Here is a 72,089-nt window from a genome sequence, read left to right on the forward strand (position 1 = left end):
ATTAAAGCTCTTCAATGATGGGAAAGATTGCAAAGCCTTGTGGGAAAGTAAAACAGCATTGGATCTCAGTGGTCTACAGCTGAAGGCTGGTTATTTCAAAGCATCTCCTCATTCCTCTACATCAGTGGTTTTCAACCAGTGTGCCGTGACACCCTGGGGTGCCTTGAATGATGGTCAGGGGTGCTGTAGGCAACACTGGCCTCTGTCTCTCTTTCCTTCCCTGTCTCCTCTGATGTCCTCTCACATCTCTGCTTCCCAAAGGCTTGCACAGCATTTTGTTGCAGCAGCCCTGGCTACAAGTTCCCCAGGCAAATACAGTGGTACCTCAGGTTAAGACCTTAATTCGTTCTGGAGGTCTGTTCTTAACCTGAAACTGTTCTTAACCTGAAGCACCACTTTAGCTAATGGGGCCTCCCGCTGCCACTGTGCCACCGCTGCATGATTTCTGTTCTCATCCTGAAGCAAAGTTCTTAACCCAAGGTACTATTTCTGGGTTAGCAGAGTCTATAACCTGAAGCGTATGTAACCCGAATCAGACTGCTGCATTTTGGATCCTATTCAACTCAGTAGATAACACCCAAGGACAGGAGAGGAGGCTGAGGGAACACTCCACAAAGGAGGGTGTTTGAAAAAGGGTGAGAGGCTGCCGGCTCTGCAAGCAAGGGGTGACATAACTGGGCTCCTGAGCCCCACAGGGGTGCCGCAGAAAGAATGTAGTTGGTCAAAGGAGCCGTGGACTCAAAAAGGTTGAAAGCCTCTGCTCTAGATCATTGTTGTTCTGGGTCTCTGGATATTGTTGCACTACAACCCCCCATCATCCCCAGCCAGCTTAACCAATGGTGTGGGATGGTGAGATGGATAAGCCAGCAATATATGGGAACCCAAGTTTGAAGAACGCTGCACTAGATAACTCCCTCTTCCAAGATTCCATTCATAATTAGATAGATAGGTAGATAAATAGATAGGTACAATAAATTCCAGCCACTATTCAGCCATCCCCACAAAACAGAAAACAAAACAATAATACTCTACCCTTTGCAACTTCTACAGAATAAGGCAAGTGGTTTTGCTTCTCTTTCTCATGAATGGCTGGTTAGTGTTATCTCTAGTTTTCTAATAGACTTCAGCAGCCTTGGCAGCTGGGTTGGAGGAGGAGAGGAAGACGTGAACAGCAATCAAAAGCCCCCTCTGTTTCCTTATCCAGCTGGGGCATGTGAGTGTGGAAGATCACTGTGATTAGGGCGAAAGCATAAAGAGGTAAGATGGCTTTAGTAAAATGACAGGCATAGTGCAACCAGATGTGTTCACTCAGTCCAATGGGTCTTACTCCTGGGTGAGGGTATGTGGGATCGCAGCCTCCGTGAACCAGACCAACAAAAGCTGAATTGCAATTTGAATCATAGAATCATAGAGTTGGAAGAGACCACAAGGGCCATCAAGTCCAACCCCCTGCCAAGCAGGAAACACCATCAGAGCACTCCTGACATATGGTTGTCAAGCCTCTGCTTAAAGACCTCCAAAGAAGGAGACTCCACCACACTCCTTGGCAGCAAATTCCACTGTCAAACAGCTCTTACTGTCAGGAAGTTCTTCCTAATGTTTAGGTGGAATCTTCTTTCTTGTAGTTTGGATCCATTGCTCCGTGTCCGCTTCTCTGGAGCAGCAGAAAACAACCTTTCTCCCTCCTCTATGTGACATCCTTTTATATATTTGAACATGGCTATCATATCACCCCTTAACCTCCTCTTCTCCAGGCTAAACATGCCCAGCTCCCTTAGCCGTTCCTCATAAGGCATCGTTTCCAGGCCTTTGACCATTTTTGCTTTAGCAACACTAAACATTTGCTTTAGCAACACTAAACATTTCCAGCAAGGACCTGGATTCTTCCTCAGTAAAATAAAATGAACATTATTTTGCAGCAGAAATGTCAATAATGTCATTGTTGTATCTGCAGCAAATAGGATAAATATTTTGTGTTACGTTTTTCTGTTTTTTGTATGCTGTTTACTGACATTGCTTTCATTTTGCACACCACCTGGATATGCATTACATGGCAAAAGGCATATAAATATTTCAAGAGAGAGAGGCTATTTCCAGATCTTCCTGAACTCAGACTCCCACCAGCCCCAGCCAGCATGACCAATGGTAAGGGGTGGTAGGAATTGTAGTTCACCAGCATTAGTAGGACCAAAAGTCCTGCTCTCAGGTCTTGGCTTTGGACATTGCTCGGAAAATGCACCATGGACTCTTGCAGGCTGCAGCAGAAGGAGATACTGCTGAAGAACCAGGGCTGCCTGCCTCTGGAAATTGCACCCTTGTGTTTGGCTCTCTTCATCCCCATCCCTGTAATGGCTAGTGAATTCTCACTAAGTGATGCGATTTGGGGCTTGTCTACACTTCCGCTTGTCCTTTGCCTAGAAAGCACAGGTCCAAGCAGTTTTGCTTTGCCCTGCTGCTCCGCCCCCCCGAAAACCTACTTTTTAGCACCATAGAAGAATAGAACAAACAGTAATCCACAGAAAACCTGGTGGCCATTTGTTCTGAATCAGCTCCAAAGATCGGATTTCCCTGGGGGAAAGCAGCAGCGCAAATGGAGATTTGGACAAGCCATTCATTGTGCTGGTAATTTCCTCACCAGCAGCAGCCAGCAATGTGGAGAAGGGGACAGTGGAGGACTCACAGCCAATGGACTGGAGAGAGGGAACTGGGGATGAAGTCACCAGCAAGTGTGAGCTTTGCTAGTCGGTACAATGGAGATGGGAGGGGCAGCACAAGATATGGGATGCTCTTCTCAGCAGCAGACCCACATCTCCTACGGTGCTTCGTTCCACTCTCACAGACTCAGTAACGAAACTTGACTGCTGCTGATTAAAACATTTGATTTATCTACCAATATAAAACCAATAAAAGTCCGCTACCCAATTTAATATCTGAGGAATCAGCCTGTGCCAGTTTTAAATACATTTAAGAAACCTAACTGTATTGCAATCTGCTTTTCTTTTCACAGCTCAGACTTATGTGTTATTCTCCCCCTGTCATTGCTCATCCGACCACAATTAATCTTTTTCATTATATACACTAATTAGGTCTCATTAGTGGCTTCTGTCAGTATCATTTTAAATCAACCGAGGAGCTAGCTATTACATAGCCCTTTCTGCTGTTAGATACCCATCCTTCTCTACACAAACAACAGGTTTCTTATTCTTGGTCTGGGTACCACTGCAGACTACAGGCGTAGGGATGTATCAGAGGAGGAGAATTGCATCATCTCTTTTTTCCTTTTTTAAAAAAGCCAGGTCCACATTAACATGATTCCACTGCTGCTCTAGTCCATTGTTCCTCTGACAAAGTGGCTGACCATTCTGTTCCTTGCCGTGTTGGTTCCCTTCAGATTAGGGTTGCCAGTAAGTTCACCAGGAGTGGATATACACATGGGGGGGGGGACACTATAAATAAGTCATAAGTTAAATCGTTATAACAAAAGGAAAAAACCACTATGTAAAATCACATAGAAAAGTTTTGTGCTCTACAGCGCCATCTAGTGTTGCATGTTTATAACACATTTAAAACGCTGGGGGGGGGGTTGACTAATGTAGCTGAGTCCCAGGCGTGCTCTGCCATCCCTCCGCTCCACTTTCTCACCATGATCTGAATGTGCAGGCGGCAACACTGCTTGTTCATGTGCCACGCGGGTGCTATGCCACAACAGATGGCTATTTGCCCCAGGTGAGTGAGTAACTAGCAATCTGGGAGCCCGCATCAAATGTACGCTGTCATGCTCTACCACGCTGGTGAGCAACAATGACAACAAAGACACCGTGCTTATCGCCTGCATGTACCTTCTATCTACATTCTCTACGGAACAGAGATCCCTGTCTAGAAAAGCTCGGTAATTAACCAAAACACAAATACAAGTCCGTATCACTTAACCAGGTTGTCATTTTTCACTTACATTTGCAACCACTGCCCTAGGGTACAGCAGCTAACAACTGTTTCACAGTTAGTAGACTCCAAACACAGATACTACAAAGATGCTAGAAAGGCTCTTTTTTTTCTTTTCTTTTTTTCACTCCTGAAAGACTTCAGGAAGGAAATACAGATTGAGCATCACTTTAATTTTCACAACTCAGATGTAAAATATTAAGGGCGTTGTGTAACAAGAGACAGGCACCTTTTAAAGTCTTGTTCATTTCAACAGTGGCCTCTCCCACTGAAATGAATGAGAGCTGAAAAAATGCTCAGCAGCTTAACAGCTCTGTACCTTTGCTACTTAAAGGCAGGAGGAAGGTGTCCAACTAAGTTCTACTCAGAAAAGACCCATTAAAGTTAATGGGTGTAAGTTAGTTGTGTCTTTTGACTCCAGTAGGTCTACCCTGGGTATGACTAGCATCAGATATGCAACTCTGGGATATAAAGAAAAGGTTGGCCAACCTGTAAAGTTGTTGTTGCTTTAATTTGTTGAGATGCTGAGCTTATCCAACAAGAGCTAAAGCTAGCTAATGTTAAAGAGCTACTTATAAGATAGGTAAAGGTAAAGGGACCCCTGATCTTTAGGTCCAGTCGTGACCGACTCTGGGGTTGCGGTGCTCATCTCGCTTTATTGGCCAAGGGAGCCGGCGTACAGCTTCCGGGTCATGTGGCCAACATGACTAAGCTGCTTCTGGTGAACCAGAGCAGCGCACGGAAACGCCGTTTACCTTCCCGCCGGAGTGGTACCTATTTATCTACTTGCACTTTGACGTGCTTTCGAACTGCTAGGTTGGCAGGAGCAGGGACTGAACAACGGGAGCTCACCCAGTCACGGGGATTCGAACAGCCGACCTTCTGATCGGCAAGTCCTAGGCTCTGTGGTTTAACCCACAGCGTCACTCGCGTCCCTTATACTTATGAGAAATTTAAGTCCAAAATCTTCAGCACGCCCAGTGGAATTTTTGAACAGTTGGTTTTGAATGGCAAAACTACACATGACCTAACCAGACATGCCAAATGCATACTAAGGAAATCTTTGAAGGAGGACCATTGGGGGTTGGGGAGACATTCCCTCACAATTTTTGTCACTGCCCCTGTCTTCTGCTGTTTGCACATGAACTGGCTGCAAGTCAAGTTAAAGGTAAAATCAAGTTCATTCTTGAGGAGGCCTGGGAGCCTGCACAGAGTAGTAACTAAAGAGTCTTCAGCCAGGCCACACCTCTGAGGGCTGGGTCCACACTTTCACTTGTTCCACGTTTTCTATGAGGTGGTTTTTCGTTTGCCTGGTCACTTCACTTCTGAATCGGAACAAACATCAATCAGGTTTTCCGTGGACTGACCTTTGTTTTGATTCAGCAGTAAACAGCTTGCCCTGGGAAAGTGGTGTGCCAATCGCTCGAATCCATGTGTAGAAAAGTGGAAAACCCATCGGACCCAACCTTTATAGGCATGGGGACAAGTGGAGTTTTGGAAGAGCCCTGAGTCAGCTCTCCAGAAGATGCCCTCCTGGGTCACAGCTGTTTGTCGCAAAAGAGCCATGTGCCAGATATTTAGTTAAAAATGCATAGAAGAAGAGTTTGGATTTGATATCCCGCTTTATCACTACCCTAGGGAGTCTCAAAGCGGCTAACATTCTCCTTTCCCTTCCTCCCCCACAACAAACACTCTGTGAGGTGAGTGGGGCTGAGAGACTTCAAAGAAGTGTGACTGGCCCAAGGTCACCCAGCAGCTGCATGTGGAGGAGCAGGGAATCAAACCCGGTTCACCAGATTATGAGTCCACTGTTCTTAACCACTAATCCACTGTCCATGAGCTGGAGGTCAGCTTTCTGAAGGAGGAAGCTTACTCTATTTATGCAGACTCCCCGTGGATCTTAGAACTCTGATATTCCAGGGTTGTACGATATTCACAGTAGCTTTCTGTGCTCTCCCTGCTGCCTATACTACTAAAAAGAAAAGGAGAGTATTTCACCTCCTGAATGTTAGTTACAAGTATCTAACATTATCCTTCATTGCCCTCACATTGCACTACCATCTGAAATCTAGAAAACGAAACGTCACATGCTTTCATTTTCTCCAGCCGTGTACAATTATATATCCAAGGTGTTGTTTTTTTACCTGCAGAAAACTCTTTCCGCATTCACCTGTGTTCCATGGAACCTCTGGGCACCTGCCACATTGCAGGGAACTGTGGCGGTTGTAGAGGACACAGAGCTTACACAGAGAAGTGATCTGGCATGTTGGACTTTAACACACACACCCATCAAATTATATGCAAGTGCTAAAACAGCAGTATTCCTGGGGCTGCACATTGCAGGCAGTGCTTGAATTATGGGAGGGCAAAGTGAGGTAGCTCTATTGCAGTTTATAGTGGCTCTCTTAGTTACTGCCTTAGGTAGTTACAGGAGGACTAGATGTGACTAAAATCCGGCAGAGATATTTACAGAGTGGAACAGGCAGATTTCCCCAAGGGCCTTTTGCCCCTCATTCTTCAAGCACTGAAGAAGCCAGAGTGTAAAGTGCTAGCACAATAAACAAAAGTTCACTTCATTTTCCAAGTAAAAAACAAACACCACACCATTTAAATAATAATAAAAAGGAGTAGATACCAGAACTCATGATGATAGCCCAAAATTTCAAAATTGTCAGGACCAAGATAATCATTTCTTCGTTCCATGATGCAACCAAGCGGCCTTTGTGGTGGAGCTTCTCAGACAGCAGCCCGTTAGGTAATTTCATAATTAACAGAACACTTCACTGGCACTTTAAATCTTCTTTGTGCAAATGAGAGTTTGCATTGTAGGACATCTTCTGACTGCAAAGAGCCAGAATTTGGAAAGATTTAGACAATCCCTTATTGGTATGAGGCAATACGGCATATCCCACTTGCAGAGAAACTGATATCTACTGTAAGCTCTGCTTTTGGAAGGACATACAGAATCAGATCCCTTCACATATGGTAGGATTTGATTACCTTATCTAATGTCTGATGCAATGTGCTAGAATTGGGAATGCTTGAAGTTGAATTTGGACCTTGACCTCTACTTACCAGTTCTGTTACTGATGTCAGTCTTTACTGATGACTTTGTGTGAGTTATGGCTGTTCTTCTTTCTGTCAGCTGTCCTACAGCCATGGAGTTGCATGTTCGGGGGGGGGGTGCTATTCTAAAGCTAATACTGTTTTGTTTAGTAAAACGTTGAGGATTTACAAAATAAGACCAGTAACAATTGAAAAGAGGAGGAGGGTCTCTCTGGCTCCCTATTATTCAAGCACTGTTTTGCTGGTTGCAGAATCTGGGTTACTTATAACCCAATAATTTAATAATTGACATATGCAGCATTTGTATATCATTTTAAAATCTCAACAATACTTCTCACAAACACTTTTGGTAATTCTTACAACAGTCGGAATAGTACTTATGTTGCAGATATGGGGTGAGTTTTGGCATGATTACTTACTTAAAACCAAATTGTGTGCATGCTTACTCATAAGTAGTATTGGTTTAGAGAGCATATTTTGGTTAAGGAAGTACAAAGGTGCTGTTTACAGCCATGATGAGTTCATGGCTGAGTTGAGCTTTGCACACAGGTAGCACAAAACACTATTGTACTTAAAATATAAGCAGGCATTTTCCTTATTTACTGAGTATCAGGTATGGATGCCGGGCATTCCCTCTTCCTTGAAAAAAGCACCTTTGCTCTGCATCTTCTGCTTGAGAAATGGAAACTTCCTATATTTCCCATTATCTATGTGTTAGTTGAACCACTGAACTATGATTGCAAACACAGAGATTATTCTGAAACGTCTATCCACATAACAAAGGGAATTGTTGGAGGAAACAACAATTAGAAGCAGAAAAATGTGAATGGTACCGGGTGGTTTCCTACTCAAAGCAACTCATGCTGAAAAAGGAGTCCAATGGACTATCACTACCAATGTTTCGTCATTATGTGAGAACAGTGCAAAGTCACACATCAAATGCAATGTACCAGGCTGCACCATTAAAATAGGACTACGTGCTCTCACCACCAGCAGCTCTTCATGATCTCAGGCAGAAGCATTGCCCAATCCTGTTGAGATAAAGCTGGAACTTGTTGTTTAGTTGTATCCGACTCTTCGTGACCCCATGGACCAGAGCACGCCAGGCACTCCTGTCTTCCACTGCCTCCTGCAGTTTGGTCAAACTCAGGCTGGTAGCTTCGAGAACACTATCCAGTCATCTCGTCCTGTCGTCCCCTTCTCCTTGTGCCCTCCATCTTTCCCAACATCAGGGTCTTTTCCAGGGAGTCTTCTCTTTTCATGAGGTGGCCAAAGTATTGGAGCCTCAGCTTCACAATCTGTCCTTCCAGTGAGCACTCAGGGCTGATTTCCTTCAGAATGGAGAGGTTTGACCTTCTTGCAGTCCATGGGACTCTCAAGAGTCTTCTCCAGCACCATAATTCAAAAGCATCTAATCTAGTCTTCGGCGATCAGCCTTCTTTATGGTCCAGCTCTCACTTCCATACATCACTACTGAGAAAACCATAGCTTTTACTATACGGACATTTTTTGGCAAGGTGATGTCGAACTACATGAGACTAAACCTGGGATTTTCTGCATGCAAAGTATACCATCTGCCACTGCCCTTTCCACACGCAGTGAGGTGGAGCAGAAGTATAAGTTGACCTTGGGAAAGTTTTGTCTCAAAGAACAGCAAATGGAAAGCGTCCCACATCGCCAAAATGCTTTTGTACTTTGCTAGGAATCAATATGCACTCCTGCATTTGGAAATGCTTTCCGGAGGGGGGGGGATGGGGTGGAAAGGGATCTTCTCAAACAAGGGCAAAATGAGAGCCATGCTAGATGATGATTCTGCTGCTGCTGTTTCTGAAGTATCTGAGAGCTTTGCTGAATCAGCACTTCGAATACTTTTCACCAACAGTGCCCTCCAAGCTGGCAACTGATACTCAGCAGTGAAACAGATTTAACAGATCAGCAAGAAAAGAATATCACACTTGGAGGACAGCAGTACTTGTTATTACAGATTTATATTACATCCTTCTTTTTTGGTTCAGGGCAAGGAATATTCCCTTTGCAAGCATCACAGTTTATCTGTTGGGGTGGTGATCTGTAGAAATTTTTTTCCTCAGGGGATGAAATTGGACACAATGACTTTCTTTCTTTCTTTCTTTCTTTCTTTCTTTCTTTCTTTCTTTCTTTCTTTCCTTCCCACCCCTGCCTCTCAAGGTACCATAACGAGATTAAACTCAAGAAACAAATATATCAACAAAACAAGCAAAGAAAACCTAAACTCACTCTAACTAGATGTTGTCTTGACAAAAGTGTATTTCCAAACTGTGAGAACATGGCGATGTGCTCCATCACCCTCACAAGATGGCTTACAGGACACCACCATATGTATCTTTAAAAAATAGTTTAAACAAACTGAGAACTAAAATAATTAGCAGCAGCAACTAAAATACCAAACCAGCATAAAATCAGTGGCTAACAGCTAAACAAAACAGGGGGGGAAATGTTAATTTATGCTCCCTTATTTATGCCTCACCAAACCTGTATTTGCCTTAGGAGGAAAATCTAAGGTTCCTGACCTCAGGTTCTCCTTGTAGCATATAGTTCCACCCTAAAACATCAGGTGTATACATACAAATATTCAACCCACAGAGTTTACAGTGCAGAATGCCCACACTGCCTGTCCAAAGGCCTTCAGAGACATGCTTGCAAAGTCCTTTTGAAACACACTCACCCTTTCCAAAAGCAATCAGAGCTTTGCAGAGTTGTTCTATAGCAGGGACAGGCAATTTGTGACCCTCCAGATGTTTTGGGACTAGAACTCCCATCATCCCTGGCTGGCTGGGACTGATGGGAGTTAGAGTCCGCCAACATCAGGAGAGCAACACATTCCCTATTCACCTTGCATGGCCTCGGGGAGGGTTATCTCAGTTCTGATGACAGGGCTGAAGTGGGAAGAGGCAGCCCCTGGGAGCTGATCTTCATTTAAGATGAGGTGGGCAGCCTACAGCCCTTGTCCTAATTTTGTGGGTCCTTCAACTTAATTTCATGCAGGCAGCCAGGAGAGTGGAAGTGGGAGCAGAGGGAGTGGGGAGAGAAAGGGGTAACCCTGTCCACTTTTGGCTCTGACCCCGTCCACTGCTGGTGGCCCCACCACCACCATGCAACCAGCAGCAGATTAACCCCTTGAGACAACATGACTATTGCCAGGAAAAAAGCTTCCCTGCTCCTGATTTAATACATCAGCTCAGAGATCAGCGCAAATGAGAATCTTCTCCAGAGTTTTTGCCTCGTTTTTAACCTCACAAAGAATTCACAAAAACTCAGGTGTGTGTGTGTGCGGGGGGAGGGGGAATAAACCTGATTTCTGAAAAACCAAGGTCAATGCCAGTGTACTCTCCTTCAGTTGAAAGTACTCATTTTGGGGGGGGGGGACGACGAGAACATTTTTTTGTTCTTGTTGTTTATAAGTGGTCTCCCAATATGAGTCAGCCTAGAGCCTAGAGCCCAGAGGGAAAGATGCATTAGAGAGAATTTATATTGTTGCACTAATGGATTTATTATTGCGCTAGAGTGAGAAACAGGAATTAGCACTGAAGAAGGAAAAACTCCAGAATGATCTCAGCAGTCAGGGATGTAACAATACCCCAAACAGAATGTGGGAACAGCGCTGGCAGCCAAAGCCAAACACCAACACCACCCAGCGATTCAGAGGCAAGACGATTTTCTATAATGTTGAAGAAATCCTTCTTTTATGACCGGTCAGGGCAGCTTGTTAGTAGCCCAATAAGGCTTCTAACCACAATGGCTATACATTACCTCCTATATCAGAGACAGTCTGCCTCTGTATACCACTTGCTAGTGATCCCTAGCAGGAGAAGTCTATTGCACCCATGTCCTGCATGTGACCTTCCCATAGACATCTAGTTGCCCATAATAGTATTAAAAATGATTTTATTATTTATAGCCTGCCCAGCTGGCTGGGTTTCCCCATCCACTTTGGGTGGCTTACAGCATGGTAAGAACATGATGCTAGACTGTGAGCCAGGTGGTCTTCTCCACAGCTCAGGCCAGGGACTGAAGTCCACAAACACAGGCTATTCCTCAAGGTGAGATAAACAACTGGGCCTTGTAAGCAATTTGGGAGATATGAAGGGTGAGGTGTCTCACCATTCTGTGACACCTCTCGCAATCACCTCAAAGATTGACTTTGGATGTTCAATAACTTCACATAACCAATACTTCTGAATCTGGAAGGTAACTGAGAAGATGTTGATGAATTCAAATGAAACAATATGGTTTTTTAAATGTTGAAATGAAAGGAGATTTGCATTAGTTTTAATCCAACTTGATGGCTCTTGATTATATCAAAACACCAAACTTCAAATCCGCAACGTTGCAAAAATAAGCAATATTCTGGGTTTGCATCTTGAAATCTCAAAGTCCAGAGAAAATATTGAATAATCACATTTCTAAAATATGCTGAATGTTTCAGAAGCAGCATTTGCACCAAGCCTCTGTAACTCATGTTGGAAATACATGTCTCCTCAAAGCTGCCCAAGCCCCTTCCCACAAATCTGAAATGATATCCCACTAGGCTTGTTAGAGATTCATTTCAGCACCATCAATTGCATAGGCTCTGTGGACAGCTCCCTGCTCTCAAATGCTAGTAACACAGAAGCTTCAGCTAATAAGCTGGTGTACCTTATGCAACTAACAGCAGCCAGCAACTTGAGGCTGGAGAGGGAAAAGACAATTGTAAATGCACACATATATTATATGTATGGCCAGTCCACTATCATCCTGGCCAGATAAGTTCTGCAGAGGTTGTGTAATGCTTCACAAACCTGCAAACCCATTTTGCAAGAGAGGGTAGCAAGACAAAAATCAATGAATGTTGCTATATACCACAGAAAATGAGGCCACAATATCCTGCAGCCTTGAACTCTCTAAAAAAATAATGGCTTCTCTGGGTTTTTTGCTACTCTTAAACAAAGCTCTATGATCTTTCTGTGTTTGAGAGGTCATAGTGCTGTACATGACAACAACCTGGACATCTCTGGTCTTCAGCTGATGAGCCTGGACCTATTACTGGGCCACAACTGACCCTAAGGTGTGGGTCACAACAGCAGCACTATTGCCATACCAATGTGTGGTTTTAAAATAATTAACTGGGTTCACAAGTGCATGTTTGGTCTAAAGGTGGGTCCCAAGTCCTGGAGAAGAGGAGGTTAAGGGGTGATATGATAGCCATGTTCAAATATATAAAAGGATGTCACATAGAGGAGGGAGAAAGGTTGTTTTCTGCTGCTCCAGAGAAGCGGACACGGAGCAATGGATCCAAACTACAAGAAAGAAGATTCCACCTAAACATTAGGAAGAACTTCCTGACAGTAAGAGCTGTTTGACAGTGGAATTTGCTGCCAAGGAGTGTGGTGGAGTCTCCTTCTTTGGAGGTCTTTAAGCAGAGGCTTGACAACCATATGTCAGGAGTGCTCTGATGGTGTTTCCTGCTTGGCAGGGGGTTGGACTCGATGGCCCTTGTGGTCTCTTCCAACTCTATGAGTCTTAACATGTTGAAGGCTACTGATGTACAACTGCTCACTGAGAACTGGCCTATACCTAGTTCAATAACTTATTCCCACACTCTATTTTCACTTGCTGGGTTTTCTAGCTTTCACTGGAGACATCAACATTAACAGAACCAGCCTGAAAGAACTACTTCCTGTATCCATTCCAGGTCTTCATGAACAGGCATACAGTTGATCAAACATACGTACAGTCCAAAATGCCATATGTAATGCCTGTAAAAATAATATGATCAGCCATGGGATCTGCCCTCAGCAAAGATTCCCTGGGAAGAGATTTTTGAAGACTTATCTGTATTTCTAGGCTTTTGCTGATGTCTTAAAAGAGGCATTATATTTATTTGACCAGGATTGCTGCTGCATTTTCTCTTCGTAAGATTTCATTGTTATTTTAATGGTTTAATGGATTGCTGCATTTCTCATGTTCTGCACTGCCTTGGGAAGCTATATGAAAGGCAGTATACAAATAGGAATACAAATAGGTTACATCAGAATATTTTTCTTTTCCAATGACTTCTCAAATGAATGAATGGCATTTGCAGTTCTGTGTCCATTTTGTCCAATCCTGTGTGTGCCTACTCAGAAGTAAGTCCTACCGTATTCACTGCATCTTACTTTAAAGCGAATGTATAGGATGGCAGCCTCCTTGCAAGAAGCCCAAGTTGGAATCCCTTCTCAACCACAATGCCCCCTGAGTGGCTTGGGGAAATCATTTTTCTTTACCTATGTTAGGTCACAGGGTTGTTGTGATGGTAGAAATGACATATAGAAGCCTGTTGAACTAAACCAAGAAACCACCACCCCCATGTTTAATTCATTGGTCACATTTATAAGAACTTTAAATTCTTGTGTGAGCCTACCTTGATCATCCAGAACATGAAAAATAGTGATTCTTTTGATGATTCTCATGTAGTTCAATTAGGCTTACAGAATGCATTTCCAATTCATTATTAATCCTCTCAAGAAATGATTATTATTTCAAATTCCCCAGCCCCAAAGAGTTTGTTTTGCTCAATGCTGCAACAATACATATTTAAGTGAAGTTGCAGGGAAGGGGCTGGCACAGAAATTAATCCACATTCTCCATCTGTGTTTATTTCTCCCTCAGTGCCAGAGAACAACTGTTCTTTTTTTCCTGGAGGGTTCATTAATCTTAAATTTGATTTAAAAGATATTTGCACTTTGATTACTAGACAGAAATAACATTATATTTCAGCTTTGGCCTCATGAATAAATGAAGCTCTGTTTATTTAAATTCTGATGACTGAACAGTTTGGGATTCAATTATTTCCATGTATATGAGAGAACACACAGAACCCTTCTTTCTGAGCTTCTCCTCCTGCCTTCAAAGCACAAGACATTTGGCAGGAATAATCCTTAAGTATTTCTGTTGCACAGATAAATACTAGCAGAGTCTTTTCCAAATTTCCAAGGGCTAAGGTTGCAATTCTCTATCCACTTCCCGATGACTCAATGGGCCTTCCTTCTGTGTAAATGTATGAATGTTCATAAGATTGTCCTCAATAAAAACTGGGAAAGAACTACCTGTCTTCAGAGAGCCGGTGTGGTGTAGTGGTTAAGAGCAGTGGACTCGTAATCTGGTGAACCGGGTTTGATTCCCCGCTCCTCCACATGCAGCTGCTCGGTGACCTTGGGCTAGTCTCACTTCTCTGAAGTCTCTCAGCCCCACTCACCTCACAGAGTGTTTGTTGTGGGGGAGGAAGGGAAAGGGGATTGTTAGCCGCTTTGAGACTCCTTAGGGTAGTGATAAAGCGGGATATCAAATCCAAACTCTTCTTCTCTTCTTCAGAAAAGCCCATGTGGGGCTTCCCCAAGACACAGAAAAAGGGACCCTCTTTCTCAAGTCAAGGTGCATGTTACTCAAGACTGGCCAAGTTTTTTTGGGGGGGGGGCAGAAAACCACACAAGCAATTTTCCCTGGGAATAAAAATATAATTGAAGTAATTTAAATAACTTAAGAATTTGCTGCCCCCTTTTGTGACACCCAGAATTTGTTGCCTCGCTGAATCTGAGGGTGGGGTGGGCCCCAGGTCCACCCACTGTCTTTGTAGAAGTCACTACCCTGGATGTGCCTCTTGGTCAGGAGGAATAAAATCTGGAGAGGCTCATGCGATGTCTCATCTGAGGGCACACAATTTTTCTGTGTCTAGAAGCCGCACCAGCAGTTGGACAAAACACAGCCCAGGGAGGTATATGAGTGCTGTGTTGTACACCCCCTTCCTTCTTCCTCTTTGTGTTTCTTGCTGAAAGACAAGGAAAGATAATTTGAACCCTTGCTTTTTAGGAATGCTTAGGGCAGCGCTCTTTTTCTAGAAAAAGAGGTGCCGGAACTTACCATGAACGGCTCCCTCGTTCTCTTATAATGACAATGGCGCGCACCTGACAGGTGCTGGAACTGAGTTCCGGAGAGTTCCAGCTTGGGGGAAAGCTCTGGCTTCGAGACTGCTGAAGCCATGATCATTGCTGGCTGTGTTACTGAGGCTGATGGGAGTGAGGGTGTTGTCCTGGGCAGCAACGGAGGAAGAAGAAGAAGAGGAGTTTGGATTTGATATCCCGCTTTATCACTACCCGAAGGAGTTTCAAAGCGGCTAACGTTCTTCTTTCCCTTCCTCCCCCACAACAAACACTCTGTAAGGTAAATGGAGCTGAGAGACTTCAAAGAAGTGTGACTAGCCCAAGGTCACCCAGCAGCTGTATGTGGAGGAGCAGGGAATCAAACCCAGTTCACCAGATTACGAGTCTACCACTCTTAACCACTACACCACACTGGCCACCGCTCGGGCGCCTGGGACGGTGCACCCATGGGTGGGGTGAGCCGCCCATAGGGGCGGGGTGCACTGTGGGGCCTCCAGAATCTGCCTGCCTCCTCCCACTCAGCCACCCTACAGCTGAGGGGGAGGCAGCGGGGGCACAGTTTGGGCAGTGTGGAGCCTGCGCGTGTGCAAGCTACCAAATCTCTCCCAGGAGAGACGCGTGGTTCAGGCGCACTGCAAGCCCCGTGGAGTGCCGCCCAGCATTTTGTCACCCCCTCAGTGGTGACACCTGGGGCGGTCCGCACCTACCGCACCCCCCTTCCTCTGCCTCTGGTCCTGGGTGTTGCAGGTGTGCTGAAGCAGTGAAGCACACTACAGTGGTACCTCGGGTTACATACGCTTCAGGTTACATATGCTTCAGGTTACAGACTCCGCTGACCCAGAAATAGTACCTCGGGTTAAGAACTTTGCTTCAGGATGAGAACAGAAATCATGCAGTGGCACGGCGGCAGCAGGAGCGCCATTAGCTAAAATGGTACCTCAGGTTAAGAACGGTTTCGGGTTAAGAACGGACCTCCAGAACGAATTAAGTTCTTAATCCAAGGTACCACTGTATTATTGTGAATCCATTGGCTCCCTCTGCATGAGTGGCATGTGGGCATCACAAGTACCCAGTCTCTGACTGGTGTATTGTAGCGGTGTTTTCAGGAATGCGGGCTCTGTGTGTCCCTTTTTTGGTTTTTCTGCTTGGGTGCTGTTCCCCCTTTCCTCCCAGGCTCAGCACACATAAGATACAGTAGCTGTTCAACAGGTGTAGCCGCTGGGCTTCTCATGTCCCACAGTAATGTGAGCCTAGGATTGCTCTTGCTAGTGAGCTTATCCTTTAGACTGCAATCTCCACGGAGCAGTACAGAACCTCGGGTGCTTATTTCTTTTGCTTACATTGCTAAGTACTGCTGGGAATTTGCTATTAATTTACGGTTGATTTGAAAAATTGGGCTTCTTGCACCGTTCACTGAAGGGCCTATTAAAATATTAGGTCCTTGAAGCTAAAATAACATGCCTTGTTGTTAAAAATAAGTTGTCATCACAAAGGAATAGTTGTTATTCTTTTTTTTAAAAAAAGAATGTAAATTAATAAGATATAATGAGAAAAATATTAGCAGCTGAACCCTGTAGCCTAGAGCACAGTTTATTCAACAAAGCTCCTGTTCTAGCACCACAGCTCAGTGCAAGAGCATCTGCCTTGCATGCAGAAGTCCCATGTTTACTCTCCAACAGCTCCTGGCAGGGCTGGAAATGCTCCCTGCCTGGAAACTTGGAGAGATGCTGCCAGCCTGTGTGGACATTACTGAGCTATATGGACCCATGGTTTCACTCAGACTAAGTCATCTTCCTATGTTCCTACACTTAACTTCTGAATTTACCATGATTTAAACATGAGGGCACCAACACGAGAACAGGACTTTTCTGCAGTGGCTCCTCCTTTGTGCAATGCTCTCCCCAGGGAGGTTCGCCAGACGCCTTCATTATGCAGTGGTACCTCGGTTCTCAAACGGAATCCGTTCCAGAAGCCCGTTTGGCTTCTGAAACGTTCGGAAACCGAGGCGCGGCTTCCCATCGGTTGCAAGAGCTTCCTGCACACAGGGGAAGCAGCGTCGCATGCTTGGGTTCCGAAAAATGTTCAAAAATGGAAACATTTACTTCCAGGTTTTCGGCGTTTGAGAACCAAAACGTACGACGATGGAGGCTTTTGGGAACCAAGGTACCACTGTATATTTTTAAGAAACAGGCAAAAACATTACTCTTCAACCAGGCCTCTGGCTGATTAATATCCTACAGCCTTTAAAATCTATCTGTGGAAAGGGAGTGGGGGGTTATTGTTTTGTTGTTTTGTTTAATTATTTACTTGTGTTTTATCTTGTGTTTTATTCTGTGATCTGTCCTGGGATCTATTGATGAAGGGTGGTATATAAATTTAATCATCATCATCGCCGTCGTCATCTCTCTCAATGAAATGGTTAGATCTTGGACATTAAAGATTGTCTCAGACCCAGAGAGGACTGTGAGCCTGTCCTGTCCCTCCCCTTCACAACCTAATGACGAAAGGCTATTGTGTACATTTGCTAAGCAAAGGGGAAAATCCAGGAGAAGGAAAGTCCAGAATAATAACTTGCAGGGCATGGAGTCTAGGAAGAGCTGTTGACATTTCTCACTTTAGCATTTAAGTACTGCAGGATAAAATAACCACAGCATTCCCTCTAGGTGGGACTGCACACACTTTTATGCTTTATTTTCAATTTCCCAGCTTAAGAGAATGGCCTCCAGCAGCAAAGTAAGCAAGAAACCCGACAAATAGCCAGTCTGGGATCAATAGAAGAGTGTGACAGAATTAGCTGGATGGCGCTTCTCTTCCCATAAAGTAAACCCATGTCTTCAGTGATGGCCCTGCGTCGTGGTGAGTCTTCCGGCAGACTTAAATAAACCTTCTGTCCCGACATCCTTGTGGATAATATCGGGAGAAATAAATTCTAGGCTTCTGAGTAGCCTATCTGCTGTTGTTATTTTAAAAGTGACCAGAAAACAATAAGGAAAAACCCTATAGTTAAAATGCATAATAAAACTGGATAAAAAAATAATTTAAATGACTGGACAGAAAGAACAGCCTTAAAAACTAATGGAAGGGGGGAGGACATTGTTGAAAATTAAAAAGGGACCAGCTATCTGGAAATGTTATCCAAAATACAGTGATACCCCAGGTTAAGAACTTAATTCGTTCTGGAGGTCCGTTCTTAACCTGAAACTGTTCTTAACCTGAGGTACCACTTTCGCTAATGGGGCCTCCCGCTGCCGCCACCGTGCGATTTCTGTTCTCATCCTAAAGCAAAGTTCTTAACCCAAGGTACTATTTCTGCGTTAGTGGAGTCTGTAACCTGAAGCATCTGTAACCCGAGGTACCACTGTAAAAAGATACTGCAGGAAGTGAGTCTGGCCAAGTAAGTGAGAGGCTTGGCTGCCAGCCAAGGGGGCCTACAGACACTGGGGCTGCCTGTCTCCATCACCTGTCCCTCTGCTTTGGAGAGTTTTGTGCCCTTGCCCAGGCCTCAGGCCTCAACTGACGCACCCCAGCCTGCAGGGAGAAGAGCGCAATAGGGCTCCAGCCCAGCAAGAGTGGAGTTGTGAGTGGAAGAAGAGGTTAACACTTTCTTCTTCTTCTGAGGGTGGGCGGCAAAGTTAGCCTTTAAGCTTTCTGGAGACAAAAGGAAAGGAGGAGTGGGCTGGTGCCGCTTGCTATAGTCTTGCCCTGCTGCCCCTGTCTTCCACCATATGCCACCTGAGGCAATCCTCTCACCCAGCCTAATGGTAGGGCCCTCCCTGCAGACAGCACATGACAGATTTCAAACACTTTGTTATGTACTGAGTTGAATAGGATCCAAAATACAGCAGTCTGATTGGTCCTAGAACAATAGGATCCAAAATGCAGCAGTCTGTTTGGTCCTAGAACAATAGGATTCAGAATGCAGCAGTCTGATTGGTCCTAGAACAATGCAGCAGTATGATTGGTCCGCAGGAGCCACCCAATCCAGCTCCAGGTGGAAGTGAATCCACAACCTGATTGGCCTACAGGAGAATCCCGGAATCAGCCAATCATGTGCAGCCCATTTTGTAAATAATGTATGTAAAGCAGATATTGTGGGGGAACTTCCATTCCTCCTCACCACTATGAGCTGAATAAAGAGCATGAAAACCACTCTCGACTCCGAGTATATTTCACACTTCACCCCCATTAGTTTGCTAGTCCTTACAACAACCCAACCAGCTATCTCACTATGGATAATTTCCCTCATATTGCCTCTTGCGGCTGAGTGATTTGCCGAAGATAGGGTGGTGGGGGTGGTAGTTTCGGCAACACACGGACAGCCATTTGCTGCAGATTACACAAGAATCACGCCGGTAGGTCTAGGCAGGCAGCTACAGTGACAGATCAAAATGGATGCTGGGGCATGTATCACCACAGACACTCCCAAGGGAGCTGCATGTCTTGTTCCAAGGATGTCTGCTTGTCACATGGCAGATAGTACTAGAATGGTGTGACAGTAGCTGGAATGTGGACATAAGATTTGTCACCAGCAGGGACTTGAGCAAGTCTGAAAGTGGCACATTTGCAAGGCAGAAAAGGTGTGGCGGGGGATGACAAAAGGCACTAAGGAGCACTGACACAGAGACTTACTCTCCCGAGGTCAGGCAAAGTGGATGTCAGCTCTTTTATACACCATTTTCAAAAGGTTCTGCCGTGGCATTATCGCTTTGACTGCAAGCTTTAGTAAGTTCCCCTGGAATAAACCCTGCAGTTGCTCTTTGATGAGATCAGAGCCTGTTAAAAAAAAAAGAGGAGGGGGGAAGCACAGCTGGATATCATAAGCAGAACTTTAGCACTCTGGAACTCCTCAAAAGCCAGCAAAAAAAAAAGCCAGAGTGATTATCTGACTGAAGAAATGGAGTTTTATTCCGTGGTCCATACAAAGCAAGACCTGTCTTGGCAATTTTTCTCTCTCATCCATCATCCTGCAGCAGTTTCATGGCCGTCAACAAAAGGTGCCGTGAGCCACAGCGGGATGAGACAGGTGGGATGGGCAGCCCAGGTGAGCCGCAGAGGGACGGCTAGCACTGATAAATCCTCCATCTGCCAGACTCAGGGGCCTTGCCCCAGAAACGGAATCCAATGATGCTACTTACTGTCCACTTAGCATAAGGGGTTGGCCCAAGAAACAGGAGAAGGAGCTCAGGGAAGAGGAAGGCACCCAGAAGCACCAGTATCTGCTGTGGCATGAAAGGGGAAGGTCTAAGGAGTTAGCCTGGAGTGGGAGGGGGAAAGGTAGGTTGAGATGCGGGTGGTGCTGTGGTCTAAACCACTGAGCCTCTTGGGCTTGCTGATCGGAAGGTTGGCGGTTCAAATCCCCACGACGGAGCGAGCTCCCATTGGTCTGCCCCAGCTCCTGCCAACCTAGCAGTTTGAAAGCACACCAGTACAAGTAGATAAATAGGTCCCACTGTGGCGGGAAGGTAAGCGGCATTTCCGTGCTCTCTGGTTTCCGTTGCACCAGAAGCGGTTTAGCCATGCTGGCCACATGACCCAGAAAGCTGTCTGTGGACAAATGCTGGCTCCCTTGGTCTGAAAGCGAGTTGAGTGCCACAACCCCATAGTCACCTTTGACTGGACTTAACCATCCAGGGGTCCTTTACTTTTACCTTTTAGAGTGGAGTGAGAGAGGTTGAGGAGAGAGGAGGCGTTGTTGAGTGGAGCAAGCAGGGGTGCAGCCTCTTGTTTATTTCAGTTATTTATAAAAAAATAAATACTTACAAACCATAATATCAAACAAATATACAGAGAGGGAATATTGAGCATGCTGCTTTATGGACGTGAGTCCTGGGCAACTTACAACCATCGGAAGCAACAACCCAACTTCTTCCACATGCACTGTATCAGGAGGATTTGCAGTACTGCATGGCAGGAAAGTTTCAAACAAAGATGTGCTCTCCCAAGCCCACATTCCCAGCATGTTTGCACTCCGGTCTCAGCAATGTCTACACTGGCTTGGTCATGCCCACAGAATGGAAGATGGCAGGATCCCCAAGGACATGCTCTATGGGGAGCTGGCTCAAGGCCCGTTGGTAGACCATGCCTGCAAATGAGACTCGAAGGTCTGCAGACAAACAGTCAGATTGCATATCCGCAGCACCAAACCAGAGGAAGAATGACCGCTGGGAGGAGTGCAAAGAGAAGAAACTCCATGGTGCATCTGCAGCAGAACCAGTGGACATCTTCATCTGCTCCAATTGCAACAACACATGTCTCTCCCACATTGATCTCTACAGGCACTGCAACCTTCTAATAGTTTGACTTCACCCCCCAAAGGTGCACTCCTTCATTGTCTCCTGAGACAGATGGATGCCAACAACAGTGAGAGAGAAAGAGAGAGAAATCACTAGCTAACTATACCATATTCCACCCGTCCACCTTTAATTGTCTGCACAACCTGGAGCCACAGGCAAGGGGCCCTTTGTTAGGCCACTTGAGGCACTGACAAATGTCCATGAAGGATCCAGCCAATCTGATACTTTGCGATTCCAACGACTGAGTTCACATTCTATCACATTTTCCTTCCTGAAGCCTAAGACACACTCTGTTGCCATTTTCACTGGCTGCTGAAAATAATTGGTCCCCATGCCTTTCATCTCAGAAGCAGCCATTTTGGCGTTTATATGTATTTCTTTTTTACTTCTCAGTTCCCTTTTCCCCTGACAAAACATTTCCAGCTCCCTTCACCTTCTCTTGGTGTAGCCAGCCTCATTGTCCAGCCATCTATCACTTTCATTGCTCCCCTCTGAACTCTTCCCCCGCTTTTTGCCTCTTTTCTAACAAGCGTGGCCTGCAAATGAATTCTCTTTGAGGTTTAACCAATGCAAAAAGTGACTTGTTTAAAACATCGTTTCCTATGTGCCGAGTGTACCGTTTGTCTCTTCTGCTATGGTGTGGAATTGTCAGACTTGCACTCTGTTTATTTTCCACTCCATATGCAGTGGTCATAACAACAACAACAACAACAAAAAGCCATGTTGTGTGCTATCCCAGGCAAGAATTATATATGACTTAAGTTATACTCCATGATATCCCAGTGCCCTGGGACCTGAAGCAGGGACCTCGCAGCTGGGACCCTGCACATTTATTGGTGGCTAACCAACTTGTTTTACAGCACTGGTAGGACTGGACAGTTCCTCCAACAGTTTGGTCAGAGGACTTCTCTTTTGCAGGATATGAAAAAGCCAGTTTTGACCAGAGGCACAAAGGGCACAACTATTCTGAGATCTGGGGTCCTTATTTAGAGCTATTTGCATGATATGCAAGTTGTATGGGCTCTGCCAGAGCCTTCGCTTTGCTTTCTCTATCTAACCCCACCCCTTGCCCTTTCTTTTCTTTTATTATTCTTGGTTTTGACCACATGTGCCTGGTTCTGTAGAAAGATATTGCAAATTGACATGTTTTGCTCGTATGTTTTCTGTCCCCCACTCCACCTCTGATATTGTATATGCTTGTTCCTTGTGCTGCTATGGAATAACTTAAAAACCAAAAACTATGCATTAAAAAGTTTGGCAGCATTTCTGCTCTTCTTGAATGGGGACAGCCTATCCAGACAACCTGAAGGGGCCAGCTGATCAGCTATCCTGCAATTAACAGAGCATCCCAACTAGGTGTGTCTACCTGGCTTACTTAAAACTAGTGTAGCAGTAATTCCCTCAACCTAGCAAGCCCTTGGAATTATTTGTGTAGAAGGAGCCCAAGGGTCAGTAACCAAAATGTTCAGCACCCTCAGCACATCCCAGGGCTCTTTGAAGGAAGTCATGTTAGTCTAAAACCAAGATACATACCGTATGTAGCATAGATGTGCTTGTAATGTTTCATAGTCAACAACACTGGTGAAGTGATTTTGGTTGTTTTATTCCCTACCCCAAGATATAGGGCCAGATTCAAAGTTTCCTGCAATGATTCCTGCTTTTGCAAAATGACTTCCTCCTCCTCCTTCCCCCATGTACCCACACACCCCCAAATCCTCTCTGGGGGATCAGGAGAACCTCCCCCCCCAAAAACAGTATACAGCAGGGGTCAGCAAACTTTTTCAGCAGGGGGCCAGTCCACTATCCCTCAGACCTTGTGGGGAGCTGGACTATATTGGGGAGGGAATGAACGAATTCCTATGCCCCACAAATAACCCAGAGATGCATTTTAAATAAAATCACACACTCTACTCATGTAAAAACACGCTGGTTCCCGGACCGTCCATGGGCCAGATTTAGAAGGCGATTGGGCTGCATCCGGCCCCCGGGCCTTAGTTTGCCTACCCATGGTACTGGGAGTGGAGAAGAATGTGCTGATGGAATGATCTCCTTAACATTACATTGAATGCAACCCAGTATTTGCACTCCTTCCCAAAAGCTAGCCCATCTCATTACCCGGGATCCAAAGAGCAATATGGATGGAGCATACAGGGCCAGCCCAACCATTAGGCAGCGAGAGGCAACTCAGGAAGCAAAATGCCTTGAACGTGGTTGCCTTGGTGTCATAGGCCAGTACTGGTAACTGGTGACAATGCAATGCCCTCCATCGCATCCGTGACATTGTGTGACTTGCTTGTTGTCTCTGGAAGCTTAGCAGTCACTCAAATGCCGGGGTGTTCAACAAACCCTTCTAAAGCATCAGAAAAGTAGAACTGGGCACTCACAATCTGTTCCCTTCCTCCCATCACAGTGGCTCTACTGTTTTGTAAATCTTTTTCAGTTCTTCATTTCTCCTTCTTCATTTCTCTGGAGGCCTTGCATTCTCTCTTCTGACACACCTGCCTCCCACCTCCCAGAGCAAGAAATGTCCTCTCTTGCACTGCACATTATGGGTTGTCTTTTGATTTAGTTCTCTGTAGTCTGTGCACTTCTAGCTCTCCAGCATAGAAATGTGCGTCCTCTTCTCTTGTTTTTTTTTTTTTTTTGGAACCTCTGCCCCCAACAAAGGCTATTTCCACACTCCAAGGATGCCCATATGCCATGCATTATACAAAGGCAGGTCACGATGCCACTGACACTGGATCTCAGTTAGCACTAATGCAGTGCTAAGAATAACGCTGGAGGGAGGCTGCTGCCATCTGGGAAAGTCCAAAGTGCTCTCTGATAGAGGTTGAAAACTCTTGCCTCTAGAAGCCTTTTATCTTCACCACTCACGGAGCTGATTGCAGCTACAGGAGGACAAAACACACTGGCTGAAAAGCAAGGGGCGGGGGGCTGAAGAGGTGGTTCTTATCAGCTGAAATGCCCACATTTGCCCAATTAGCGAGCATGGAGTCTTAGCATTTGAAGCACTCTTGTCATCCAATTTGTGAGATAGTCAGGTGGTGCAGTCATCATGCAGGAACTGTACCACTCTTTTCTCCACTGAGGAGGCATTCGTTCCTATCAGTTTTGGGGTTATCTTGACTACCAAAATGGCGTCTTGATCAGTTTTGGGGTTATTTTGACTACCAAGATGCAAGCCTTCCAAAACATTTCACGTTTGATTCAACACAATGGCAAGTGGGCGTGGGTATATACGGACATACAAAAACAACAAATCTAAGACATCAAAAGTACTAATTTCACCCATTATTAAAAGCACAGAATCACGAGTCCCCTGTGGAAGCCTGTCTTTCTTCGCCCCCCCCCCCCAGCTCCTTCTCCTGCATCCCCCAAAGGCAGAGCCTTGGGAGGGTTTATTTGACCTTTGCACAGTGCAAGGCTAATGAGAAAGCTATTTGTTTTTTATTACAGGTTGATTCATGTAAAACGTGCACAGAGGGATAATCTCATCTTGAGATGTGTCCAGGGAAATGGCAGGAAAGAACACACCGACTTATTCATTAATAAAAGTGACATTTAGAGCATATATGGAATTATAACACTGAAACCACAGCTCTGGTATAATGTAGTAGCTGGGAGAATGAATGAGCTATGCGTCAGGAATTTTGAATTGCAAAAATTACCATGAGCTCATCCACTCTTTCAGCTCCATATCTGCAACACGGGGGACAGGGGTGCCAATAAAATATTGGGGGGGAGTAAGACCCTCCCCACGTAATTAATCACATGATGCAGCACACACCCCATTTGAATGGCAATGTCCATCAACTTGCAGAGGGGCTGGCCCCCTCAAATATTTTATTTGGGGGGCCGTAGGGACCTCGGCCACTAGGAGTTGGCTCCTATGATGGGGAATAGTGACCTAACTTATAGGGTTGTTATGACATGAAACAGTTCTCATTTTTCCATTCTTATGTTTGGCTTGCTAAATTGCCACGTATATTTATATGTTCTCTGGCTGGAGAACTGTATTGCAAAGTTTGGAGAAGTGTGAATTTCAAAGGAGGGTGATATTTTGCTTTTGTATGTTGGTTCAGGAAGTGCGAATTTGGCCAAACACATTTCTCCCTCATCCCTAATTAGGACCAACCAAAATGTCACAAAGAAGTGAATAAGTTTTCCAAGTTTCCCAGAATTCTATTTCAGTAGTTGTTTATGTAAGCAAGACAATTCAGAAGATGGAGAGCAACGTCCTAACCCCTTGTCTGGATAGATCAGTTGGTTTGAGCGTGGTGCTGATAATGTCAAGGTTACAGGTTTCATCCTCATACAGGACAGTTGCATATTCCTGCACTGCAGGGGGTTGGACTAGATGATCCTCAGGGTCCCTTCCAACTATGATTCTATGATCTGCTGCTGCAACAAGCACAGCAGATCAGACACTACCACCAGTGAGTTTAAGATTGCAGCCTGAAGTGAGTAACTATCAGAATACCTTGCAAGAGGTGAATTCCATAAGTTAATCATGACCTTAGTGCTGTCTAACAGCTGAAGTCTTTGACTCAAGTCTGCATACTTTATTAAACATTTGTTGTTGTTGTTTAGTCGTTTAGCCGTGTCCGACTCTTCGTGACCCCCTGGACCAGAGCATGCCAGGCACTTCTGTCTTCCACTGCCTCCCGCAATTTGGTCAAACTCATGCTGGTAGTTTCGAGAACACTATCCAACCATCTCGTCCTCTGTTGTCCCCTTCTCCTTGTGCCCTCCATCTTTCCCAACATCAGGGTCTTTTCCAGGGAGTCTTCACTTCTCATGAGGTGGCCAAAGTATTGGAGCCTCAGCTTCAAGATCTGTCCTTCCAGTGAGCACTCAGGGCTGATTTCCTTAAGAATGGATAGGTTTGATCTTCTTGCAGTCCATGGGACTCTCAAGAGTCTCCTCCAGCACCATAATTCAAAGGCATCAATTCTTCGGCGATCAGCCTTCTTTATGGTCCAGCTCTCACTCCCATACATCACTACTGGGAAAACCATAGCTTTTACTATAAGGACCTTTGTTGGCAAGGTGATGTCTCTACTTTTTAAGATGCTGTCTAGGTTTGTCATTGCTTTTCTCCCAAGAAACAGGTGTCTTTTAATTTAATGGCTGTCACCATCTGCAGTGATCATGGAGCCCAAGAAAGTAAAATCTCTCACTGCCTCCATTTCTTCCCCTAGGAGGTGATGGGACCAGTGGCCATGATCTTAGTTTTTTGGATGTTGAGCTTCAGACCATATTTTTTGCTCTCCTCTTTCACCCTCAATAAAAGGTTCTTTATTAAACATATGCTCTGTTAATAACAATGTATTGGACTTGATACAAAATCCCAGGGTATTCCATGACCAACATGGTCTTCACATGTACAGATGTCTGGTTGGTGGGGAAGTGGGACAGGGTCTTTTCAGTGGAGGCATTAATCAGGAGCCCTGATTGGACACTTCATTGTTCAATGGCTTTTCAGCATTCTGTTATCTTTCCTTTTTGTCAAGCCTTTGAACAGATTTAGGCACCAGCTCTCATATTTTAGTTGGCTTCATTTTTTAGCTCTCTGTATCGTTTTATTACAGTTTTGATTGTTGTACGTTAACAGCTAGCAATTGCGAGCCACATGTGGGTCCCTGTGTTGCGTCAAACGACTGGGTTAAAATGATTTTGTAAGTAAAATGTATAGAGGAGGAATCAGGATCACCCAAACAGTAATTCAGCAACTTCTCTCACGCAGCTGACTTTGTCTTGCAGTCACTCACTCATCATCCCTCAGTTTCGGGTCACTTCATTCAGTGGGAGGGGGCCTGGTGCCTTTTCCCAGCATCGCAACAAAAAAAATAACCAAATGAATAAGAAGATGGCTCTGAACATTCACTGACTGATCCACGTGACTAAGCAATCAATGTCTTGATTCCAGATTAAAGACAGAATTCCGGTGAATCAGAGCATCTTGTGTGGGCTCTTCCTGATCCTCACTGCTAGGTCCCTCTACTACTTTCTTTGCTTGCAGTCCGATCAACTTCTTCCTGCTGTTGGAGAAGCAAAGCCAGTTTTGTTTGCCTGGAATGCTGCCATGGAGCAAGCTGGCAGGCCACCAAGGCAAATGAGGAAAAGAAGAAGAAAATGTCACTGGAAGCTGCACAGTGTACAAGACAAGGAGTTCCGAGTTGTTCCAGAATCTCTCTTGGAAACGGGAGTGTTATGTGGAATCTGAAGAACTGGATGAGCAAAAAAAATAGGAGGAGGTGGCTCCCTTTAGTATGAGGAAGGGAGACAAGCCCCAGTTCTGAAGATAAATTATTATTATTATTATTATTATTATTATTATTATTATTATTACTGGACATTATTATTTATACCCCGCCCATCTGGCTGGGTTTCCCCAGCCACTCTGGGCGGCTTCCAACAGAACACTAAAATACAATAACCTATTAAACATTAAAAGTTTCCCTAAACAGGGCTGCCTTCAGATGTCTTCTAAAAGTCTGGTAGTTGTTGTTCTCCTTGACATCTGGTGGGAGGGTATTCCACAGGGCGGGTGCCACTACCGAGAAGGCCCTCTGCCTGGTTCTCTGTAACTTGGCTTCTCACAGCGAGGGAACCGCCAGAAGGCCCTTGGCGCTGGACCTCAGTAGTGAAGAACAAGACATGTTGGGAGGCAGCCAGCACTATGACCGGATAAGTCATTGTAACCAATCTGCTTCTTCCCTGCCCAGGGCTAGTAAAATATACATGAACTTCCCTTGGGTCCAAAGGAGAGATGGTGAGAATATAAAAAGGCCCAGCTGGATCAGGTCAAAGGTCCATCTACTCTAGAATCCTGTTCTTGAAGTGGCCAACCAGATACCTATGGAGGTCCACAAGCAGGTCCTGAGTTCTATTGCACAGAAAATCCACCTAGGACTTTTCTGTCCTGGGTGGCGCTGTGGGTTAAACCACTGAGCCTAGGACTTGCCGATCAGAAGGTTGGCGGTTCGAATCTCTCTGACGGGGTGAGCTCCCGTTGCTCGGTCCCTGCTCCTGTCCACCTAGCAGTTCGAAAAGCACGTCAAAGTGCAAGTAGATAAATAGGTACCACTCCGGCGGGAAGGTAAACGGAGTCTCTGTGCGCTGCTCTGGTTTTCCAGAAGCGGCTTAGTCATGCTGGCCACATGACCCGGAAGCTGTAAGCCGGCTCCCTTGGCCAATAAAGCGAGATGAACGCCGCAACCCCAGAGTCGGCCACGACTGGACCTAATGGTCAGGGGTCCATTTACCTTTAACCTGCTAGTGAGAAAGAATCGCCTGCCTGGCATCCTCTGTACGTTGAAACTTTTTTAATAAAGAAAAGAAAACAAAGCCCCGACCTGACCCCTGACTCCCCCCAAAAGGTCCCAAAGCATATTTTGAAGGTATTTGGTTAGTTTTTTTAATTTGAACTGCTGTTTTGTGGCGGGTATTAATTTGGGGCACTGGGAAGATACATTGTTGCTGTGTTGTAATGCTTTGAACTGGGAGATGATAATCTGTTACCTGGGTGGGCTAGGAATCTAAAACAAACATGCAGGCAATCTTATACAAGAAATCAGTCTAAATAAAAATAGTTTAAGGCTGTTGTTGTTGTTTTAAAAAACAGATACCTAGCTGAGGATTAAACAGCAATCTCTGTAAGTAAGAATCTGAATAAAGCAAGATAATAACATGTCACGAGTGCAGAAGCAAGGGATAATCAAAATCACCCTAACTTTTTAATGTGGGCTTATTTACCACAAACCCTCCTAAACACAGCTTGAAAGAAAGTGTTGGAAATGTGATGTGGCTAATTAGAGTTAATTAACTCTAATTATACATATGCCATATTGTGGGGAGTTGTCTAGAAACAAGTGGGTTTGAAGCTGCGAACGGTAAATATAATACTGAATTCCGTGGTGATGCTCATTGAGGCAAAACACTCTTTGAAAAGTGAGAGCAACACAAACCAAAACCAGAAACAGTCCTAGCTGCTACAGGATAGCAGCATCTTCTGAGACCCCAGGGCAAGTCTGTTTGCTTTTGCTCTTTCCTCTTGCAGTTTGCAAATGTATGCAGAGCCCTAGTTTTGATAACCCAGGCGCAGATTCAATCACAGAATTGTAAAATTGGGAGGGACCATGAGGATCATTTTGTGCAACTCCCTTGCAATGCAGGAATCTTTTGCCTGGTGTGAGGCTCAAACCCACAACCCTGAGATTAAGAGTCTCGTGCGCTAGCTCATGCTTTTACACCGTTCATTTAGTCCAGCAGTTGCAACTCAGCTCTAAAGCACCAATTCCCAAACTGTGTGCACCAAAACAAGAAAACAAAGGCTCTCAGGACCACAAAACAGCCACTCACAAAGGAGTCTGCCTGCTGCAGCTCAGCATGATTCACTGCTCAGGCCTGGTGTGCTTCTAGTTCATGGGTAGGCAAACTAAGGCCCAGGGGCCGGATCCAGCCCAATCACCTTCTAAATACAGCCTGCGGACGATCTGGAAATCAGCATGTTTTTACTTGAGTAGAATGTGTCCTTTTATTGAAAATGCATCTCTGGGTGATTTGTGGGGCATAGGAATTCGTTATTTATTTTTCAAAATACAGTCCAGCCCCCCACAAGGCATGAGGGACAATGGACCGACCCCCTGCTGAAAACGTTTGCTGACCCCTGTATCTAGTTAGGTACCCCAGATACGAGCGATAGTTTGCTGTATAAGTGGTAAGCTGAGAGCTGCCAGGGATTTAAAGGTGAAGTGTTCTGGCTTGGAGCCACACACTTCTGGGGCGCCTCTGTCTTCTCAGCAGGGAGCTTAAGGGCAAGTGAGGGGCCGTGGGGCAATTGGTAGAGCAGCAGAGCTGCAGATTCCAGCTCATTGCTTGGCAGGAGTTAGCAGCCTCAGGGACAAAGTCAGAAGACTAGGCTCTTCTTCAGGTGGCCCAGCTGGGGGTGGTGTTTTTTCCCCCAGACTAGGCAGCGAGCAGACTTGTGGAGTGTGGCGTCTCTGAAGTACGCTCCTGTTGATCTTCCTTACAGACCCTCTGTGTCTGAGGCGTTGGGAGGCTGGGACGCGACACCAGTGTCTGAAAGCAACCTTCAAGTTGAATGTTCATCATGCTGGTTTATTTCATGGTTCCCTTCCCAACGCTCGCTGCCCCCAGATAACCAGTTATTGCCAGTGACCTTTTCCTGCAAGCACTGTCTTTCCCAAAGGTCTTCAGAAGAGGATTCCGCCTTCCCAGCACCAGATTCAGTGTGCAAGAATAGGCATTTTGCTGCCCAGAGAGCAAATGCTCAATTTATTATTCACCGCTCTCTAGGGGTTCAGTGTCACTCTGAGTTAGCAGAATTTCCCATGTAGCAGAGTCGCAAGCTGCAATTTAACATCCATGCAAGCAGAGGAGACGATGCATACAGGAAGGTCACTGATATTGTACATGAACATTTCCTTCTTCTGCTGTCTTTCGGCTAAAGGTCTGGAAACTAAAATGCTACCACTATTGTACTCCTAATAATAGTAATAAAAAGCCTACCACTTTTATAGCTCCCCCCACCCACCCTTTCTTTTCCCGTTTCAAAGCCTTCTATAAACAGTCATTAAATAATATGTGCTTTGGAGCTCTGTAGAAGAGGGAATTTGAGCAAGTGTATATTGTTTGTCGGAAGACAGGAGTGCCTGGCGCGCTCTGGTCCATGGGGTCATGAAGAGTCGGACACGACTAAACGACTAAACAACAACAATATTGTTTGTCATGCAAGTTTCATCTGCTCAAATTTTCTTCTGCATAACTGTCAGAGGTGTCAGGGCACCTGGGCCATTCTAATCATGGGCATGAAGTTAATTATAAGCTATCTAATAGCTGAAAAAAGGGGAGTGTTGATTCAGAAACCTTTGGTTGTAAAGGGCTATGAACCATTCTTAGCTTGGTTCACAAGGCAAAACCTATTTATCGTAATTATCATTATTATTACACAGCAACCTGAAAAAAAGAGAATGTGTCTTGCAAGTGTACTGTTTACAGGATATGTATTTTGTCTGACAAATGAGATAGATCTTTCAGGGCACCATTCACCCAGTTCTAAACACTGAGAAGTTGTACTGATTTCAATGGAAGGGAAATCATAATCCCAATGAACCTGGTAGAACTTCAGAGTGTTTTGTTTTATTTACAGATTACAGTGGTACCTCAGGTTACAGATGCTTCAGGTTACAGACTCCGCTAACCCAGAAATAGTACCTCGGGTTAAGAACTTTGCTTCAGGATGAGAACAGAAATCGTGGCGCAGCGGCAGCAGGAGGCCCCATTAGCTAAAGCGGTGCTTCAGGTTAAGAACAGTTTCAGGTTAAGAACGGACCTCCGGAACAAATTAAGTGTGTAACCAGAGGTACCACTCTACTTACCGTATTTTTCGCTCTATAAGACGCACCAGACCACAAGACGCACCTAGTTTTTGGAGGAGGAAAACAAGAAAAAAAATATTCTGAATCTCAGAAGCCAGAACAGCAAGAGGGATTGCTACGCAGTGAAAGCAGCCATCCCTCTTGCTGTTCTGGCTTCTGGGATAGCTGTGCAGCCTGCATTTGCTCCATAAGACACACACACATTTCCCCTTGCTTTTTAGGAGGGAAAAAGTAAGTCTTATAGAGCAAAAAAATACGGTATTTGCAGTTTTTGAATACTGTTTTTCAACTACAACGGTTCTTGAAGTTGTTGAAAAGAATAATAAAGCAGGGAGTGGACTAGATGACTCTCAAGGTCCCTTCCAACTCTACAATTCTATGATTCTATTATTTAAAAAAACAAATGTACATGGAAATTAATTTAAAACTACCATCTGCAACTGTGCAAGTAACACAAGAAATGCAAACAAAAAACAAAAAAAAACCCAGATAGCAGCTGGATAACAATGGCATGGTGACAAAGTTCCAAGAATAGAAATAACACAATCAAATATAGTCATACCTCGGGATAAATACGCTTCAGGATAAGTATTTTCGGATTGCTCTCGGCAGCGACCCGGAAGTAACGGAGCGTGTTACTTCCGGGTTTCGCCACTTGCGCATGCGTAGACGGACAAAATGACGTTACGTGCATGCACGGAAGCGGCGAAACGGCGCATGCGCAGACGCGCTGTCATGTCTTACGTTACGTTCGGTATGCGAACGGGGCTCCAGAACAGATCCCGTTTGCATCCTGAGGTACCACTGTAGTCTGTAAAGGAAGGAAAGGAACTTGCCAACCTAACCTCAAGGAGGAGGAAATTCTACTTTTTAGGGGCTATCAAAAAGAAGGCCCTGCTTCCAGTTGATAACAATATAAACTCCTTAATTTACAGAACATGGAGCAAGGTGAGATGAACAAATCTTAATTTCAGGGGTAGGTGTTCCCTGAGATTCTCAGTTAATGTTGACTCATTGGTGTCCAAATTTTTTATAAATTGAATCCAGATTATGCCAGTCTTATTCAGAGTAGTCACTGAAATTAATAGGCATGACTATCATAAGCCTATTAATTTCAATGGGTTTAATCTGAGTGAAGCTTAATTGAATGTGTGTGTGTGTGTGTGTGTGAGAGAGAGAGAGAGAGAGAGAGAGAGAGAGAGAGAGAGAGAGAGAGAGAATTGGTAGAGATTCTGATAAATCCTAACTTTCGCAATAATGTTTGTGCCGTATGTTACACAACCTACCCATCTCGATTCTTTTAAATTGTATGAGACTCTAAATTAGTGGCCAAAATTGTGGAAGTCTTTAGGGGAAGTTGTTACTTCTAAAGTTTGATGGCTCATAATGTCAGTCTTTTCTAAAATAATACCATAACATTATATATCATTAGAAAGATTGTTTCATGCGGAATATAATGCAACGTCTTTGTTCTTTCAAAAGTTATAGCCGAACAACCAGAAAAAAGAAGAACACAACTGCCTTATGTAACAAGAAGTGGATTTCCTTAACTCACAACTGACCAATGACAATCAGAGTGAAAAGAGAGGTCTAGTTGCCTAGAAAGCAATGTAACAGCCCTGGCCTGAATCCAATAGAAAACCTGTGGATCCGATTAAAGAAGCTTGTTAGTCAGAAGCAACCAAGGAATAAAGCACAATTGACAGAAGCAAAAATACAATCTTGGTTTCACATTATAACACCTGACAAACTAAAATCCCTGGTTCACTCCGTGGGATGCCACTGTAGGGCTATAATTGCAGCAAAAGGTTTCTACCCTAACAGAAATTGTGAGAAGTTATGAAATACCATTTATCATATTTTTCTCTGTGTACCTTTTTTATTTGGCTATACATTTTGATGAAATAAAGATAATTCAACATAGTTTGTTTAATTATATTCTGCATTAATTTATCTTTCTAATGATATATAATTTTATGCTATTATTCTAAAAAAGACTGATGTTGTGAGTCTCAGAAATACATATTTTCCAAAACGTTTCCACAATTTTGGCCAATAGTGTAGTTTATCCAATCCAAATCCATATCTTGGAAAAAGCCTAAAGGTAAAAGTAAAGGGACCCCTGACCATTAGGTCCAGTCATGGCCGACTCTGGGGTTGCGGCGCTCATCTCGCTTTATTGGCCGAGGGAGCCAGCGTACAGCTTCCGGGTCATGTGGCCAGCATGACTAAGCCGCTTCTGGAAAACCAGAGCAGCACACGGAAGCACCGTTTACCTTCCCGCCAGAGTGGTACCTATTTATCTACTTGCACTTTGACGTGCTTTTCGAACTGCTAGGTGGACAGGAGCAGGGACCGAGCAACGGGAGCTCACCCCGTCGTGGGGATTCGAACCACCGACCTTCTGATCAGCAAGTCCTAGGCTTTGTGGTTTAACCCACAGCGCCTAATGCAGGTTCACACACACATAACACACCCCAATTTGGCAGTAATGTTGCATGATTAATGGTGTGCTCCCATTTCAAAAGTGGAAAAATACAAGAAAATACACATGCTATGATATGGCAAATACAAAAGGAATCTTTTAGGAAAGGCACCACAAAGATGAAATAAATAAATAAGTCAAAGACAAGCTTTACACAATTGGCAAGTGGTATAAGCAATTTCCAAAGAGCTCTTTTCAGCAATCGAAAGCAGAAGAGTTACTAACAGGAAAGGCAAATCTCTATGGCATTCTGCATGACACAGGCTTATAGTTTGGATGGAAGATAAAAAGGCACTTATCTCCTCTCTTTCTCTCTCTTCATCTCTCACCATGTCAAAATTACCCCCCCCCCGGGGGGGGCGAGAGGTGAGTGGATTGCTAGCCACAAAGGCAACATATATATATTCTTGAGATATTTCCGGATGTTGATTTTGAATATTTATATGCCCCATTATATAAACACACCCAAAGCAGCTCACAACACAACAGTAATACAAAAACAAAAAGACATATCAGTACATTATTACCACAAGCAGTCTAAGATCACTTTATTTCAATGACAATCCAAATAAACAATTCATTTTGATTAGAACAATCTAGTGAAATCCACCAGAAATGATTTTTTTTAATCAACGTTTGTATCCTCCTTCCTTTATTAGTAAGAAAATCTAAAATATGTTAAAATTAAACAGTTTTAGCTTATTATTTCAGGGGAAGGGGGAATTCTGGTGGAAAATAGGCAGAAGTTAAAGAGCTTTTGACTCCCTTTTGCTTTCTGGGTGGAGTGACTTAAACACATGCTGGAAAGACTCACTCATTGAAATCAGTAAGATTTATAAATCCTTCACTTTCTATTCATGTATGAAACTTACACAAAGTGAAATCCAGGACACATGACTCTTTCCCAGCCACAAGCTTCCCTTCTCCCTGTGTTTCAGGAAACCCTGGGGTTCCTTAGAAGCTTATCAGAGCTCAATTTATAACCAAAATGAGATGTTTCAAAGCTCGCTCACTACCAATGGCATCAATGGTTGTGTGGAAGCATTGGTTGTGTGTTGGCCTATGGGAAGGATGATAGCTTAGTGACACACAGCACACACTTTGCTTGCAAAAGCTCCTGTGTTCCATTCTGGGCAAGTTTGCCACTGTGAGTTCATGTAGGAAAGAAACCTCTGCTGGGTGGACCAATAGCCCAGCTCACATTAAGGCATGGGTAGGCAAATTAAGGCCCAGGGGCCGGATCTGGCCCAATCGCCTTCTAAATCCGGGCCACGGACGGTCCGGGAATCAGCGTGTTTTTACATGAGTAGAATGTGTCCTTTTATTTAAAGTGCATCTCTGGGTTATTTGTGGGACATAGGAATTCGTTCATTTATATTTTTTTCAAAATATAGTCTGGCCCCCCACAAGGTCTGAGAGACAGTGGACCGGCCCCCTGCTGAAAAAGTTTGCTGACCCCTGCCTTAAGGCAATTTAAGGCTACTCGGAGGTTCCTCAGCAGGAAGATCAGTAATGGGAGATAAACATTTCTGTGTCCATCATTACCCCTCTCCCCAATAATGCATAACCGCAGCAGCATGTTGGGTGAGTTCTGCTCATGGGGCACAAGTGGGGATTTGCCCTAGAACAGAGGTGCCATGCATAGTTTAAACTGAAATGTGGCATGCCTCTTTAACATGAGCTCAAAACTTCATTTCCCACCTGTTATGTATTCAGTGGTGGGACGTGGGTGGCACTGTGGGTTAAACCACAGAGCCTAGGACTTGCCGATCAGAAGGTCGGTGGTTCGAATCCCCGTGACGGGGTGAGCTCCCATTGCTCAGTCCCTGCTCCTGCCAACCTAGCAGTTCGAAAGCAAAGTGCAGGTAGATAAATAGGTACCGCTCCAGTGGGAAGGTAAACGGCATTTCCGTGCGCTGCTCTGGTTCGCCAGAAGCGGCTTAGTCATGCTGGTCACATGACCCGGAAGCTGTACGCCGGCTCCCTCGGCCAATAAAGCAAGATGAGCGCCGCAACCCCAGAGTCGGCCATGACTGGACCTAATGGTCAGGGGTCCCTTTACCTTATGTATTCAGTGGTCTTTGTTTGCCTGAGCTTGAGTCTGGACTAAGGAATCTGAGCTCCTGTGTTCTGATTCGATACATGATATCCAATCACAGAACATTTCAGGATTTGGGCCTCTGCCATTGGCCCTTAAACTCTGAGTCATGATTTGCAGCTTGGAAGTCTAGACAGCCAATCACGTAGGGAGTGGGAGTGGCCCAGGCCTTCAGAAATGTATATAAGCAGTTGCTTTGTCCCTGTTGTGTCCAGTTATGTAGTTCAATAAAGGTTCTTGCTGTTATCACTGTTTCTTGCCTAGTGGGAACCCACCTACACTTCACCACCCCCACACCTGTTAGTTTAAAGCAGAGTCTCGTGCCCAGCGGAAGGATGAGGAGTACGTGCTGCATACTCTATATTGCTTTATTTACAGTTCAAAGCTGGTATATTACAGAAAGACATCTTGCCTCTGCCGGAGCAGAAAATGCATCCTCTCTCCTCGACAGCTCGGAGAGAATCACAAAGTGAAACTGCAAAGTACAGTGAAAAACAGGAAACCAGTGTACGTCACATCCAGTCTCCCTTTCCCGTGAGAAACTCCAACAGTACAGACTGTGGAATGTAAACACCTGTCTCGTGACAAGCCCTTTCGCTGCACAGTGAAGGAAAGCAGAAACCAACATCCTCCCCCTTTCTGTGAACATCACTGGGCAGCGTGTTCGTACAATATCAGTACAAACCCAACTTCTGCACATAGGTACAGTGTTGATCCCTTGATACAATCTTGGACAATACATCAGCAGGAATTTCATTACCTGGCATATAGGACACCGTTACGAGTCCCTTCTGAATACATTCCCTAGCATGCTGCAACTTTAATTGCAAGTGCTTCGTGCTTTGCTTACAACCTTCAGACTTCAGCAAAGCCAAACATGCTTTGTTGTCCTGGTAAACCTGGATTGGACATTTGACAGGAATTTTCATATCTTTGCACAATTGTATTAACCATTCACAATCCTTAAGTGAATACGATAGTGCATTCAGTTCGGCTTCACAAGTACTTAAACTAACTGTTGTTTGCTTCTTGCATGACCAATCAAACAGACCTTGATTGTACATGTAGCAAACTCCAGACGTACTTTTCCTGTCTGTAGTGTCACTTCCAAAACTTGCATCTGCAAATATCTCAAGACCACCAGACTTCTGATTGTTAAATCTCAGTCTGTAATGCATAGTGCCTTTCAAATACCGCGCTATGCGTTTCAGAGCTTTCCAATCCTTGACACTAGGATTGTTGACTTGTCTGCTTAGCAAATTACAGCTAACAGCAATGTCTGGTCTTGAACATCTGGCAATGAAGTTTAGCTTGCCTAGCACACTTCTGTACAGTGTAGTGTCAGAAAATGCTTCTTCAGTGTCATCTACCTGATAACCTGTTGTCATCGGTGTGTCTACAGGGTTAGCATCCATCAGATTTAGTTTGCTTAACACATCAGCAATTTTCCGTGACTGGTGTACTAGAATGTTACCATCTTGATCTCTCTCTATTTCCAGAGATCGGTAGTTGTTTACCTCACCAAGATCTTTCATGTCAAAGTGCTCTTTCAGTTGAGCTAGGGCGTTATTGTACATTGCGACATCTTTCCAAAAGAATAATAAATCATCAACATAAAACAAACAGTACAGTTTCTTTTGCCCCTCCTCTTTGACAAATACACATGGATCAGCTTTCCCTTGCTGAAAACCTAGAGAAAACAATACTTCAGTGAGTTTTGTGTGCCAACACCGTGCACTTTGTTTGAGACCATAAAGGGATTTCTTCAGAGCACAAACAAATCCCTGTTTTACCTGTACGCCATCAGGTGGAAGCATATAAAGTGATTCATCTAGAGATCCGTACAGAAAAGCTGTATTAATATCATGGTGACTAATGTGTAGATTTTCCTCTGCAGCTAGCTTGAGCATAAGCCTAATGCTTTCATATCTCACTGTGGGTGAATAGGTCTCGTGATAGTCTTCACCTGGTACCTGTGCAAAACCTCTGGCTACCAATCTGGCTTTGTGTCTGACTATCTTGCCATTTTGATCTGTCTTCGCTTTGAAGACCCATTTGCATCCAAGCAGTTTCATTCCTGGAACTACTGGAACTAGCTCCCATGTTTTGTTCCTTTCTAAGGAATCAAGCTCAGCCTTCATGGCATTTAACCATGGCTCAGCTTCCTTTGAATCCAAACCCTGGATGTCTTGGAAACTTGAAGGTTCAAATACCTTCTTGGAGCTTTTAACAGCTGTTACTGCTATCGTAGCAAACTCATCAGCAAATCTCTTTGGAGGTCTGCCTTTTGTGGCTCTCTGTGACCTACGAATTAGCCTTAAGTCTTCAACACTCTCCTCTTCCTTCTTAGGAGAAAAACGACCTACTGTGAACAATGGTTCCTCCAATTCTTGATCAGAGCTTTCAGAGGGTCGCATAGAGGCTTTCGCACTCTTGAAATCCCCTGAATCACCCGATTCAGTTTCAGATTCAGACTCAGAACCTTCATCAGTGGGTGTGGGTTGTTGTGGTTGCTTTTGACTATCCTCAGTCTCATCACCGTCATCAGGATAACATTGGAAAATTCCCACATTCTCCCCCCACTTTGCATTGTACTCAACACTTCTCGTGAGCTTAATTGTCTTAGAGTCAGTCATCATTATTCTGTAAGACCCTTTCTGATAACCTAGAAAGATACCATGCAATCCACGCTTGTCTAACTTGGAATTTTGTGGTGAGTGAACCCACATGTCAGAACCAAATATTTTCATGTGTTTGATGTATGGCTTCTTGCCAAACATCTTCTCATAGGGGGTACAACCAATCGCTGAAGATAACCTGCGATTGTAACTGTAAACAAAACACGAGAGAGATTCGGCCCAATAACTCTCTGGAAGATTGGCATCATGCAGCAAGGTTTTTAACCCTTGAAGCAACGTCTGATTTGCCCTTTCCGCAAGTCCATTCTGCCATGGCGAGCGAGGACTAGACAAATCGTGTTGAATTCCTTTCTCAGTCAGAAAAGCTTCAAACTGCTGAGAAGTGAATTCTCCCCCGCGATCACTGAAAAGAGTCTTTATCTTCTTACCATGCACATTTTCCAACCAAGCACAGAATTCCTTGAACCTAGGAAAAGCCTCTGATTTGTGCTTGAGATTGTACACAAAAATATATCTAGAAAATGCATCAATGAGAACCATGAAGTATCTATTTCCACCCAAAGAGGGCGCTAGTGGTCCAACCAAATCAGCATGAACAACCTGGTATGGTTCTGTAGCTTGCCTACTAGACACCTTACCTTTCGCAGCCATTTTCACCTTGTTTGCTGCGCATGCTTTGCACTTCATGTGGTACCTGCAGGGTTTAATAGTCATACCTTCAACCAAGGCAGGCATTTTAGATACTGCCTCAAAATGCAAATGACCAAATTTTCGGTGAAAATCATGAATACATTCTGCATGCAAACTTTTGTTAGAACCTGCAATGCAACAAGTGTCATCCTTTTCAACATCATCATAATACAAAACAAACAAACGATCAACATATTCAGCATGCAATACATAATCATTTTTCTTTGTGATGATGCACTTCTTGTTCTTGAAGGAAACGTCAATGTTCCGCTCATTCAGCTGTCCAACGCTGAGCAGATTATGTTTGGCGTCTGGCACGTAAAGCACATTCTGTATCGATAAGTCCAAACTGTGAAGAACAACAGTTCCGTAGCCTTTACTGGGAATAGTGTGGTCATCCGCCTGGTGAATCGCACCTTCCTGCGGTGTAAAAGACACAAACAGTCTCTTATCATTGCACATGTGGTGGGTTGCCGCTGAATCAACAACGAAGAAAGATCTAGACGTCTTCTGGACCTCTGCAACCTTTGGAGTGAAGCGTGAAACCATAGCCTTGTGCTGCGTTGTCCTAGACACCGGACCTTTGCCTTTGCCTCGGCCTTTTCCGCGCGATGAGCTTTCGCTGCGCTGCTCTGTCTTGGCCGTGGGATATCTGCATTCCCTCTTCATATGGCCTAGACGTCCACACGAGTAGCATTTCACTGCCTTCAAAGCTTTGGCGCCATCTGGTGGTTCCACTGCACTATGGGATGACGTCTGTGAAGACTCCCCCTTGCCCATGCAGCTAGCACCCCGGCGATCTGCTTCATTTAAAATCACGGCAGTTACATAGTCCACTGTTAGCTGAGCGGTTGGTTGCACAGCAATCTGGGTTGCAACAGACTCCCAACCTGAACCCAAAGATTGTAGTATCATGAAAGAATACACAGCCTCTGGAAAGTTGAGTCCTCTCTGTTGCAGCTCATGTCTCAGATTTTGCATCTCCATCAGATGTAAACGCACATCTCCACCTTCAGCAAGAGCCATATTATGCAGCTTGTTAAAGTAAAACATAGTGGATCCAGCTTCTGTCCTTAAGTGAGCCTCTCTCAAAGCGTCCCAAATTTCTCTGGCTGAGGTCTTATCACGCAATAGACAGAGCTCTTCTGGGGATACTATCAATGTAAGAGTTCCCCTTGCTTTGGAATCCTTAGCTTCCCATGCATCTGTAACTGGAACTGGGGGGGTTTCTGTAATCACCTCAAACAAACCCTCTTTCCACAGAATTGCCTCTGCATACAGAACCCAGTCGGCATAATTTTTCTTGTTGAGCTTAGGAATCCCACAAGCATCCTGAAGGGCCATCATGACTCTGGCATTAGCCTTCAGCGTCATATATGCTGCTTTAAATCTTGCTGCGTCACTGCTGCAGCTGCTTTATTCCAAAAGCGCACTTAAAAGTTACTTTCGATTTCCCCAGCATAGTGACTTGTGCCTGGGAGCCTTTTGCCTATTCCCGGCAAAACCGGCTTTAAAGGTTCAAAGTCCAGCCATAAAGCCATAAAGCCATTAACTAGAAGCTGGCAGGCTGCCCGGAGCAGTAGCACATACCTCATCAATCACTTTTACGCGCAGAGCAGATTCCGTTCCGATCTGTCCCTCTGCATTCCGATCCTTTGCCGGCACTCCGATTCGACTTCTGGGCCCATAACCACGTGTTAGTTTAAAGCAGAGTCTCGTGCCCAGCGGAAGGATGAGGAGTACGTGCTGCATACTCTATATTGCTTTATTTACAGTTCAAAGCTGGTATATTACAGAAAGACATCTTGCCTCTGCCGGAGCAGAAAATGCATCCTCTCTCCTCGACAGCTCGGAGAGAATCACAAAGTGAAACTGCAAAGTACAGTGAAAAACAGGAAACCAGTGTACGTCACATCCAGTCTCCCTTTCCCGTGAGAAACTCCAACAGTACAGACTGTGGAATGTAAACACCTGTCTCGTGACAAGCCCTTTCGCTGCACAGTGAAGGAAAGCAGAAACCAACAACACCATGCCGCTATTTTCATTGTGAGCTGGAGCTCACAGAGGCTACAATTTAAGAACCCCTGCTTTTTAAGTGCTGTATTTTATATGCAGTTTGTTAGAACCTATTTCACCCACCATCAGTATCACTGAACTGAAAATGTTGCAGGAAGCACTCTAGCCAATTTGCTGTGTGTGTGTGTGTGTGTGAGAGAGAGAGAGAGAGAGAGAGAGAGAGATGGGGAGAGATCTCTACTGCTTTCTCATTGCCCTTTCATTCACTGAAGATGCTTCCAAATACAGTCCTCAGTACAATCAGCATGTTTGCTTTTCTCTGGGGATATGTTCCCAGGCGTGATTACAAGCAGCAAGGCTCTGACAAGGAGCAGCCTCCCGCTGGAATCAGCTGTGAAAATATATCCTGAAGAATTGCCACTAAGAGAACAACTCTATCTCATGAGGTCTCCAAATTGATTGCTCGTGCAGGAAGATGGAGGAAGATTTCCAGGAGCGTGCCTATAACAGCAAACCACGCCGGGAGTGTGTGACTGGGTGCACTGGCAATGAAAAAAGCAAATTTAAAGCCAGTGGTTTGTCAAGAAAGGGACTGAAAACAGAACAGCAAGTGCCATAACAGAAACTATGCCAATATTTGATCCAGCCCCATTCAGGGTATTATATATAAGGCTCTTCTGAAAGATTTGTTTCAAAAAGGATCTTCCAGACCTAAAAAGGTAGCAAAGAAAACTACAACTAAAGGTTCAAGCTGGTGCTAAAGGATGTGGATATTTTTAGTTGGGGGTGTAATATGGCTAAAGAAGGATTGACAGGGGTTTATAATAATTATATCTAGGTAAAAATGCATTTCTTGTAGTTTACTGGAATTTGATCCACTGGACACAAGACAGAAGAAAAGTATTTCTTTGCACTTTGTAGACTTCCTGGATTTACTGCTGGTGCACACTGTTTAAATGGCTTCAGTTTTAAAAAGGGAAAGGGGGGGAGGGATTAGCCAGATTCACGGAAGATAGGCATACAGCAGCTTTCATCCATAATAGTTAAACAAAATTATAATAGTGAAGTTATAATAGTGAATTCAAGGTGGTGAGTGCCAACAGAACTAAAAAGGGGATACTGAGAAATAAGAGGGAGGTTGCAGATTTATTTGGGTTTTTTTTGTGAAACCCAAAGTTTGGGGAAGTAAAATAAAGAAATAAAAATATTTCGGCAACCCTCACACACATGCACATAAAGAAACGACAACCCAGTGAGGACTGAGCATGTTCAGTGGCCATGGAATGCCAGAATGGAACAGAGAATCCTGGAACATGTTATGGCTGGAAGACTCAAAAGAAGCCACACTGCAACATTTTGTTGCAGCCAGGTTACATTTGTAAATTTCCAGATACAGCAGACAAAAGAGGGAGATTCATCAGCTTCATGACCTGCTTCTAGAGGCATTTGGTTGGCTATTGCTAAACAGACAATGCTGGTGCTGCAGTTATATCTTACATACCATATTGGCACTAGCTCAAATACAGATGATCATTTCCCAAGTGGCAGGTGTACCTATCATGGTTCATGCACAAAATGACTTAGTAACGCCTCTTTCCCCCGGCTTCTGACACCAAAGAGGTATATTTTTAGGAGCCAACCTATTTCTGTGATTGTAAGTTGCTTTAAACTGCTTTTAACATTGCCTTTTAATAGTTGTTTTATAGATAGATAGATATAGATAGATAGATAGATAGATAGATAGATAGATAAATGAGGATAGATGTTAGATATAGATATTTATTTGTTTTTCTGTTTTATCATATCATCGATGCATAGTATGTTACAGACACACGACTGTAAATAGTAATAGTAACTTATTCCTCTGCTTTAATTGATTCTTATGAGCCTTAACTCCCCTTCCACTCTTTCTCTGGTTTCCTATCTGTTGTCTTTTTGACTGGGTTTTCTTATTCTGCTAAGTTATTTTCATTACCTTACACTGTCCCACCTTGTCACATGTACTCCTGAATATTTTTTTCCCCAGTCTGTTAAATTTATTTTCTTGTTATAATATGTTTCCATGTATTCTATATGTAACGTCCAGTCCTCTTTTAAATTATCGTCTTTATTTCTTAATCTGTTTGTCATGCTGGCCAGTTCTATATAGTCTAATATTTTAAGGTGCCATTCTTCTCTTGATGGTACTGCATCTATTCTCCACTTTCATGCTACCAGAATTCGGGCAGCTGTAGTCACATACATCCATAGAGTTGTTTGATTTTTTTGGGGGGGGGGATTTATATTGTTATTATTCCCAGAAGAAAAGCTCCTGGGTTTTTAGGAAAGGTTCCTTTAAACATTTTTCTTAAGATCATTATAAACCATCTCCCATAATTATTTCATTATTCTACAAGACCACCATGAGTGATAAAATGTGCCAAACATTTGCCTTTTAACTGTTGAAACCCATCCTGGTACCTTAAGGTGATGGTGATGGTGATGATGATGATGATCTGGTCACCTGGAGCTGCCGTGTGTAGACTCCTCTGCTACAACCAGGGACTTTTATGGGAGTAAGAAACATGAACGCATCCTGCTGCATGAGAATATATGAATTGCTGTGAGTCTACGGGTGCCAGACACCCCTAATCCCTAGTGTTAAAAGCTAATCAAGTCCGGCTAACTTCCTGTGTTCAGGTAATCGCTTGGGTGATGGGCCATTAAGAAAGCAAAGGAGAGGGGGCTCTCTGTGAGATGGCAAATGGGTGGTGCTCCTCCCCCAGCTCATAGTTAGAAGGACAAAAAACACAGTACAGTGGTGCCCTGCAAGACGAATGCCTCGCAAGACGAAAAACTCGCTAGACGAAAGAGTTTTCCGTTTTTTGAGTCGTTTCGCAAGACGAATTTCCCTATGGGCTTGCTTCGCAAGACGAAACGTCTTGCGAGTTCTTGTGAGTTTGTTTCCTTTTTCTGAAAGCCGCTAAGCCGTTAATAGCCGCTAAGCCGCTAATAGCCACTAAGCTGCTAAGCCGCTAATAGCCGTGCTTCACAAGACGAAGAGACTCACGGAACGGATTAATTTCGTCTTGCGAGGCACCACTGTATAGAGTGGAGAGTCTATGTTATGTGAGGTAGAAAGTCTCTCTCTCTTTGGCGAACACTCGTGGCCGAGTAAGATTGTCTTCCATAAACACGGTTTTAACAATGAGTCCGTAAGTGACTGTGGAGGCCAATTCTGGAACCACACGTCCTTCCACAGTGGGGACATTGGTTGATCACAGTGAGGGTTTGCCAAGCGTGCCTTCCTCTTAGCACCTAAAGCAGCAAGCTAGAAAACCAGAGAGGCAGAGCATATTTGATTTCTGTTTGAATCCAAGGCTGTGGCTACAGGAGAAAGAAGACCCTCTTGGTGTGTTAATGCTGTGAACCCCTTCATCATAGGCTCAGGCTGTCTATGTGTGTAAATAAAGTAAATATCATAAAGACATCACAGTCGCCATCATGCCTCATTCCCAAAAGGAAAAATGAACACTGGGTAATGAACACCTGGAATTTCACACCACTCAGAGACTGGGGTAGCGTATTTGGGTGGCGCATTTTAACTATTTGCTAAAGCACCAGAGAGAGTGTGAGCACAAAGTGTTTGCAGTGTGGTGGTGAGAAAGAGAGACTGCTGGCACAGTACAGAATAAGGCATCTAAATGAGGAATCTGTGAGCTGAAAGGAAACCTATATTCTCATGTTTTGAAGGAACAGTTTATTCCACACAGTAGGATGAGAAAACCCCTACAAGTATTGGTCACTTTTACATAAAAGGGCGGTGGGCGGGAAGGAGAGAGAGAGATTGCAAAGAGTGTGGTGACTATAGAGGTGGGATAGAAAATTGATACACTTCTCACTCGTTGTTAGTCGTTTAGTCATGTCCGACTCTTCGTGACCCCCTGGACCAGAGCACGCCAGGCACTCCTGTCTTCCACTGCCTCCCGCAGTTTGGTCAAACTCATGCTGGTAGTTTCAAGAACACTGTCCAACCATCTCGTCCTCTGTCGTCCCCTTCTCCTTGTGCCCTCCATCTTTCCCAACGTCAGGGTCTTTTCTAGGGAGTCTTCTCTTCTCATGAGGTGGCCAAAGTACTGGCGCCTCAGCTTCAGGATCTGTCCTTCCAGTGAGCACTCAGGGCTGATTTCCTTAAGAATGGATAGGTTTGATCTTCTTGCAGTCCATGGGATCCTCAAGAGTCTCCTCCAGCATCATAATTCAAAAGCATCAATTCTTCGGCGATCAGCCTTCTTTATGGTCCAGCTCTCGCTTCCATACATCACTACTGGGAAAACCATAGCTTTAACTATACGGAGCTTTGTTGACAAGGTGATGTCTCTGCTTTTTAAGATGCTGTCTAGGTTTGTCGTTGCTTTTCTCCAAAGAAGCAGGAGTCTTTTAATTTCGTGGCTGCTGTCACTTCTCACTTAAGGTTTACTTAAACTGACTTGCACTTAACGAAACCAAGCCTTATGAGGAACAGTTGAGAGAGTTGGGTATGTTTGTTTTTTACCCTGCCTGGATAAAAGGAGGCTGAGTGGAGAGATGATAGCCCTCTCCAAATATCTAAAGGGCTGCCACGTGGAAGATGGAGTAAGCTTATGTTTTCTCCTGCTCTGGAGGGTAGAGTCCAAACCAATGGCTTCAAGTTGCAAGAAAGGAGATTCCAACTAAACATCTGGAATAACTTTCTGGCAATAAGAGCTGTTTGACAGTGAAATGGACTCCCTCAGGAGGTGGTGGACTCTCCCTCCTTTGAGGGTTGGATGGTCATTTCATGGATGCTTTAGTTGAGATTCTTGCATTGCTGGGGGTGGGACTAGATGACCCCTGGGGTCCCTCTACAGTTCTATGATTCTATGGGTAGTATCTCCCTCTGCACCTTTAGCATAACTCTTGGTGACTGAAAACTTCAGTCTATGCTATATTTTCTTTATAGGTCTGAAAAATTTCAATTGTAATATTCAGCTGTTGAATGTGGACTTTTTTTATTAGATATTTCGACTGAACTCCAAATGTGAAATTCAGCCTCGAAGTCAGTCTGTCATCATTGTATTAGTATTTGGCAGGCTTCTAAAATGAAATCTAATAAACAGCCAGCTATTAAATACTCAACTCCGTTGCATGTGAGCTTTGAAATGCAAATCAACCTCAAATAAAATCAGCTGTTAATGCTGGGGGGGGAGAGAACCCACTGTGGAGCAGGGGCTGCATATACCGCTTCTTTAATGGGGAATATTCCTTCCTCCTGTTCTGCCTTCCATGTGAATGAGAAACTGGATTAAAGGGAGTTTAAGGTCTTCGGCATGCTGAGTAATTGCTGGTATGAAAACCGCTTGGTATCTTCTCCTTTTTTTTAATCCCAGCAAGGGAAAGGAATGTGCCGAAGAGACTGAGCTGATCTCTGCCGACTGCTAAGCAGCAGAAGCTCCTGATCAAAATCTCTGGAGAAGCGAAGGGAGGAGGGAGAAGGAAAGAGATCAAGTCCCGAAGCGCAGCAAAAGCGGATTCTACGTGGCCACCCTGTCAGGAGCGCAAAGCCTTAGGTCACCTCCCCATGTTGATTCCACAGTTCCTTTTTAATTGACAGGCGATGCTTGGAAAGCGCCCCTTCTAGTCAATTCTTGGTCCTCGCCTCCCTCTGCTTTCAAGCACACACATCTCTCCCCCTGGAGCCCGATGCTCAGGGGGGCAGCAGAGCCCAGACAGAAGCCTGTTTATAAGCTCCTCCATGGGTGTTTGCTTTCTCTTGCACACCTGTCAAAGCCCAGCTCGCTCTTGCTCCATCCATTTCTTGCCAAACACCAGCCAGCCGGAGAGCACGCAACAGCTATTAGCCATAGGGAAAGAGTAAAATCATCATCATCATCATCATTTAAGGAAGAATGAGGGATGGTAAATAAAACATCATTTGGTCACCAGCAACTCCAGGGAGATGTGCACCCCGATATTATGCATGCTTACTCCGAAGAAAGACCCCCACAGAGTTCAGGGGGGCTAGTGCCCCCCACTCCAAGAGGAAAGTGAGCCAAGAGATGCACCGCAAAGGAAGAGAGCCATTGATAGCACAACCTGAGCACCAGGGGCTAATAAGAAGATAATTTTAATAATAAATAATAAAAGTTATTATTATTATTATTATTATTATTATTATTATTATTATTATTATTATTAAACTTCACCGGCACTTTCGGCCTCCGTCCCCGATTTCCCCGACGCCTCATGCCGCTCGCCAGTTTCCGCTTCTTCCCAGTTGCTTAAATTACATCCCATCTCGCCCTTTTCTAAAACATCCTCCCCCGGCATGTTAGTTCGGTGCTAAAAATGACAGCGGCGCGTATCAAAATAACTCGCGACGACAATGCCACGAGCTCCTTCGAAGGGGCGGGAATCTTTCCTCTTCTCTCCCTCCCCCCGCCCGCCCCGCTTTACAGGTGTAGCTCTGAGGAGGCAGCGGAGATTCATCACCATGTTACTGATGAATGAAAAGGCCCCCTTCCCCACGCGCCCACCCACTTTTTTTTTATTTTCCAAAGCTAACTCCGCTCCCCGGGGCTGCGTTTCGTTGCAACCCAGCGGAAAGCCTCTCTCGCTGAGGTAACTCGGGCGCCTCCTTTCGGGCGCGAAGGACTTTGCCAGGTGCAGGAGACTTCGAAGTTCTCACCTCAGTTGGGGGTGGAAGAAGGGAGCCGGGGGGGGGGCACGGACCTACCACTTTTTGGGGAGGGGAGAGGGGGGAGAAGACGCGAAAAACGACGGCACTCGTGGTGCCCTCGAAGGAAATCTCTTCGGGCTGACCTTTCTCCAACTTTCCAGTGCGCCCCCGGCGCGCGCGCCGCTTCTGCCCACCTGCCCACCGACGCGCTCCTCCCGGTTTGGTGCGAATGGACGGCGCTACTGAGCCCTTGTGGGGGGTGGGGGGGAGAGGGAGGTGGCACGAGGTCTGCATCAGCAAAGAGGAGAAACCGAGAGAAACCTCTCTCCCCCCCCCCCATGCCATCCCAGCGCACCCCACTTGCGCCGGCCCGGCCCCTCCCCTGCCGTCGAGCGCGTGGCTGCCCCTCTCCGAGCGGGAACTTGCTGCCATCAATAATTCATTGGCTCCCAGCAGCGGCGGCGGCGGCGGCGGAGCGCGGGAGACGGCGGCAGCAGCAACAGCAGCCGCCGCTTGGATAAGAGAGAGGGAGGCAGCGGGGCGGGGAGGGAGAAGCGTGCGCGCGAGCCGTGCTTGCCGGCTGCCTGCAGAGAGGCGAAGGCGGCGGCAAGCAGCAGCAGTAGCGGCGGCCGCTGTGGCGGTAGCAGCGAGAGCCCGAGCAACGGCGGCGGCGTCGTCGTCGGAGCATTTGGACAGCTCCCTTCTTGGCGCCGCCAGCAGCAGCAGCAGCAGCAGCATTATGTCCCCGCAGCGCGCGGCGGCCGCCTCCCCGGCAAAGGCCGCCGGCGCCGAGGAGGACACGGGAGGATGAGGACAGGAGGGAGGCGAAGGAGGAGGAGGCGCAGGCGGTGGGAGGCGGACGAGGCGAGGCAGCGCGGAGGAGGAGGAGGAGGAGGAGGCGCAGGCGGCGGAGGAGACGCGGAGGATGAAGTGGAGTGTCCGGGGAGCCTGCGCCGCGCTCTCCAGCTGCCTCCTGCTCGCCTGCGCGCTGAGCGCCGCCGCCGTGGGCCTCAAGTGCTTCTCGCTGGGCTCCGAACTCAAGGGGGAGCCCTTCCGCCTCGGCAGCGCCGCCGGAGCCTTCTACTCGGGGCTGCTGCTGGCCACCGGCCTCTCGCTGCTGGGCTCCGCGCTCTTCTGCTGCCGCCAGCCCGACGACCACGCCGGACACAGCGGCGGCGCCGCCGAGGGCGCGGGCGCAGCGCCCCCTCGAGGCCACGCGGGCAGCGAGGTGGTGGCCGTGCCGGTGAGCGGGGATTCCCAAGCGCCGCCTCAGGCGCCGCCCAAGGCGCCCGCCAACGGGCGCCAAAACTTCCTGCTGCTGGGGGCGCTGGTCTTCATGCTGGGCGTGCTGAGCGCCTTCGCCGGCGCCGTCATCGACGGCGACACGGTGTCGCTGGTGGAGAAGAAGTACTCGCACTACTGCCTCCTGCAGGCCGGAGTTGGAGGAGCAGCGCCCGCCCGGGCCAGGCCTGCGGGCAGCAGCCCCGAGGGCTCGGCGGCGGCGCTGCGCTGCCAGAAGCTGCGGGACTACCAGCGGGGCTTGGTCATCTCCACCATCTTCAACGCCCTCGAGTGCCTGCTGGGGCTGCTCAACCTGCTGCTGGTCAAGAACTACAAGGCGGCCCAGCAACGGGGGCTGCGGCGACGGCGGCGCCGACGGCACGACCACCACGTGGCGGGCGGGCGGCGGAGAAGGCGCCGGGGTCCCGGGGGCGGGGGCGGTGGTGGTGGCACCGGCGTTGGACGGCGTCCGCAGCGCCCCAGCCAAGGCTCCATCTTCTCCAGCGAAGACCCCGATGTGTCCCCCGGGGGCGATTGCGCCTTCCAGGCCGTGTCGTACATCAACGTCGGGGTCTTCCACGTGTTCGACGAGGCGGGCGTGGAGGTGCACTGCGGAGGCCACCCTTCCGTCGAGCTGCCGGGCTACTCGCCCATGGACCCCGACCTCCAGGTGTCCTACCCGTATTGCTACCCGTTGCCCAACGAGCAGCCCCCGGCCTACGAGGAAATCTATCCCAGGGAGCCCTGTGCCAACCGCATCTAGGCACCACCGGACAGCGCCCTTTGGACAATCGGCCTGCTGGACCGAAAGGGGCAGCAGGAGGCGAATTGGGGCAGAGCACGAACACTTTATTGGCAGGACCAGTAGTAGCACAAGGTGAGGCCAAAGCCACAGGTGGTAGTAGTGCGGACTCCTCCGAGAACCCTCCGTCTAAAGAGGCAGGTGCCCGTAAGATACCTAGCATGAGACAAGGCTGGTGCACGCTCTTGGGGCGGATCTGGTGGCAAGTTGAAACATTGGTCCAGACCACTTTGGCTTCGTTTTTCTGAAGACCAGGCACACTTTCTCTTCATCGCCTCTTTGATGGAGAAGTCTTGAACAGAGTTTCAGAAAGTTGCCAGTGTTTTGCAACCTGTTGGAGGTTTCTCCAATATGTCCTTGTCGAGATTTCTCTTTTCCTGCTCCTTTTGGTTCTATCACTAAAATCTATAGCTACATACTAGAGGTTTTAGCAAAGTGCATTTTTCTCTTGGGTTTCTTAAAGATGGCTGGGCCTACTTGGGGATGATGCTTTTAGTACCTTTTAATTTTACCCCCTTTTTCCCTAGTCTGGTGGAATCTTTTCATCCATCTCTTCGATATTGATTGAATGGCGAACATTTCAGGGTTGGTTTACACAGTCATATTTGGCTCAGATTTTTTTGGCTTTGTTTTAATGAATCAGCCTGGCTTACCCACACACCTGCCCCCCCCCCCTCAAATGAATCTTCATGATAGCCTCAGCTTTAAGATTTACAAAATTGTGTCGTTAGAAAGCCAGCCAGAACAAGAAAAACACACACAAAATGTAAGGATGAATCTTTCCCTCTCAAGCAAATATATTTCTAACCATGAAGAGAGACCGAGAGCAGTTTCGATCCAAGCCTCTTATGTTTACAGTATTCCTGGGAGATTTTATGTTTTAAGTTTAAAATTCAGTGAGAGTTAAAACCATTGTTGGTCTTGTAAGATGCACATGATAAACCTGCACTTTCAAGGGGGGGGGGGGAGAGAATCAACAGCAACATTTTTGTACACTAATGTGCCTGCTTTTTGTTGATAATTTCTTACTGTAAAAGCTTTCAAAAAGTCTATAGTGAAAATGTTTGGTAAAGTCATTGCAACGTAGAATTAACAAATCAGTTCCTTTACTACAATAGAAATGCTATATTGAATAGAAGGAAAGTCCAAATCGTCTCATACATTCCTTTTTGTAAACAGGTTCTGTGTTTTTAATGCAAAGCAGGGCTTATATTTATTTTTTATTTTGTTTTAAAACAGTCTAATCCTATTTTGTACACATGCAGCCAGTTATTCTTGTAAGTAGTTTCATTTTAGTGTTACCGATTAATTAATCTGAGAAGCTTGAATAATAAGTTTTTATTTAAATATAAATACATAATATATACATATATCTATATATGCTTTAAGCAGCCTTAACTGATGGTCACAATTTTCAGCAGAGTTACCCAAACTCCTTTGAAGTATGGTTTATAAAAAAAACACACATATTTGACAGAATTCAACAGGTGAGCATTGAAAATAATAATACTGCATTAAAAAGGTTCCGATTATAGTGACTAAACTCTTGTCTAGATATTTTAATAGTTTCACCAAAAATGCTCTTTTGGAGGCAAAGCCACGAGTGACACAGGAGACCCGTGATCGACTCTCATGACATTCATTTTGCTTTTAAACAGGTGCAAGGGGCTCCAGCCTTGTTTTGAATAGCAATGCTGGAAGAGGAAAGCATTTAATGTTTTCATCTTTATCATTTCTCTGATCTAAATGCCCAACCCCTAGAGATGGCTTACGTAGCCCTTCTAGAATACTGGAATTTCCCTCTGTGAGGCTAAAAGCATATTCCAGGGCAATTTAAATTGGGAAACTGGCGAGAGGGGAAACACACACACACACACACACACACCCCACCAGCATCGCTGCACTTATCAAATTCAGAGCCAATTGCACCTGTTTTAAAATGAAAGAAAGGTGCATTGTGAGATCTGGTCACAAATCTCAGGCATCGTGGGTGGTTTAGCCCTCAGCCTGCTAGAGAATGTCAATGAATCAGGTAGCACAGGGAAGGCAATTAATTTATTTTATTTTTTGGAACACTGGCATAAAAAGGAAGGCTTAATTTAGAGCTGTTCAAAGGGATGAAAGAGAGAGACTTCAGCTCATATCGTTCACCTATTATTCTTGCTACTATGTATTAAGACAGAATTCCATTTAAAATTCCACCCCTTCGTTAAGCTCCTTGTAGCAGGGACCTGTCTGCTGCTTAATATTACTTTGTAAAGTGCCGTGTACACTGATGGCACTATATAAATATTAATAATAATTCATTTTAGGAGACTGCTGTGGAATGTGAGCGTTATCAACAGAAACAGTGTTAAAGGAAAACAGTTTTTGTCCTATTTTTGCGATGTACAGAAGATTATTTTTTGATTAAGGATCTGAACAAAGTCAAAATCTGCAGCCTTAGATTAAAAGTCCAACAGTGGTAAAAGCCTCTCTGCACTACTTTGTTATCTGAAGTTGTTTCGACTTGCACACTTTGTATAATCTAAAATGCAAAAAAATAATAATGCCTTAGAACATTTAAAACTATATACCTTTAAAAACTAAGCAAAACCTGCACCCTAGGTAACTGGATCAAAGCAACTAATCCGGTTCACAAGGTAGCTTCACATTTTTTCAAAGGTTAGAGCCACTGTTATTATTATAAATTATGTAAAAGATTCTCCTTTGCTGAGAGCAAACACAATGATTATCTAGTGCATAAGACCTAGTTTGAAGTACTGCACTTCCTTCTTTCGTCATTTCTTTACTCTCTAGACTAGTATAGATTCTATCTCGGTGGATCCTTTTTGGGCCCAGTCCACAAGAAACATCTCCAACACATTTTATTTTATTTTAATGAATAGGCGTTGTAGAACAGCATGGCTGTACCATTGTACTCCTCCCATCTTCTTCACAGGGATATTTGGAAGACAAGTTCCTAGCAAATCGTGTCCCCTTAACTACAGTGCAGTCAGGCCGCATTTTGGATGTATATACGGCCAGGAATTTTGTAAGATAAACTGGTGCCTAAATTAAGTTTTGAAATCCCTATTGAAGTATCTAAATAAAAACAACCAAATTTCTTTTTTAAAAGCTCGCATTGCATACTTCTTCCTACATTAAAGGGTGTGGTCAATGCGCTATTCTTATTGGCATCTTTCAGTGGAACGAGAACAGGTCCAGACAAATAGCTAATCGTGGTTAAAACTGTTCCTGGGCTAGGCAGACCATAAGTACAGGGCTTTTTTTTTCCAGCCAGAACTGACCAGAACTCAGTTCTGGCCCCTCTTAAGTGGGCGCCATTGCCATTATAAGAGAACAAGGGAGGTGTTCAGGGTGACTTCCAGCACCTCTTTTCTACAAAAATAGCACTGCTCATGTGTGTGTGTGTTTGTGTGTGTGTTAAAAGCCCATTAGGATGAAAATGGCTCCTAGTCTAGCCATTTCTGCAGGCATGCTAACATTCTATTACTTTCCAATTTTTTATTTTATTATGGAGTGTTCAAATGTGTGATCCCATAACTGAAACCTGTAGTAGTGCAGTCCAGAAACAGTTTGGTTTGTGATGAGCAGTTTAGACCATGAGAATGCTATAAATAATGACAGATTTCCTACATGGACAGCATTTATATTGGGGGCGAGCATGCAGACTGTTTGGTCCCAATCTACTTGCGCTTTACATGTTCTTTCCTACATGGAAATGCAATACACTCCAAGAAAGCTGTCTTATTTAAGCTGGCCCTGTAGTCCTATATGGTTCAGTTAGCCTGATTTCAGCATGAATGCAGTTATAGTGGCTTCCATAAGTTTTGGAACTGGCTTCTAAACAGGAGCCCTCAAACCATCTCACTGAGCCAGAGCATAAGCTGATTGAGATGCTCTGTCTGGAATCCTTTATAAAAGAAAGAAAACGAGAGAGGCCTCATTATCTCAAGCTGTGCATGAGAAGGTAAGCACGTATCTGGTCTTTGCTACTTCAGAATGTAGATGCTGGCTCACATGGCTAATTGTGGCTGCAAAGCATCTACCTACATGCTAATCAGGGTTTTCTCGCTAACCAGTTTTTATGTGCTGGGGTTTTGTTTGTTTGTGAGTAGGAGAATTTAGTCATATATTCCAGCATTAGCAAGCTGAAGTGGTGCAGTCTGGGCAGGGATTTTAGCATCTTGTGTGAGAGCTAGGTCTAAACCTCAAAGCAAAATCCATAGACATAATGAACCCTAAGGACCCATCAGGCTAATTTTTGCAAACTGCAACCTAAATCATTGCAGTTTACAGATCTATATCTTGGAGCTGTTGCACTGTATTCAGCATGATGGATCACAAGTTATACAGGCTTGTTTTTGTAGGGTTTTTTAAAAAAATAATAATCTTTGTTTGGGAAAATCGTAGGCAGCATGCTTCCAGCTTTAAGAGGGCTCACCGTAAACAAAGTTGGAGAAACTCTACACTAGAATGTATCATAAAGTCCCACCCTATCATTTGGGACTTCATGACTTCACAGAGCGCTTTTATTTTATTTAGAATCACACCACCCACAGAGTAAAAAAAATTAACAAACCAAAGGCGTAATCCTCTATTGTGAAATCCATTGTTGATCTGAAGGGGATCTGCAGTCTTCAATAGTACTGTGCTCTTGAACAACTCCCATTCATTTTAATGGGAGTCCCATGAGATAATTCCCTGGTTGACTGTGCTAGCTCTATGCTTCTGAGTTTAAAACCAGGGCAGAGAAGGCTTCCAGTTATGTGAATACACTGTACATGCTATCAGTCTCCCTACCCTGCCTTTAAAATAACAAAATGCATCCAGTGTTAGTTCTGCTCAGAGTAGACCCATAGAAAGTAGTGACTATGACTATGTTGCATTCAGTTCAAATGGGTCTACTCCAAGTTACTTGGATATAGCCCAGCATATATACATAAATTTCCCTCCCCAAGCCAAAAGAACAGATGTAATCGAAAGCGTCACAGACCTATATGTCTTGTGTGTGCATGGAAATTTGCCATTATGGGTAAAGGGCATTGTCCTATTTACAGAAGTAAGCCAGGAAGCCTCTGTGCTGAATTGCATCTTTTTGTGGGAATAGTACAGTGGGCGCAATTCAGCAAACATCAGTCACAACCAAACCCTATTGAAAGGGATGTGATGGGACTTTTCTCATGTCTAACTTGAGTTCCATTTTGAATCAGATTGACTCATACCTCAGTTTGGCTGGGCTGTTGTGGCCATTAAGAAAACCAAAACGTATATTCATGTTAAGTAACCTCAAATTTGCAGAGTTAAACATTTTTAACAACTGTTTATTCAGGTTTAATTTAAAATATTTTGAGGTCCTTGTTGGCATGTGTGTGTGTGTGTGTGTGTGAGAGAGAGAGAGAGAGAGAGAGAGAGAGAGAGAGAGAGAGAGTGTTCATCCAAAGTTATGCATTTACTGTCGTATTCATTGTGAAGGGGTTAAAACTAGTGATTGTAGTTAAGTTAATAATAAAATAATAATAATAATAATATTAATAATAATAATAATAATAATAATAATAATCTGCCTATCTGACTTGGTTGCCCCAGCCAATCTTGGCGGCTTCCAACGATTTATAAAACCACAGTAAAACATCAAACATTAAAAACTTCCCAATACAGAGCTGCCTTCAGATGTCTTCTAAAAATCAGTTGTTTATCTCCTTGACATTTGATAACGAGAAGGCCCTCTCTGCCTGGTTCCATATAACCTCACTTCTCGCAATGAGGGAACTGCCAGAAGGCCCTCAGAGCTGGATCTCAGTGTCTGGGCTGAACAATGGGGGGTGGATACACTCCTTCAGGTATACAGGGCAAAAGAAGTTTAGGGCTTTAAAGGTCAGCACCAGCACTTTGAATTGTGTTTGGAAACGTTTCCATTGAATTCATTGGGATTAAATGTCCTTCTCTTTAGATGGAACAGATGCCTGGTATTGAAAGGACTGCTTATGCTAGATTGAACCACGTGGTCCAACACTCTTTTCCCAACAGAGCCAAGCAAGTATTTCTGGGAAGCTTCCAAACAGAGCAAGATGGCAATATTACACACACACACACACACACACACACACACACACCCCACCTCCAATGTCTCTGCTACATTAAGCACATTATAGTGGAACACCAAACATGAACATTTCTGTGGTAAGCATCTTTCAGTGCAGAAAAAGGCACCACACCTCACAATCCAGCTGAAAGCTCAACACTTTTAAGTCCCATTGATTTGCACATGGAAGTTAAGCACATGCATATATCGCTCATGGTTGGGACTTAAAAAAAAAAGTTTGCACCTATCCTTTAAATAGGGAAATAAAGCAGGTTTTCTGATCAACTGTACTGTGAAAAACTTAGGCACAAACTTAAATTTTTAAAAATGGCCATATATAAGCAAAGGGAGTTTAATTTTATTTGTATAGATGCTTTAGGTGGCTGTTTTGGAGTTTGAAATTGTCTTAAAACTCCAGTTGTTCCAAAGATCAGTGCTCAGGGGTGGGGAATGGGAAGTCACAAGAGCTGTGTGTTACACTCAAGTATTAAACTTGTTAAATTAAAGTTTAACTTAAATTCTTTTTTTTTTTTTTTTTTAAGAAATCATTGGATCCAGGACTTTCACCCATCTCCCTTACGCTTGAGGCATTACACATAACTGAAGGAGCTTGTTTTAATGACAGGAGAAAAGTGAAGGAAAAATAGTCCAGTCCTGCCAAAATCATTGGGAACATGCCAGCCAGTTTATTGGGGGAAAGCGAGAGAGTTGAATAGCATCTATATGCAATCATTAATGGGAAAATGTATGAGTTCCAGTTCAGCAAGGGAGATTGCCGTTGTTGCTGATGTACATCTGAGTGCCATTGATTTAATGAATGCATCTGTTGGGAGGCTCATGCATGGCCATCTGGGACTATTAATTGCATTCATCAGTATGAGGCCACTGGTTTTTCTAGTATAACCAACATGATTCCAAAAAATAAAGAAACACAAATAATTGTGGCACCTTAAAGCGTAGCAAGCTTATTGCAAAGTGAGTTTATTTCATAGACTTCCTCAAATGCAAGAAGTGCATTGCAGACATATGTTGCAGTGAATGGCCACACTGGTGTTGAAAAAAGAAAAAAAAGTTTGTGGTCCACTAAGACTAAGCACACATACAATTTTAGAAATAAAAAAAATCAGGCAGGCAAATTAGATGAATGAACCTTTTTTTATTATTATTTCATCTTAAGGCACACAAATGTTCCAGGTGATGAATGTTTGTGGGGTAGTAGGTGTATTTAATAATTTCTCAATGAGAAATTTATGACTACAAAGAAAGAAGATTGCAAAGTATCACTAAGGCTTCAGTTAGTCATTTCTGGCAGCTTTTGAAAATCACCACTATTCATTAAGCAATAATGTTAGAGGGTATGTGAAAAAGCTTGCTGTGATTAGACTGAAAACAGGATAGGATGATGTCCTTCTGGCGTGCATGAAGTAGAGAGGGAATGAAATATTCCTATAAGATGGGGGCAAACACCCAAAAAACCTCAAGCCTAAGCATGTCTGTGTGGAAGTAAATCCTATGGATGTTAATGGATCCTTGCTCCAAATCAATGTGCTAAGGACTGCAGTTTGGGGCTGCAATCCTATACACACTGATCTGAGAGTAAGCCCAACAGAAAACAAGGGGACTTCTGAGCAGGCATCCATAGGATTGTACTGTTAATGTTATTGTCTAGGACTGATTCACACAACCATGTTTTCTTATGGCATCAGTATAGTAGCATGGAACTCTTCTGATGATAAAAAAAGCTACCTGGAATCTCCATGCCTTCGCCAGTTGTGTGAACACACCTTTAAAAACCTGTGAAGATATTGAGCCTTCGTAGTTTTTAGACAGCTTGGTGAGATTTTTAAGTCTACCATATTAAAGGCTTCACTAACCACATAATCTAACTCTAATTATTAGGGCTTTCGTGTAATTAAGAGAAATCTTGGCTGATATAATTGTATGAGTTTTACTCACAGTGGCATACATTTGCATATGTAGAGAATAAGAATTCTAAAGAAGAAAAGTACTTCCTTTAGTTAGATTACACGTGTGTGTGAACTGCACAGAGGATCTGAGTGTCTCCAGACTGTCACATATTTAAGCACATACCACAAGTTTAGAGCTGCACAATTAAAGTTGACTAAAGCACTTTGTTGCCCTAGTGCAACTACACCACTTTTAAAAAGAATTAGGCCTTTTTGTAGTTTGGAAAGTGAAGGGGAAACGTATTTTGAAGTGTGGGAGGGACAAATGATTAACGGGAAGATGTATAAACAGCCCACAGGCAAATTGGGATGACTCCAGGACAAATGCTCATTAGTCATATAAAGGGTAAAGGTAAAAGGCCCCCTGACCGTTAGGTCCAGCCGCGGACGACTCTGGGGTTGCGGCCTCATCTCGCTTTTCTGGCCGAGGGAGCCGGCGTACAGCTTCCAGGTCACGTGGCCAGCATGACTAAGCCGCTTCTGGCAAACCAGAGCAGCGCACGGAAGCACCGTTTACCTTCCCGCCAGAGTGGTACTTGTTTATCTACTTGCACTGTGTGCTTTTGAACTGCTAGGTTGGCAGGAGCAGGGACCGAGCAACGGGAGCTCACCCCATCGTAGGGATTCGAACCGCCAACCTTCTGATCGGCAAGCCCTAGGCTCTGTGGTTTAACCCACAGCGCCACCCGCATCCCTGTCATTAGTCATATATCTCCCCCATAAAGAAATGGAAACAAATGCTCAATAAAGATTGGATATAATTGTCACTTCTGCTGAAGCTTTGTGCAAGCAAATGGGGAAGAGCCCAGGGGCAAGCTAGATGTGAATACCATTCATACAATTAGCAATTGCCTGAATGGCATTTTGAAAGTTAACTGCAGGTATTTAGGGGCCTGATACAATATGGGACCCTGACATGGGGTAGGGGACTTTGCCACTTTTGCCACCACTACCCCTCCCAGGAGTCCCAGCCTGGAATAGTGCCTTTCTCCCATTGCAAACCAACAGGTGCAAGGGGCTGGGTGGATTGGGACTGCAGTGGGGGGGGGGGAGTGTTTAAAACTTCCTGTCCCTACAGGCCATGGTCCTGTTCAGCCCCCATCCCTGACACCTGTAATATACTTTGAAAAAGCCATTTGCACAATTGCTAATTGTATAACTTGTTCCATATCTAGTTTTGCCCTTAGTATAGTCAGTCTTTGAGTGTGTATGGGGTCAGTGGGGGAAGAGGGAAACAGAGAATGAATGAATGTGAATATGACTCCTTTAACATGGTGCCATCTTCTAATTGGGAGTAACTGCTGACAGGCAGTGAAAAGATCCAATCAAAATTAGACAGCATGGAGTGGTGCTAATAAATACATTAAAAAGCCAATATTTTAGGAACAATAAAAGATTTTAAAGCATAGCATTATCCTACAAAAACACTTAATTGTTCAGTGAAAAACCACATCTTCCCAAGGCTGTTTTTCCTTTCGTAAAAAACCTCATCAGGGCATTGTTGTATATAAAGGTAAAGGGACCCCTGACCATTAGGTCCAGTCGTGACCGACTCTGGGATTGCAGTGCTCATCTCGCTTTATTGGCCGAGGGAGCCGGCGTACAGTTTCTGGGTCATGTGGCCAGCAGGACTAAGCCACTTCTGGCGAACCAGAGCAGCGCACGAAAACGCCGTTTACCTTCCCGCCGGAGCGGTACTTATTTATCTACTTGCACTTTGACATGCTTTTGAACTGCTAGGTTGGGCAGGAGCAGGGACCGAGGAACGGGAGCTCACCCCATCGCGGGGATTCGAACCGCCAACCTTCTGATCAGCAAGTCCTAGGCTCTGTGGTTTAACCCACAGCGCCACCCGTGTCCCAACATTGTTGTATATATCTGCATATAATGTGTAGTTCGGCTTCTGGAGCTAGATTTCTTAAAGCAAATAGCTAAAGAGGCAGCCAACAATACTACCTATATTAATCTTTACCTAGTTTTTAAGACTGGCAAACCTCCATAATCTTTTGCAAAATCCTTTCATGTAGAAGCAGAGCATTACATGTGGAGGAATCGACGTAGCGTAGAATTCTTGGTGTGAGCATGCTTCTTGACTGTGTGAACAAGACTGAGCTTGAGAGTTGTGAGGAGACCCCATTTCCCACAATGCATTGGTGGAGGGCTTGGGGGTAAAATGGAGGAAGATGGGCCCCTTCTGGTATTGTAGACAGACTAGGAATGACAAAGTGTGGGAAGATGAAGCAGGTGACTGTTCAGCTTCCTTCATTTCACATGCTCCCTTCAGCATAAAAAATAATCACTCCACAAACAAGACACATAAATTAAAAACATGGTTGAATTGATAACACATCTGGATTAAGAGGTATTGGATATGGTGAAATATGTGGTCATTAGGTCATCCTGTGCCATTTTGAATCTTGAGTTCTGAAATTTGATTTTTTTTGGGGGGGGGGGACGATTTATCTTTAGTTCTGATCCCCAGTACTGATCTGTTCACATCAGTAGGTCTGCAAGCAAGAGATGTTGAGACTAAGGACTGCAAAAGTAACTCAGGCTTGCGGCTTCGTAGACTTAATAAAAGTTCATACAGCCTCTCTTTCATGGGCTATGAAACCTGAACTTTACTATTGATGCTTTCATGTATTTTGTTAATGGTTGTCATATTCTGGAAGGTTACTTATTATGCATGCCTAATATTCTTCCCATTGTCTATTTATATACACCAGACAAAAATCAGAGCAGTACTGGAGCCTGTTATAAAATCATGCTGGAGAAAAATCTGATCAGTGCAACATGACCAAGACTTGCTCCTGTCATAGTAAAAGCATGAAATCGGGCCCAAATGCATGTGTTTTTTTAAAGCAGATGAAAGCAGACCATAGGATCAATTCAAATTCATCATTGTTTGGCAATGGTGGCTGTTTTCCGAAATGGCCATTTGAGTAATGGATGGATATCAAATATTTGAAATTGGCAAAACGAATGAAGTAAACATCCCTAATGCAGACTTAAACAGTTGTAAAATCTGATGTGGAAGAACACACTTTTTTTTGTATTCCCACGGTTTCATGAGTGGACTACATACCATAATTTTACTATTTTCATTGAAATGTGCATGAACACACATGTATGCAATGTAATTCGTTCTTCCAGCAGGGACAGACTGTTTTATATCCACAGTGGTTAAGCCCATGGCATGAATCCTGAACCTGCGGGAAACGGATCCCAGTGTAGTTGCCATCCTATGTTACACTGATTCTTGCCTCCTTCCTAATGGAGATGGAAATATGTTTGTCCCCCAGTGATTGCCCACACACATACACATGGGATTCATGGGGTATAGCTGCAAGGCTTCCACTCAACTGATCTACTTGGTGAAAACACATCTCTTTCTTCATTCACTGATGTCCAATCAGTGCTGTGCTCATACCCAAGTACAGCATACATTTCAATATTGCCTAAACAACCGACTGAACTATTTAAAATGTCAGAAAGCTGTCCCATGCTGTAGCAATGGAAGAATGGAAGAATGGCAAATGTTATTAGCATGTGTGGTGTCCGCAACAATTTCCGTGGTTTGCAAATATGCCTGTGGGCTAAGGCAAACCATGGCTTAGCTCATAGCAGCAGGAGAACCAAGGTAGGAGTGTGAAAACTGATCTCTCCAGTCATCCACAGGCCCATGCCTTTACACTAAACCATGGCTTGGCATTCCCTGCAAGTCACTGTGTAGCGCTACCCTCAGAAGTCCCCTACCATCACAAAGTAAAACGACTGGTCTTTGAAAGTTCGCATTTTTGTCACCATTGAACATTTTTCATTTATATTCGAATAATGCTTCAAATGTCATAGCATCGGCACCATTTTAGGGAAGACACTACACTTCCTTGCCCCTTTGTACCTGTGTTTTGGATCACATGTGTTAAGTTGTGGGTGAACATATCAGACGACACAGCGATTCTTCAAACAGCTCTTGTTTATTCACAAGCCAGGACAGAACTGAACTGAAGGGTTCAGTCAGCCTGCTTATATAGAGCTCCAGAACAACGTTACTGTAACAACTTTCTAAAACTATCCAATCACCGAACGTCACTTTCGATCCCTTATTTGCATAACTATCTACCATATCCCCCTGCTGGCCCAGGGTGAGCACTTCAGTACATAACAACATGTGATTATTGTTTAGGAGGAGCTAAATCCTTATATGTGGATTTTTAAAAAAAAATCAAATCACCAGAACCAAGTGCTGCTTTTTTGTCATTTAATCTTAAATCTGTTTGTCAATAGAACTTTGAACCATACTGAGAATCTTCTTTCACCATAAAAAAACCCTGTTTCCCACCCTCTCCCATAAAATATCTCTACCATGGTGCCACTTACAAAAAAGATGCAAAGTCAAACAAGTTATTACACTTTTACTTCCGGATAGATGATATTCTAGCTTTGCAGCATACAGCACACAATTAGGAATCATTATTCCTTCGGAGAAGAGTAACAACCGCAACACCAAACAGGCGGACACCAATGCCTCACCCTAGCAGTTTCACTGCCCTGTGGAAGGAAGCGTCACAACCCATATTTGAAGCAAGTGTTCATCCCCTCGAGCTTAAAACACACCTAAGCCTTCCACAACATAATATTAAGTACAGGACTAAAAGAATCTAGCTCCCAGCCAGCTAGGAATCAGCACCACTGAGCTGTATACTTCCTTCTAGCAAAAGAGCAGGAATAAAATTTGTGCTACTAAGACTCTAAAGCTGCAAACAGCTTTAGAGTTGCAAACGGATTGGTGTGGAAGTTACGGCGCCTATCCCTCCTCCCTAGTCAGCCCAATGTTCTTTGATGGCAGAGCAGTTTGGTCCACCTCTCTCCAAGTCCATAGAATAATTAGAATGGCTTGACTCCTCTCATTGCAGCTCCCAGTAATTAGAGATTTAAGAATGCCATGACCACAGAGGGTTTTTTAGCCACCTAGGATAGTCCAATCCTCCCACTATCACCCTAGCGCTTTGCTTGAGCTCACTGTTAATCGTTCTTTTTCCTTTGACATCACATGACGACTTCCTCAATTTAACAACACGCTTGGATGAGTTTGATTGTCGTCAAATGAGTGGCTGCATCATCATCATCATTTAATTTGTTGTTACCAAGTCTTCAAGCAGTTTATTTTTAAAAACTTAAATACATTATAAAACATTAAGTCATACACACACTCACATCCATCCCACACCCCTTGACAGCAGCAGGAAACTTTGGTATCATACTAACATAGCTGTCAACTGTCCCTTATTAGGCGGGAAAGTCCGTTATCCCAGCGCTGTGTCCCACTGCTGTCCCTTATTGATGATGTCCCTTAAATTTCCCAGGTTTCAAAGGAAGCAGCTCCTCTCCCTCCCTCCCTCCCTGCCGGCCAGGGAGGAGAGAGGCTCCAACTGTGTTGCTTGGCTGCGTTGCTCACCCAGTAAGGAGTCTAAGAACGCCTGGGGGGTGGAGCTTGCATGCCTTGTGCCAATCAAGTCGGCCACGTTGCCTGGGGACTCACCTTTGCTCAGCGCTTCCCAGCGGAGAGGTGATGGTGGTTTTCTTTGCTGCATCCCCTTTGCTGGGTTGCTGCGCTGTGGGAACCACCGCTTGAGGCTTCGTTTGGCTGCTAGCTGGACTTTCTGCCTTTGGCTCGGAGGGGCTCAGAAGTTGAACATACCTGTGTTCGGAAAATCCCTTATTTTGGCTGCTGATCCCTTATTTTCGAGGCTGCTGGTCCCTTATTTTCAAATCTAAGTTGACAGCTATGCACTAACGGTAAAACAACATTGTCTCAGTCGACCTGGGGAGAAAGGCAAGTCTTTACCCGACGCTGAAAATATGTCATCGAAGGTACCAGGTGGACCTCACTGGGGAGAGCATTCCATAGCTGGGCCACTGGCCTGATCCAATAGGCTCCTCCTATGTTCTTAGCCACAATTGAAAAGATGACATGAAAATAGTTGTGGCAATTTCCCAGTGACTTTCATGCCCCTGTAGGTCTTAGAAGCTTCTTATCCTGGGGTCACAACAGGCAAATGGGCAACATAACTGGCAAGCTGAGATTGCCTCTGTTCCTGATCCCACTTTGAGAGATTGGGATAGCAAATCTGCCAAATGGAGTCTCTCAGTGCCTGGCTGCTGGATTGCCTAGGTTTATCTGTTGCAGATCAAGCTCACTTTTGTCTAGAGTCACTAGAAGTTAGCATCTGTCACCCAACTGCTGCTTTGTTTCCCATCTGGCCTAGTGAAAAGCTCTGGAGAACCCATAGGCTTGACATTTTTCTTATGGGCCGAATATGAAATCGCTGCAGGCAAAACAACCGATTCAAAGCAGCAGGAATGTTTCCTGAATCAGTTACACGGCAGATCCCAGCTAGCTACACAGGCACTGTGCGGATGTCACTGAGACCAAACCAGGTCAATTCAGAATGAGGACCACGCTTCTTAAATACAGTGGTACCTCGGGTTACAGACGTTTCAGGTTACAGACACTTCAGGTTACAGACTCCGCTAACCCAGAAATAGTACCTCAGGTTAAGAACTTTGCTTCAGGATGAAAACAGAAATTGTGCGGTGGCAGCGGGAGGCCCCATTAGCTAAAGTGGTACCTCAGGTTAAGAACGGTTTCAGGTTAAGAGCCGTCCTCCGGAACGAATTAAGTTCTTAACCTGAGGTACCACTGTATATTTAAAGTGACCTCTACACAAAAGGTCCCTGAAGTGGGATAGGTAGCTTGACTTTCAACTCTTAACAAATACGTTCATGAAGAACAGTGAGGGTTTTCATCTCAGCCCTCTTCCTATCAACCCATGTTGGATGCAAAATAAAAGCGAGCTAATAGTGTTAAGACATACACACTTGACTATCAATGAAAAACATAGGTGCAGAAAGAGACATATTTATTAATTCTTGTATGGAGGTAAAATTGGACCTCAGACCTGCCAGCTGGCCTGGAGGCCAGAGCCTTGGTCTGTCCATCTGAAGGAGTCCTTCAATAAAGGAGGGTGTCTGGTGCTGGCAATTAGCTTCTCATCAAAAGGCTGCAGTGCTTCACTGGTGGGGTTTCGGTTTGGTTTGGTTTGGTTTGGTTTGGTTTGGTTTTTTGTTTTTATCTGTAAACCAGAACTTTTCCATCAAGAAAGCACCAGGCATTTTAGAAAGTTAGTCCCCAGGAGGCAGACAGGTCAGCCTTTTTCCATTTTCTCTGAGTGACCCCCTTGCCACAGAGCAAGCAAGATCAATTTAGAAGCAAATGGAATGAGATGAAGCCAGTCACCTCCCCCAGAATGAGACTGAAAAATTCAGCTGATGGCTGCACAATTACAGAGGTGAACATCAAGCCCTGCAGTGGATTCATCCACTTTGAGTTGTCCCCATTCTGCCTGGCCCAAGTCACACAGAGGCCTAGGTGAGAGTACCCAGCCACCTAAGCGTCTTCCTCTCTACACCATCACTGTATACGTACTCCCCTGGCTCTTCAAGCTCAAAGATCATAGTGAGCAGACCCATTTCTCAAGTTCTGCCACCATTTAAGAAAGACCCCTTCAGAAGCTAACATTCCTTACTGTTGTGCTATACCTTATATGGCTCTAGGCTATGACTACGGTCATAAGTACCTGATTCATGGTGGCCACAGATCCTCCAAGTGTCCCTATTTTCGAGGGACCGTCCCGGATTTACAGAAGTCATCCTAGTTTCGGATTTGATCCAGGAATGTCCCGCTTTTCCTTAGGACACCCCTATTTTCATCAGAGAAATGTTGGAGGGTGTGACACAGATTGTAAACAGTGAGGTCAGATAGAAATGATCATAATTACCTCATTAATGGTGGACATTCATGAAAAACACTTGTCTTTATATCCTGGCAATGGGAAGCCAATTGACCCATGTAGTGGGATTGAAATCCATTGTGCCCCCTTTCATTTCACAAGTGATAGCACTGAGCATTTTGAAGAATTGTAATTCCAAGGTTTGACACTGCAGCCTCAACTTTGAAATTCCTCCGTGTTTATGTGTCTGCAACTCTGGATAACATTTCATTCAAGTGAGTTGTGGTCCATGAAATTTTATTCCATAATAAAGCTAATGCCTTAATAAATAACTGAGGTCATTTAGAGGAGCACCGTTAGTTGCCCCTCATGTTACAGAGGCTTGACCTGCCTTAACCAGAAATCAAGACATTTAGTGTTGCTGGTCCCAGGCTGTGGGACACTGTGCTGGCAGAGATTCAGCTGGCCTCCTTACTTTCGAAATTAGGGATCACAGGAAGCTGCCTTCTACTGGGGCACAGGATTGCTCCATCTAGCTCAGTGTTGTCTTACATGGAGTGGCAGTAGCTTTCCTGGGTTTCAGGCAGGAGCCCCTCCCAGCTCTGCCTGAGTATGCCAGGAGTTGAACCTCGGACTTCCTGCATGCAAAGCAGATTCTTGGCCACTGAGCTATGGCATGGATCCCTGCACCACAGGGCGTTTGCACTACATGACCCTTGTGGTTCCCTTCCAACTGTCCAATTCTATGATTCCCTGGTGTCTCTTGAAGACTTTAAAGTGACTGTTGAGTAGTTGGCCATTCGATTATTGCATCCACTCCAACATTTCTCCAATGAAAACAGAGACATCTCCATGAGCCAGTGTGGCGTAGTGATTAAGAGCGGTAGACTCGTAATCTGGTGAACCGGGTTCGCTTCCCCGCTCCTCCACATGCAGCTACTGGGTGACCTTGGGCTAGTCACACTTCTCTGAAGTCTCTCAGCCTCACTCACCTCACAGAGTGTTTGTTGTGGGGGAGGAAGGGAAAGGAGAATGTTAGCCGCTTTGAGACTCCTTAGGGTAGTGATAAAGTGGGATATCAAATCCAAACTCCTCCTCCTCCTCCTCCCTCCTCCTCCAATGAAAACAGGGACGTCCTAAGGAAAGGCAGGGCATTCCGGGATTAAATCAGAAACTGGGACGGCTTCTATAAATCGGGGACTGTCCCCAGAAAATAGGGACACTTGGAGGGTCTGCAATTGCTTTGTATTGCTTCCAAATGTTGTTGCATACCGCCCTCATCTTTCATGAGAGAGCAGTATAGAAATATTATTATAAATAAACACAATTTGTGATTCTTTAAAATGGGGCGGGAAATTTTTCCTCAACTCTGCATTAGGTGTGAATGGAGTATTCAGCCACCTAACAAAAAGAGACAGTGGCTCAGGGGAGGGGTCCTGTTGCATCTTTGTACGGGTCACTGTTGTGAGCTGGTTCCTTTCCACCAGGAGTGTCATTCAGAAAAGTAGTGACTCATGCAGAAACCGGACTTGGGCTCCTCTCAGAGCAAGCAATTCTCTGGTATGCTAAAAGTTTTATTATTAGGCCATGTAAGAGCAAAGTTTGCCATTTGTTTTAATTCAGAAAATCATGCTTCTTAGCATTTTTGGAAAATACAGGTGTAAGAGTTGATACAAAACATACATATCGATGGCAGCGGGTGGGCTATATGCCAATTGACATGTATACAAAAATATGCACCGTTACAAGTATTGTAAATGCTTCACTATGCCCCAAATTCAATTTACTATGATGGATAGTAAAATTAGATTCTCTTTAAAATAACGTCACATGCCTAGCTTTCTTTTATTTTATTTTGTAGCAAAAAACTTTTTTTATCCAGAGGTAAAGGATGTTGCAGATATTAATACTGTGCAGCTTGAAGTGACTGGAAGCATAAAAACTGACTCCTTTTGGAATAAATCTTTTTCCAGACTCATAAAAATATTATTCAAAGTTTTACTGGCAGAAGTCTTTAAAATAAAACAGAATACATCCAATGATACACCCAAAATATCCATACAATGTCTTGTGTTACCCAGCACAGGCTCAGCTTCTAAAAAACTATGAAATAATCCAAACAGACCTAAAAGACAAGGTCTCTCTCTCTCTCTCTCTCTCTCTCTCTCTCTCTCTCTTACCACAGCCTACATTCCAGCCTCCAGGCTGTTTGCTCTGCCTTCAGGGGAGCTTCATTTTTCATCTTCACTCCACTGAGTTTGGGATAAAAGACTCAAAGGCAACTCCCTTCAAACTGGAGATTTGCAACCCAATACTTCTCACATGACCTAAGGTTACAACACTCACATGTTAGCTACCAGAGAACAACCACCCATTAAGCATTAATTTATCAAGAGCTCAAAGTGCTCTCCTTGGCTTTCAATATAGCCCCATGTCAAACCCTTTTGCAATATACCCTTAGCTAATTTTCATTTCTGTGTAAATTAGACCGTTATAATTAACAAAGGAAAAGGGCACTTCTCACATTACACCTTGATTTGGTTGCATAGCTAAGATGTTTTAAAGCATACATCTATAACTTAAAGGGTAAGTGTCATAGTGCTGTACTTGCCAGGCCAATGCCATATGCCGTGGCTCCTGGTGGCTGACAAACCTGGCCTTGCCAAGGGCTCTGCAAAAAAAGTGCAAATGGCCCTTTAAACAGACCAGCCATCTCTAAGAATGCAGAGTCCAAACTCACTACCAGCACTGTCTACAGCTCTATTTTCAAAATACTCTGGAAAGGGAAATGTGAACCAAGGGGGGAAAGAAAGCAGTGCAATACATATTTCCATTTCTTTGTTCATATCTGATGCAAAAATTCCTTCCCTCGTCAGGAAAACAGAAAAAGGAAAATCATGTTCTCAACCAAAACATAAGCCCACTAGGCTCAAATGGCAGAAACAAAATAAGAAAGCAATTTGTCTGCAAACGAATCTTCTTAAACTGGTCTTATGCATTCAAGGGCTGAGTTGTTGAAGACTGCTGCACATATTTGCTTATTTCACACAGGAGACTGTTTCCTCTCCTACTTATTTATTTGCAGTGCAGATGTTACGGTGCCTCACGATAGAGCAGACTACTAAAAACATCTACAATTAAATACCAGAACATTTAAATAAGCCTGAAAGGGTCAGGTTGAATTAATTCCATCCAATGAACTACCCTAATCTATTCTTCAATACTCGGTCCCAATAATATGCAAAGCATTTTTATTTTTTTAATGCTACACAGCGTTTCTAAAACTGATTTTGTATACGTACACATTGGATTGCATAAGGATTGTGTGCACAAGCATGCTAGTGTGTAAATTTATTTATTTCCAAGCTTGCAAGATATTCATTATTTTAGGAGGCATTTGCATTATGAGCATTTCAGATTCTGGTGGAAAAGAAAGGGCATGATCCATGCAATGCTAAGCACATTTAAATCCTATTTATTGATTTTGAATATGATTAGAAGGGACCAGTCGGTTAAAGGTATACAGGTCGGAACTAAACAGTACAAATTGAGAGCATTTGCAGATGACTTAGTATTGACGTTACAGGAGCCAGAATCTAGTACTAAAAGGGTTTTAGAACTGATTCAAGAATTTGGTCAAGTGGCAGGATTTAAATTGAACAAGTCAAAAACCAAGGTTTTAGAGAAAAATTTAACACCATTTGAAAGAGAGAGGTTTCAGAACGAGACAGGTTTAACAGTGGTTAAGAAAGTTAAATACCTGGGGATTAACATGACAGCAAAAAATGGGAATTTATTTAAAGATAATTATGAAAAATGTTGGTCTGAAGTGAAAAAAGACTTAGAAATTTGGTCAAATTTGAAGCTTTCACTGCTAGGCCGTATTGCTGCGATAAAAATGAATGTATTGCCTAGAATGTTGTTTTTGTTTCAAACTTTGCAGATTGTCGACAAAATGGATTGTTTCAAGAGGTGGCAGAAAGATATTTCTAAATTTGTCTGGCAGGGCAAGAAGCCCAGAATAAAATTTAAAATTCTAACGGATGCAAAGGAAAGAGGCGGATTTGCCCTGCCAGACCTCAAACTTTACTATGAATCAGCAGCTTTTTGCTGGTTGAAAGAATGGCTACTTCTTGAAAACACTGACATTTTGGACTTGGAAGGTTTTAACAATGTATTTGGATGGCATGCATATTTATGGTATGATAAGGTCAAAGCACATAAAGCATTTAGAAACCACATTGTCAGGAAAGCGCTATTTAATGTTTGGATAAGATATAAGGACTTGTTAGAAAACAAAACCCCAAGGTGGCTGTCACCAATGGAAGCGAAAGCCTTGAAAAAGGTCAATATGGAGGTCAAATGGCCGAAATATTGGGAAATTTTGGAACAAGACGGAGATAGACTGAAATTGCAGAGTTTTGAAAAATTAAAAAACAAAGTGCGAGACTGGCTTCATTATTTTCAGATAATGGAGGCATTTAAATTAGACAAGAAAATTGGCTTCCAGGTGGAAAGATCAAAATTAGAAACAGAACTGTTAGAACCCAAAACTAAGAATTTGTCAAGAATGTATAACTTGCTGCTGAAATGGAATACTCAGGATGAAACGGTAAAATCGGCTATGATTAAATGGGCACAGGACGTTGGACATAACATTATGTTTGCTGACTGGGAACAGTTGTGGACCACAGGTATGAAATTTACGGCATGTAATGCCTTAAGAGAGAATATTATGAAAATGATATACAGGTGGTACATGACCCCAGTCAAGCTTGCAAAAATCTATCATCTGCCCGATAACAAATGTTGGAAATGTAAAGAAACTGAAGGTACATTTTTTCACCTTTGGTGGACGTGCCCAAAGATTAAGGCTTTCTGGGAAATGATATATAGTGTATTAAAAAAGGTATTTAAATATACCTTCCCTAAGAAACCAGAGGCCTTTCTCCAGGGCATAGTCGGCCAAATGGTGTTAAAAAAGGATAGAACTTTCTTTATGTATGCAACAACAGCAGCGAGAATACTCATCGCAAAGTATTGGAAAACACAAGAACTTCCCACGCTGGAGGAATGGCAAATGCAACTGATGGACTATATGGAACTGGCGGAAATGACTGGCAGAATCCGTGACCAGGGAGAAGAGTTGGCGGAGGAAGATTGGAAGGAATTCAAAGATTATCTTCAGAAACACTGCAAAATTAAAGAATGTTAGAGTGATGTTGGATCGAAAATAAGTGGTTTCCAGCTGTACAGGTTAAAGTTATTGATAGACTAAGATTAAAGATTAGGATTAAAGATGTTTAAGGAAATGGAAATTTGGTATTTAAGAGATAAAATTTTAATGTCATATTACATTAAGATTAAAGATTAAAGATTAGGATTAAAGAAGTTTAAGTGTTATATATTATATTAAGATTAAAGATTGGGATTTAAAAAGTGGAAAAGAAATTGCTGGACAAACAATTTGGACTGGAATACAAAAGAGGGAGGTATGAGGAAGTCCAGAAAATAAGTAAATTCAAAAACGGAAATGGAAAAGTGATATTGTTTTTAATTGTTCTGTTTTTTTTCTTGTTTCTTTTGTATTTTGTTTTCTGTGTTTTCTTTTTCTTTTTGGATTATGTATTGTGTATTTTTGTACTTCTACTTTTATGTTTTTCTGTTTAACTTTTTTTATTGAAACCTTAATAAAAATCTTTAAAAAAAATAAAATAAATCCTATTTATTGATTTTCAACAGGAGAGCTAAGCACCTACTTAAATAAGTATGAAGTACTTAAAATTTGGCTGGATTGAGCAATTTAATCATTTAAATTGTATGAATGTATGAAGACTTGATCTCAGTGGTTCAGGGACTGGTGGCTTCCAGACTAGGCTACACAAGGCTTCCTTTGCACGTGTAGTTAGCAATTGG

General features: G+C 44.2%; 1 protein-coding gene across 1 annotated transcript; it reads left to right on the top strand.

Moving 5' to 3' along the window:
- The first annotated feature begins 45,893 nt into the window (after window positions 1–45,893).
- Window positions 45,894–53,442, top strand: TMEM271 (transmembrane protein 271). Its single transcript, XM_080986931.1, has 2 exons — window positions 45,894–47,437; window positions 48,321–53,442. The coding sequence occupies exon 2, from the start codon at window positions 49,168–49,170 to the stop codon at window positions 50,284–50,286; it is 1,119 nt and encodes a 372-aa protein (XP_080843057.1). The 5' UTR covers window positions 45,894–47,437; window positions 48,321–49,167; the 3' UTR covers window positions 50,287–53,442.
- Window positions 53,443–72,089: the final 18,647 nt, after the last annotated feature.

Source organism: Podarcis pityusensis, assembly GCF_964106645.2.
Source record: "Podarcis pityusensis genome assembly, chromosome: 17".
In the NCBI taxonomy this organism is placed as follows: Eukaryota; Metazoa; Chordata; class Lepidosauria; order Squamata; family Lacertidae; genus Podarcis; species Podarcis pityusensis.

Coding starts and splice junctions, on each gene's coding strand:
- TMEM271 (XM_080986931.1), top strand. CDS start 49,168: ATGAAGTGGAGTGTCCGGGGAGCCTGCGCCGCGCTCTCCAGCTGCCTC.